Source organism: Plectropomus leopardus, chromosome 3 (genome assembly GCF_026936395.1).
Source record: "Plectropomus leopardus strain MGB_pleo_1.0 chromosome 3, ASM2693639v1, whole genome shotgun sequence".
Classification (NCBI taxonomy): Eukaryota; Metazoa; Chordata; class Actinopteri; order Perciformes; family Serranidae; genus Plectropomus; species Plectropomus leopardus.
Window position 1 is genome coordinate 11,129,189 of NC_142178.1, and position 72,089 is coordinate 11,201,277.

The 72,089-nt window shown below is 39.7% G+C and overlaps 1 protein-coding gene across 1 annotated transcript; it reads right to left on the bottom strand.

Moving 5' to 3' along the window:
- Positions 1-14,415: 14,415 nt before the first annotated feature.
- On the bottom strand, positions 14,416-43,196 carry LOC148189916 (uncharacterized). The gene is made up of 5 exons (XM_088075585.1): positions 43,179-43,196; positions 20,995-21,089; positions 20,781-20,862; positions 20,238-20,573; positions 14,416-18,089 (listed from the first exon to the last, which is right to left on the bottom strand). Exons 3-5 carry the CDS (start codon positions 20,839-20,841, stop codon positions 17,692-17,694), a joined length of 795 nt encoding a protein of 264 aa, XP_087931711.1. The 5' UTR covers positions 20,842-20,862; positions 20,995-21,089; positions 43,179-43,196; the 3' UTR covers positions 14,416-17,691.
- Positions 43,197-72,089: the final 28,893 nt, after the last annotated feature.

The following is a 72,089-nucleotide window of genomic DNA, read 5'->3' on the forward strand; positions in this document are numbered from 1 at the left end:
ACAGAACAGTACATAGTGTGCCTGTATACCTGTTTGGCTCTACTTAAGAGAGGAAGGATATACACATCCAGCCATATGTTAACTTCACCAGTTGCCATATAGGTTATGGAATCATTAACAGGAATTGTAGTGGCTTGGAAAAATACAACACATTCACATGTATCTGCCATGTTTAAGTGAATATTACTATTTCTACCCAGTTTTAAGGAAATTGTGGCCAAATTTGAGAAACTGAGAAACAAAAGTAGAACTAAACACGAATGCACAAGCTTAAACACTCGCACATCGTCTTTCACTGTCAGTCTGCATGTCCTTAAACATCAATCAAGCATAAAAATCAAATGTCAAATAAACAGAACATCTTGTGACCATGGGTTGAAAAGAAAAAAATAAAAACAGTGAGGGTTTAAGGCTTTGACAGCAGCCTCCCTTATTTGGTTTTGTGTGTATGTTTACTTACCCTTTCAATGCATCCGTGTGTGTGTGTGTGTGTGTGTGTGTGTGTGTGTGTGTGTGAAAGAGAGAGAGAGAGAGAGAGAGAGAGATGACCTATAGTTCTGAGGTCTTAATCCATCTGGAAAGCTCTGCAGGGCTTCTGTGAAGAGAAGGCAGGCTTGATTGATCATGTCTCATGCATTTCAGTTTGGAGGGAGGTCAGAATAACCCAGATCAGCCTCCTGCGACCTCTTCAGCCTCATTTACCCTGCTGCTGCACAGTCTCTAGCTGGGACATTTACCTGAGGTTGTTTTGTTTGTGTTTTTCATGAGGGTTATGCTGACATTGGGCTTTCTTTCTCTGCCTAAGTTCTTGTTTATGCAGCCATGACTTTTAACTGTAACTCAATCAGAGGATGTTTTTTCTTGTAATCTTTGTTTACTGATATGAAGACTTGAACAATTTTGAAACTTGTGACTATTACAATATGAATCTATACTATATCAGTCAATTCAATAAATCAATGCAAACTGATTGATGGGGCCACACTGAACCAGAAAATTAAGGATGTAATATTACCTGTGTGAGAAAAATTCAATAAGCCAAGCAGCATTCTACCATGGGTGAATGGTAGAAAATGGTAAGTAAATGCTGAATTGCTTCATCACAAGTTCTGTCAGTTAGCAGACTTTTAGTTTGACCAGAAGTTCAAGTTTACAGTTTTATTTGTCAAATGCACAACAGTTTCAGGTGTGGCAGTCAGTCATGGCAATGACATGTTGGGCTTCAATATGTTGTGTTGAGGGTCAGCTCTCAGCACGGCAGCCATTCGCAGTGCCTATTTCCATCTGTCATGCAAGCTGGCTGTTGGTCTCCCAAATGTCCTTTGGACAGACATTTTTTTCTGCCAAAACCATACACACTCACACACACACACATTAATGAGTAAAAACTCTAATATGGTGTGATGTTGATTTTTAAAATAAATATTTTTTTTTTTTACCCCAAATACAGTTTGGCTGAAGAGTTGTGTGTGTCTCATTCTCTCTGTGTATGGGTGTCAAATGTGAAACTGTGACACATGAACTGTCATAGGATGTGAATGTGATCTGAAGTCAACACTCTGCTCAATGACCTATTTAGTTTCATGTGGAGATTTATTTTTAAAAAAAAAACAACATGGGGTGGATATATATCGTGTCACAATCTGACCAGGTCACTGACCAGATGATGTTGTGCAATTATATGCAGACAGGTAAAATGGCTGACTGCCACAAATCAATACTTAGTCTAGTAGACAGACGTGTATATTTGTGCAGGTGTGCATTTGCATTCTGTGTGTGTGTGTGTGTGTGTGTGTGTGTGTGTGTGTGTGTGTGCGTGTGTGTGGTAGCTAAGCATAAATAAAGGCCTATTGTTAGCGTTATGCATGTTTGTGTCTATTGTGTATGTGTGTGTTTGTGGAAAACAGAACATTGCAAACAATTGTCCAAAATAGGACGTATGAATGAAATCAGACTGGTTGCTGATCATGAAAACACTTCATAGATGCACATCCTCCAGCTGAAGCAATGTCAACAGAAACACAATGTCCAATGGAGGTGTGTAATGTGTGTGTTTGTGTATTTTATCCGCTTGTGTACTTGCACGTGCCTTGCACAAGTGCATGAATGCGCTGTGTGTGTTTGCCTTGTGTTTGCGTTTGCAAGGAACATTTTGTCTGGCATGCTGTCTTTGTTTTCGTCCCATTGTCTTTTTCATCAGATGGTTTTCTGTGGACTTGTCCAGAATACCAAATGTGAGTGAATGCAAAATGTGCTATTTATTTCAGAGGGTCTGATGAAGGGTTTTTTGTGTACATGGTGTACGATGTTACAGTAACCTGCACTATCACTGATTATTATCAACATTTAATTAACACATTTGCTGGGTTCCCGCTCTGCAGTGTGACTTGTTAGAACTGAAGAAATGAGGGAGCAATTCAGTGGAATGTTGAAAAGGAAATTACATTTATTGATAGTGTAGAAGCTTGCTGCACACGTTAAAGGAGCTCTACTTTTTCAGGAAATGTGAGGAGTCTGCTTATCCCCATCTTTAATGCAGCCTCAGTGCTGGTCTTCCAGTTAAGTCTGTTGTGAACATAGATGTCGAGGTCCTTAAAGTCCTCCACCAGGACACACAGAGGTTGTGAGGCTGTCCTTTTTCATGTAAGGGCGATCGTCTCTTATGTGATATGTTAAATATTTTTCTGGGTGTTTCATGACATTAATGTGTACTGCATATTGAATTTCTTTACAAAAAAGGTCATATATTAGAAGTCAGAAAGCCATCCTGAAAGACATATTAGAAATAGTTAGCATCAATAATACATTACTACAAAACAATAATTCTATTTTCTTTTTCCTAAATGGCTCGAATATCACTTCCACACTAGCTGCAGCCTTGGCTGGAGGCCCATCCTTGTGAATACGATATTTCAAGGGTGCCTCAAGGAAATTTCTCCATATTTGGTATAAGCATCCAGTTTAACTCAAGGATGAATTGATTGGATTTTGGTCAAAAGTCAAGGTCACTGTGACCTTGTCTGTCTCATTCTTGTGATCACAATATCTCAAGAACAATTTGAAGGAATTACGTCAAATTTGCCACAAAAATTCACCTTGAGTCAAGGATGAATTGATGAAGTCTTTCTCATGCTCATAAATGCTTTATCTCAAGAATACCTTGAAGGAATGTCTTCAACTTTGCCTCAAATGTCCACTTTGACTCAAAAATAAACTAGTTAGAATTTGGTGGCCTTTGGTGGATCTTGTGTGGTTCTGGGGGTAAGATGTGTGTGAAACATTAACATTTTAGAATTTGTAGCTTCTTTGGTGCAGCATCCATATTCGAGGGATTGTCAACAGTCATGAAAAAATATGAATCTGGACAGGTAATCCTTTAATCTAATCTCTTTAACTTGACTAGTTTGCAAAGTCACACAACCCATGAGGTGATAATTCTATTTTTTTGTAGTACCTTTTGATAGAAGGTGTGGCGGTATGTCTGTTTCACAGAATATCCAGTTTAAACTTTTGATTTAAGATGATTCAACTTTCTATTGCAGGTATTAAGACTGAAATGAAATACCATCTGTGAAAGAAACCCACATGGCATTTGATTTCTTCTGTTTCATAACCTCCATCCTTCACTAATGAGGTGCTTTTCATTTGCAGAAATTAGATGATCAGATCACAAAGTACCACAAGAACTAATTACCACATATAGATATACTTTGTGGCGCACAGAAATGTCAAAACAAGAGGTGATTCTGTGGGAAATTAATACAGAGATGAGATAGGAAAATTAACACTGCTTGCCTCTGACCTCAATGAATGCCTTTCCTGTACGAACTTTGCAACTTGTTCACTAGTAAGTCATCTACTACATGGAATGTGAAAAGAAAATTTTGACCACAGAGAGTCTCAGATTTTTTTTTATACTGTGAATAAAGAAGAATTTCAGAACAGACTGTCATCTTAAGAGGATGATCCCCTTTGAAGAGTAAGCCACCTCCATTTAAGGTTCCTTTCTCTTCAAACAGTAACCTGCGATCGTCCTTTCATTCAACTTAATCAGCGCCAGTCACCAAACAACTCCACCTCTACTTCCTCTTACCCTCTCGGTCACATCTGTTGCACTCAGATCTAATGGATATGGCAGTTTCTTTATCAATACAAAAGAGCCGGGCAAGCTCCCATAGCTTTCAAGCAATTACTAGAATAAGTGAAGATGCGGAGTGGTGTTTTGGTGGTCAGGGTTGCCAGGTGTTGCATAAATCCCCAGGTTACATAATTTCACAGACACACAAACAGTGGCAGGAAGCAGTGGAGCATATTGTAGCTGCTGGGGTCTCACAGTAACAAGGACCATCTGGACGCTTTTCTCCGAGCACACTGAACCATGTCAATCAGACACCAGTCTTGCCTCTAGTGCTTTGACCCCTCTGTTCATGCGGAGAATGGATGGTGGGCGGTGAGACCTGGCAATGAGAATGAGCACAAATTACCAAGAATTCTCTTTCTTCTCCATGCTGCAAAGTAAGATAAATGGGAAGGTGATAAAAATGGAGAGCAGATGAGATGACTTTCTGATACAAGATAATCAGCAGCCCATTGATGCAAGACCTGGAGGTGATTGCAATCCTCCAGAGAAGGCTTGTTATGTAACAAATACGGTAAATGGGGCTTTTATTGATCCATTTACAATTCAAAAGGTCTTGATTTAAGTCTGGCTCAGTCAGCCACCTCCTCAAACTTGTTACTGTTGTTGATATATGGTAAGACACTAGCCATTCGTCAGCTTGGTTTCATGTATTTAGATACAATTATACAGAAAGATAGATAGAATATTGATTACAAATTTCTTGGAATGGTTCAATAAGCTATGAATATTTAATAGATTGGAAGTAGGAAATGCCAAGACCAGCTCCATATGAGGGTAAACTAGAAGACATAGTCAATTTTGAGGCTAATGATTTGTTTGTATGCACTAATGAAAAACAGTGTGTGCAACAATATCTAGCCAGCCTCTCAATATTGATACTTTATATGGACTTTGATCAAAGAAATGGACCAGTTTTCCTTTGATGATGTGAGTGGGAGAGAGAGCCACTGAGCACATGCCAACAAATGCCAGTGGGGTTCCTGTTACAGCCTCTGAGTCAATTTTGTACTCATATTTTGGAGTTCGTTAAGGAGCAACAGGTAATGTAAATGATTACCTAACTACCCATCTACTGCCTACAGTCTAGCTCCCAGAAGATGAAATTTAGTTATATAAGCAAGTATACAGCACCAATCAGTACTTCCCAAACAAGAAGGTCAGTCCTAACCTCTCTCAAAGACTGAAAAGCGGCAAATCCTCTTGACAATGGCGCTTGATTGAAATGAGCGCTCACTCAGTGCCAACTTCAGTCTTCGGAAAGATTTCAAACAGCGTTAATGAGAGGGTTTTAGTTTCAAACTCACATTTCTGTCTTGTGTTTCTTACACAGACATTGCAAAATCAAGGATCTGTCACGTATGGCATGCGATGTATACAGCATGCAAAACATCCTCATTAAAGTCTCTCCAGTATGAGATTCACAAGCAAGGACCACACCTTCAACGAGAAGATCAGTTTGTCAATTTATTGACATGAATCGAATTGGTATGAACATGGATTGATGAATTATTTATTGTGGGACGGATAGTTGAGTGTGGTGTGGGGAAGCTTCGGTGGGGAATCCGCCATGGCTTCCGGGCATGACAGACCCCCTAGGACCCTACAGAGAGAAGAGGAAACAAGGGAAAGAGGGTAAGGGAGGTGGGGAGGGTGCAGAATATGAGAACAAAAGAGGAGGAGCAGGTTAGGACGGTATTTAAGCCGGAAGAGGCGTGGTTGAGGCGTGGTCCTGCTCCTGAAACTCTGCTGGAAAGCTTCACTTCACTAGCAAGGACCACACCTTCAGTGAGAAGATCAATTTGACAGTTTATTGACATAAATAGGATTGGTATAAACATGGATGGATGAATTATTTATTGTGGGATGGATAGTTGAGTGTGCTGTGGGGAAGCTTCGGTGGGGAATCTGCCATGGCTCCCAGGCACAACAGACCGCCAAATGTGCACATTATTTGAGAGTGGACAAAGCAGATTTGAGATCTCTTAAGTCAGAACAGATGTAACGGTGATAGGCTTAGGAGGACCATTGGCCCATTATCTGAATCAAGTGTTCTGGAATGGCACTGCGGGAGGCCAAGGTGGCAGCTCCAATTCTGAAGGAGTGTTCGGAGTAGTGTATGGGAGAGATGCCAGACAAAGAAAAAATGTGACGGAAGTGTTGGTGGAACCAAAACCAGGTAACCACCTGGCTGGATGTGCTTTGGGATGTCCGGAAATGTAAGTAGTTGGAGAGAATTAGGAAGGGGTTTAGTACTGACTGAATGTTTAAGTATAAGACAGGAGTGGGTTGGCCCGATTAGTTGGCTTTGGTTCTTTTCATGTAATAAACAATGATGTCGTTGGAGAAAAAGGAAAGGTCCGAAAGGCAGGAGTGCCGACGTGGATCGTAGCGAAGCAGTGAATTCTGAGCATCTGAGAAAACCAAAGAAGGTGAGAATGAACATAGCTTCTAGAGTTTGGGTTACGTCAGGAATGCTATATCCAGAGCGGATGGTGTGAATGCAGCAGGACAGCAAATCTGTTGTTAGTGGAAGAAATGGAAGCAGTGAGGTGATCTGGGGGTGACCATGAGCTTGGCCGGGACTGCTGGTTTGGAGTTTGAAGATAAACAAAATGCCGTTGAGGTAGACTTTGATGTTCTGAGTTTTGATTCCCAGGGCAGAATGGGCGTGGGTGATAAAGTAGGTTATGGTGATGAGATGAAGCGATGGAAAAGTTATGTTATGCCTGTCGTGAAAGTGGTGGAAACAATTCCAAGCAGACCAATATGATGACAGAGTTGCAGGGGACAGGCCATTGAAAATGGAGTTCTGGTATTCCATGATCTGGGGCATTAGAGCCGGATTTAGATGTAGAAAGTTGAGGCTGAATATGGAGGAACCGGAGTCGGGTGTTTGTTTGTACAAGGGGCCAAGCTTCTGAACTTCTGAAAGAGAAACGAGAGAGTGAGTCAGCGATAGCGTTGAAGTGGCCTGGTGCGTGTGCTGCACAAAGGATGTACTGGTGTGTGAAAGAGTGCCAGGTTAGCCGTCGCAAGAACGGCATGGTAGATGGCACCATTTGTGGCACCATTCGTGGCACCACTCATGGTCCCACAAGATGGCAGCGACTATGATGGGGTAGATCTCGAAGAGAGCAGCTGAAGTGACCTGGCATTCTCTTTCCAGCTCCGGGGGCCATTTGCCTACTAGCCATCTTCTGTTGTGAAAGCCCCCAAAATTGGCAGAAGGAGCTGCGTCAGTGAACAGGTTGATGTTGTGAGGGTGAGTCAGGCGGTCGTGGTACCAGAAGGAGATGCTGTTCCGGTTGCCAAGAAGATAGAGCCAGAAGCGGATCTTGGCACGTCCTGACGTGTCAAGAGAGATGGAGGTCAAGAGTGACGGGACAGAAGAAGTGACAGATAACAGGTGAGATATGAAGGCTCGCCCCTGGGGAATGATGCGGAGTGCAAAACTTAGGAGGCCCAGGAGGGAAAGGAGCTTGGTGAGGATGGGAATAGAGCAAGAGGAGGCTGGGTGAGAGGGAGCACCACATAAGGAGCATTGCAGGGCTGCACAACTAGCCCTCTGTTGGGGGAGCTCTTCGTGGCCTTCAAGAAATCTGTCCACAGGAGGCTGGTGAAGAGAAGGCAAGAGAAGATGCGCAAGATCCATGTAATTACCATCAAGAATCAGATAGAGACGGAAGATGAAAGCTTTAGGATTGCGGATGGGAGGATTAGCCGTGGCAAGGTGCCAGATGCCCCAAGGAGAGTAAACTATTGAGGTAGCTGTGTGTGTACAACTGGGGGCAACAGCATCCCAGTGCCAGATTCTCCAGCAAGAGTGAAGTGGTGCGGTTGCCAAGCATATATGGCTAGGGGCATTGGCATCCCAGTGCCAGACGCCCCAGCAAAAGTGAACTGCTGCAGGTGTTGAGGTTGAGCAATGGAGGGTACCTGCAGCCCGGTGCCAGATGCCCCAAGGAGAGTGAGGTGCTGTAGACAGCATGGTTGAGCAGGAAGTGGCACAGGTGCCAGATGTGCCAACACCAGCAAGTCCCTCAAATGGAAGTGGGAGAACAGTTGAGGGCACAGGCATCCCGGTGCCGAGATCCCCATGTGAGGCAAGCCGGTGGGAGCATGGATCCATTATAAATCTGGATACAGCCATGGGGGTGGGGTCTTGTTCATTCCTATGGGAGCTACTCAGTGGTCCATGAAGCAGAGAAAGCTCTTTTTCCGGGTTTAGAAATGTGTAAAATACCCGGATCTACTGGCCCATAGAGCATGCGAAGTAGATATCGCTACTACGACATTGCTGACGTCCTGGGCAAATATGACCGCTGTGGCAGATGGGACTGAGGAGAGTTGACTGGCTCCGGTGCCTCGTGATTTGCCCGAAGGTGCACATCCCGCTTCCCCTGCAGCTTGTTCCGCTGGTCATTGAGAGGCGGGTGTGGGCGAACTGGCCCTTTAACAGAGATGCTGATGTCACAGCACACAGCGGGGGGCGCTGTAATGACGTCACCCAGAAGAGCATTGATGTTAACAGAGCGGCCACGGCACGCTGACATCAGAGAATCGAAAAGTTTGACGTTACTGTCCGTTCTGTAAAAGGGATTCCCCTGTCCCTCAGTGCTTGCTGAAGGGTGGCCACTGTCCAGTCGGATATTCTTGAAGGCAGCCGGCAGTCCGGCAGAGGATGGTGACGCTGTGAACGGCCGCAAGCCGCGATGCAGGGCCACTCTTTGGTGACCACGGAGTCATGGAGGAGTCATCGGCTGAACTGTAGCCATGTATGGTGAGCAGAGAAGAACCAGGCGAATATGGATCGTGGAGGAAACCGAGTGGCAACAGGGCAGAGGGCGCTCACCGGGTGGCAGTTGCACGGCGGAGGTCAGTGTCTCTCCGGCATGGAGGTGATAGAGAAGTTTTCGGCGTCGTATCTTGGCCACTCCAGCATGGCCTGATGGAAACGTTGAGGGTGGTTGTTCTGGCCTTGTCAAAACAGATCATCATCCGATGGGGACAAGGAGATGGAGTCTATACCCCGGAACAGGAATGTCGCCAGGAATTCTGAGCCCCATGAAAACATATTTAATTGGTCCCCATCACCACGGCCCAAGCCAACCACACTGGCAAGTGCTCAAATGAACTTCCCTCACTTTCTTCACCTTCTCCTGTCCTCTCTCCATCACTCTCACTACCCTCATACTCTTCACTTCCTTCATCCTCTGACATGTCCTGTTCCTCTCTATCTGCTAGGACTGAACCCTACAAGCAAGAAAGCAAACAGAATGAATATTAGAGTCTTGTCCTGCTTTAGGATAATTGTTGTTCCTGTTTCTAAGTGCATTTCAGTTGAAACTACCACAAATGATTGCTTGGAAACTACTTTTAGTTGCCACAATATGAGCTCACCTCGTCTCACATCCTCAGAAACATGAGCAGATGTTGAAGGGCCTGCCACTTTTTTACTTTCTGTGTCTGATAATCTTACTTGAATTTAATACACTGTGTTTGTAGGGCATTAGCAAGCTAGCTTTTAATGCCTGAAGTCAGTTATATCATATGAATCTAGAGATTGTAATGAATCTGTTGATATCAATAATGTTAAAATAGCCCACTGGGAAATTAGCTAAATATCGCTCCAAGTTGACTGACTTTACAGCGAGGTAATATTTGTAAAAATAATGTCATTTGAGATTGTACCTATGATGCTGAGTAATTTATGAATATGATACACTTTTATATAAAATACACATATAATCCATGTTAGACTCCTGCTGGCTGACTGTCTTGAATCTAAATTGCTGGTATTAGCTTAAACCATTGTCTTCCCTCAGCTTGCTTCCTTTGTTTCTCTTTTCTTTCTTTCTTTCTTTCCTTTTTTGATATCCTGACTTCAGCTCGGTGGTGTGTCGGTACGTGCTCAAGCAGAATACAAGAACGAAAGTGGAGGAGCGGGTTAGGAGGGTAATTAACCCAGAAGAGGCACAGTTGAGGTGTGGTCCTGCTCCTGAAACTCTGCTGGACAGCTTCACTTAATAGAAAAATGGGGGCCTGTATTTTTGACTGTGTTTATAATTTAATGATAATTATGATTTAATAATTTAATGATTTCTAAATATCCTGGTATACCATTATACCTCGATACCGCCCATGCCTGAAGTGTGAGTCATTAGAGTGACTATTCTGACAAGGGGTTTCACAACCTTCATGTTTGTCTCTACAATTGTAATTTACAATAGTACAATTCTGATCTTCATCATATTTAACAACTCAAATATTTTCAAATGGAGGTCCTCAAAACAATATCTAATCCAATGGGTGTCCATGACATCATGTGTATCAATTTAGGGGTTCTTGACAAAAAAAAGGGTTGCAAACTACTGTGCTAGTCTACGAGAATATGACCCTTCTTTTTACTCGATTTATAACCTCATTAGATTTCCTACAATACAGCATGATGTTCATTTGTCTAAATTCTAGTCATTTCTTGGTGTAAAATAAACAATTAAGCAAGGTATACTTTAAGGCATGGCTACCCCATCATTTACATATTGCTACCAGTTGGTGGCAGTTGGTACCAACTAAAAGCTCCAAAAAAACAAGATGGTAATGGTTAAAAATGCCAAACTCAAAATAAAAATCCACAAACCAGTGAGGGACATCATGATGGCGACATCCACTTTCTGTATACAGTTTATGGTTTACAGTTCCTGTTGCTTTAACTTGTTTTGATGCCTGCTTGCACATTTCTTATACTCAGGTCTATTGTGAGTACAGAGAAATGCAAAAGCAAAAACAGCCTCAAGTGTCAAACTCTGCAAATACATCATTCTGCACAGTGAAGGTCAAACATCCTGGATTATAACTGTACTTGGTGTCCCAGGGCAACCAAGGCTACAAGTGCATGCAGTTACTCCCTTTCACACACGCACACACACACACGGCTGAACAAACATGCCTGGCTGTTATCTGTGAGCTGTATGAATGCAACAGCTAGGTTTGAAATGTCCTTTAAAGAAGAAAAAAAGCCAGAGATGTTAAATGTGTTATGTAGGGAGACACATATAAGTCTTAAAATGTGAGCTATCTGCAGCATCACTTGTGTGCTCTCAGTAAATTCTCATCCTTTCATTCTACTTTTCAGTCAGTGGTTCTTCTTCCCCATATAGCTTTCCACACAGCTTACTAGAGAAAACATGGACAAGAATGCGCACTGTCACATATGGGCTCTAGGTCCTGGGTATGGAATGACATAGGTGCCATATGCCACCCTTATTTGTATCTACACTGAAGGATCCAAAATGATGCAGATGGGGTGAAAACAAGTAGAAATATCAAATGAGGGCAAATTCTCACAGCTTTCAAGCTTAGTCTGTCAAATAAGTGGGAAAACTGACAGCCCATATTTTGCTGTCACACCTGGAAGTAAGACTTAATAAACAGAGTGTGTATTCAAGCTTCTCAGCATTAGCCATGATATTTCGGTATCTTATAATGACACAGAAGATTTCATGCAGTGTTTGTTGTGATTTCTACAGGTGCCTGCTTCAGATGAACATGTTTCATCCACATTCACAAACAGTCTTTGCCGCTGGTCTCCTGCGCCCTGCATGTGGAGCATCAGCATTAAGAGTATATAGTTCAACAGCATATATTGATCTTTATTCTCAGTCCTTTCAATGCTTCCGTTTCTCCTGCTGTAATATTCAAGTCATTGCAACCACTCAGTGCAGTAGCTCAGTCTTCCTAATGGCCTTTTCATATAATGATCTTTGTAATGCAACTGCTTTTATAGAAAGTGTCCTTTTCCGGAGTCTGGATTAACACTGAATGTACACAAATAGTTGAGTGTTTTCTCTGACAACCTTGTGAAAAATTTCAGAGGAGAACAACAACACAGCATTACAACTGAGTCAGTGTTGGCAGCATTAGAAGCGTTTGAGTCACTGACACTCTCTGATCTGGTATATAATGTTCATGGTTTGGAGGAGGGATGAAGTGTTTAATCAAACATGCTGTGCTGTCGCCTGAGATACATAATGTACACAGACATTATGGTGCTTTGAGTGTTTTAGGGAACAGTACTTCATGTTAAGCTGTGCCGTGACCCACAGTCACACACTATGTACACTGAACAAATATTTGAACATAAAGCTTTTGTTTTTGCTCTCATTTTCCACAGATTTAGGTAAAGGTCTAAGATTATTTTTATCTAGTCAATACTGACAGGGGCAAGTACATTTTGTTGCTAGTCTTATCTACTTTTTATTTTTTAATTTTCTTTAAAATTTATTTACTTTTTTAAAGCTTAGTGGCATATTGCTGCTTTTCCTGATGTAAATGATCTAATGTTCATCTTTAGCTGAACTGAATGTAAAGGCACATTACTTCAGGCTTAGATCAAACGCCAAAGTTTCTTAAGGTTGTAAAGCATGTCAGTTCACTTTATGAAATATACATATATAGTGTGTGTGAGCACAATGTGCATGCAGTGGCCAATCATCCTATAGGCAGCTGCAATGAAAGGCAAAGCCATCTGCAGTAAAGGATGAAGGAAACAAAAGACTCTGTGGTCTTGTACGTTTGTTTTTTTATTAGTATTGCTGTTTGTTAGCTAAGCTGTTTACTTGTGTTGATTTCCCATTAGCTCAAAAATAATCATAATAATAATAATTTTGGGGGGTGGGTGTGGGGAGGGGTGCTTGCCTTGGGTACAGAATGCATTAGGTTCCAGCACTGTGTGCATGATCTATAAATGGCAAGAAGAGCTGCACAGTAAATGTAACTGCATATAGAGACAGACTTAAAATAGAAGACAGAAGTTTACTTGAACTGTGCCACGACTGTCACCAACAACCAACACTGATCCCTGTGTGCATCAGCTCTTGAGGCAATTAATCCCAAGCCAACTCCCATTTACCGTAACATTAGGTAACAGGCTATCAGCGCCTCACATAAATCTACCCTGTGTTTGTTGACAGAATCTGGCTTTTATCTCCTCTTTCCATTCCTGCACCCCCCCCCCCCCCATCTATCCATCCTGTCTTGCTGTTTGTCTGTCACTCAGTTTCTTATCGTGTTTCTTTTGATCCATGCGCTCCTCCCTCTTGTGTATGATATAACCATCTGTAGCCGCTCACCTGACCAAGGGCCACCAGGCTGTCAGGGTGATAATGTAAACCTCTCGGAGAGGAGATAACAACCCACTGGGATAATTGGCCAAGCACACACACACATACACACACAAATGAAGCCAGGGGCACACAGTGACACACCTCTCAGTTACCATGGGAACTTGACCTGAAGCCCCTGTATACACTAACACACACATACATCTTGGTGAATAGATCAAACAACCCCCACTGTGTACTTTGTCCAGATAAGGTGCTTGCATGAGAAGTAAACTTTCAACAATGAGAGGTGATGTAACAAGGCAGTGGGGCCACTGCCACAAGATGTTTCCTGAGTTAATGGAGAAGATTTTATTGATCATTTACAACACCAACACAAAGATGTGAAGAGGGAACAAGAAATCCACACATAAAGCATTTTGGCAAATAAGGTAAATATGTTTGTATAACTTGTGAATTTTCAGACAAATCAGTCTAGCAGTAGGCTTTTTGTAACATATTAAGCAGTTTTAACACTGACCTTGGTTGCACAGTGAAAAGGTTCTCTGAGTTCACCCATCAGCAACTTGGACCCCTTGAACCCTGCAGCTTTGCAACAACAAGAAAAGCACTGTGGAACCATTATTTCTTCAGAGGCTGACTATTCAGTGTGTGACTTGTTCCCTCTTGTGGTAAGAAGAGCATGCTACAAGTAGAGAGAGAGATAGTGATGCAGTGAATTGTTTTAGTAACTGAAAACCAAGATGCTCTGATGCGCAGAACATAATGTTCTGTAATCTGAAGGTCCATCTATTGTGGGGCTTTCAATCGCATCATGATCTTCGTCAGCACGTGGAGATTGTGCTCTTGTAATGCTGATAAAGTTGATAATCTGCAGTTCCATGACAAATGAATGAACTACATCTACACGAGGACCAAGTAGTGAGTAAAGAGTCAAGAATGAACTTCAATTAAGCTCAGCTAGGAAGGTATAGCTTCATTTTGACTTCATAGAACAACTTAAAGCCTCCTAAATTATGTCCATGTTGCATGATCAAGTAATGAAATTTGGAATATGTTACAGAAAGTCCCTGAATAGCACTGAACCTGAGATTTGTTTGTACACTTTTTTTTCTGTAGCAAAGGAAGATTCACACACAGAGCAAAACCAGATTCAGACTGAGGTCCATGATGTCAAATATTTCTATTTTTCATGTTGCAGGGCTGTACAGACAATGAAAATGTGCAAATGTGCATAGAGATCAAAAAGTGAAAACATTTCAGTCCGCACTGGTCTTTTCTCGGTGCAAGATGAGGCATGCACACTGGTACCCCGTATTTATAAAGGTCACTCCTACAGGTGCATCTGGTCAGTCATCAGCAGCTTAATTAAGCACAGCTGAAGTCACTTACCAACAGGCCACATCATGACAAGTCCAATAGCAAGCACCACAAAGCATAGACTCAAACAAATGCTGGTATACATACAATGGTGGAATAAACACTAAAAAAGTGGGGTTAGCTGGTACAGAGAGACAATAAAATGAGTCACAGAAAACTGATCATTCCCAGTCATTCATGTAAGCCGTTAGGATGTAATATTTCAAGGTGAAACATCTGCACTCACATTGGATTATATTACCCCAGTTAGGTAATATTATATCAGTGCCACAGAATGCCAAATCTGACAGTGATTGCCATTTGTGTCTGCAATAGCTGATTTAGGATCAGCATGGCTCTTTCATGTTTGTTGATCCTGAATCTAAATTGTCAATTTTCAACAGATTTTGATATTACACGTCTGAAATCTGCAAATGTGGCGAATTTGTGGTTTGCAGAAACATACATTACCAACATTATCTTCGGGGCTGAATTGTGATGGCTTACTCACCTATAGTACCCACAGTGGAGTGCTGGCTTGCAGACAGGCATTAAAGAAAGATGGAAAAGCTGCAAGTTAATAAATCCCAATAAGTCTTAAATTTTAAGTTCTAGAGAGCCTTCTTTAGGATACACGGTCAGTCATTTACATTTATTTATTTGGCAGATTCATTTGTGCAAAGTGATGTCCAAATGAGGTACAATCCAAGCCACAATAAATCAAGTAGAAAACCTCATGACATGACATGAATAATATAATTTACCTCCAGTCTGTTATTGTCGGAGAGAAAATGATCACAAATCATTTTATGTATAAATGTTTTGTTTTTTTTTCTTTAAAAGATCTATTCTTAAAGCTTACAGAAAAGATAAGATATCAAGGATATTTTATGTAAACATGTCAATCACAAATACAAAATCAGTAAATATTGTTTAGTCATTTGTCAGTGGTAACATTTCGTAAAAAAAAAAAAAAAAACATCAGTAGCAATATTTCTCAAAGACATTCAAATTCTCAGTGTATGTGGATTGGGGTGTTTGTGTGTGTGTGTGTGTGTGTGTGTGTGTGAGTGAGTGTGTGTGTCCATGTACGTTGCAATAGTCAAGGTGACCTCATCATAGTCATTCACCCAGTGGGCTCTCAGCCGCAGTAACGTCTTGCTAAAAGTTCATGCTGCCTCTGCGTGGCACCGATTTAGTGACACCATTAGCAGAGAGTCATTCTGACTTGAAAAAGCTCTCAAATGTCCTGTCTGAAGAGGGTGCAACGAGGCGTTTAGGAGGCAGAGTTTTAGCCTTAGAGCTGGGATTGTCCTCTAGCTTTGAGCTATACCTGACAAGACAGACGGCTAGCTGAAGATGGGAAATGGGAGATACGATTTGTATCTGTCTTCTTACTCATGATCACAACACAGGATGTTGGTCAGATTTAAAATTAAAAGACACAAAGTATACAGTTTTATGTTCAAGCTCGATACAATCTGTCACTACATGTTCACATATACTCCAGTCAATTGCATGGCAACCCTGTTTATAAATATTCATCTTAAAGGAATACTTAATCTGTAAAATGACCATTTGTATGTCAGTTCATTACCTTGTGTTATGTTGAATTCTTTAAGAAAACTCTGTTTTTCTCGACTGCCACAATGGTGAATAAAGAATCCAAAAATGGCAAAGATTCTTGGTGAACTGAAGTAAATGGGGACCGCATTTTACATCAACAAAAATATATCAAAACTTACATTTACAAACTTTAGCACAACTTGTGCTGGATAATCCAAGTCTCATTTATCCAATCAAATGTTCAGGACTTCATCAGCAAATGCATTTTCACTAAATCCTTACTATTTAAAACACTTCAGCATAAACTCCCGCTCGGGTGAATGGTTCACCTTGGCAACTCAATGGAATGCGAGAGCAGAGTTAGACACATATGCTAGCCCCATGCATGCTACTCAAATGCATAGTGTTTTAAGTGTTGTAAGGTTTCAGCAAAATAAACAAAAATATGCATGTGTTTGGGAAATACTGAGCATAAGACTGAATTAATAACACTTAAACTATACTGCACAAGCTGTGTGAAAGTTTGTAAACAGATGTTTTTGATTACAGTTTTGTTGTTAAATGAATTTTTAAGAATGTTTGCCATTTTTGGATTCTTCTTTCAACATTGAGGCATACGAGAAAAACATTTCTTCACACATTCAATGTTACACAGGGTGTAACTGATTTACTATTGTCATTTTGTGGGTGAAGTATCCTTTAAAGTACTGGTTCACCCAAGTGGTACATTGCCATACAGACAGACAGTTTAATCTTGTTTGCCCATGTTTGAGATATCTATGTTTAAGACGTCTACACCAGAGGGCAGCATCTATCCATAAACCAAAGAAAGTTTTTACATGACAGCGTTTCTGTGTCCAGCTATTTGATATTTGACACACAGAGGCTTCTGTGTTTCTGAGGGGAATTTATCTCTTGAGATTTGCATTCTGCTCAAGATGGACAGCTTTTCTCTTTTCATGGCACTCTTGCGTAAAGCGTGCATTCACATAGCAGTCCCACACATAAACAACCGTCCTGCAGTGGACATACCTGTCAACACACATTTTCGTCTCTCTCAGGAATAATTACATACTCCTGAAAATAATCTGTGGCTATAAGGTTTATATCTTAAAGCTAAATTGAACCAGTAGCTGAAAGGACATTTGCGGTTATATGAAAGTGTGTGTGAGTGTGTGTGTTTGTATTTGTATTTGAAGCTGATGAAACCAATACCCTCTGCTCCCTCATCCGCGACTCTATATCAAACCAAAACAACAAAGATTTTTTTTTTTTTTTTTACAGTGTAATGATTATCGGCCTCTCAACAAGGTGTAAATCCATTGTTCATTTCATTCAAAAGCTAAATAGAAGAATAATAAACCTCTGGACCGTGCATGATGACTCACTAATTAAGAGCGGTGTTACCCTAGATTAAAAAAAAAAAAAAAAACACTATTCTCAGTACCTTATTGTTCCTAATCAGTGTTAGCCATGGTTTAACCCTGGTTCCTTATCACACTATTATTTCTGTGTGACATAAAGGGAGATTGAAATAAACAAAAATGTCCACATAGGTCCATGTGATCCAACTCCATTCCGGTCTGTCTCTGTACGTCCATGAGGTCTGGGTTTAAACCTGATTAAGGTTTCTCGATTCTTAACCAAAGTGCTTGCAATGTATCTACCAGATTTGGTGCTCTTCAAAGAGCAGTTGTAGGGCACATTTGAACTTTTCCTCTCCAGGTAACTATGAATAGTCAGCCAGCCCCCTTCAGCCAATTGTTTTGTAGTGTTGTGCTTCACATGTGAGAGACTGTGGGAGCCGTCAAACCAATGCACATCTCCGTCTGGGTAGACACGTTTGAAGGTGCAGGCAGGGTGGTCATTAGTGTAGAAGTCCTCAACGATCCCAGAACACTCTGATGGGTAGACCATAAAAAAGAGGTTTGAAAATAACTTAAATAATGTGCTTCATGTACAAAGCAATAGGGTCACTTAATTTTCCCCCTTAGCATGTGAAACTATCAAAAGCCCCACATTACCTCACCAGGTGGCAGAGGGGCAAAGTACATTTACTCAAATTTTATAGTGTAGTTGCAAATTTACATTACAAACTACATTTTAGGATTAAAACAAATATTTTCTTACTTCTACTGCCTTTCTACCCTTTACTCCTCTACATTTGATCAATATAGTAAATTGTAACTTGCATATTGATATTTTTCTCAAAAAAAGTGCTTATTGTAATAGATTACACTACCCAGAAGTATATAATGTAATTCACATTAACTCAACCAACATTTTAATTGGGCATAGTAATTCATAAGGATATGTGAAATGTGACTAATGTCTTCATCGGCCAAAAAGTCATTCTTTATCGCTTTATATTATATATTTAGAAGAACAACTTCTGGGCTGCCAAATCATAAAAACTCCATTTTGCTGCTGCTCATCTTCCATTAGCATAATTGGCGTTGTCTTTATAGCTATTGAGATATTTAATTCATCAGGCAAGATCCTTTAATTGGCTTGTTAAACCACTTGCTTCCTGCAAAAGACCTGCGGACCCAAATCGATTAATTAACAACTTATGTAGGACTGGTGGCTCATTTTCTAACAAGCCACAAGGCTTACAGTTAAAAATAGTATCACGTGTTTAATAAAAAACTCTTCATCAACAATCCACCAAAGGGCTTGTGGATTCCTCATTTTGAAATATCTCATTGTTTTGCAGTTGCAGATACTGAACAAATGACTTGTGCAACAATTAATTTAGGTTCAGATGCTCTGCAATTTTTTTTTCTCAGGGGAAGAATATTCCTTTGAAGTTGCCTTTCTAAAGCCAGCCAACTTCTGACAACTCGAACGCTGCTTTTACAAAACAATCTGCTTATTATTGGTGTATAAAACTTTACTTTAGTTAGCTATTTACCACTGATAAAGCATACAGCTGTAAATGACCGACATAAAAATAGTTTGTCTAGTTAGATAGTGGCAGCAAATGGTTCTCATACCATCAGCTACACTGATGCATCAGAACAACTTAACAATGTGGCCACTCTGTGTAACGACATATTTAACTTTTAAACACAAGACACTTTTAAACACATTTTGTTGTTAATAATTCTGTTATTATGTCGACTGTACATGTATGAATGTAAATGCTAATTTTACTTGGAGTTTAGTTTCTTTTTTCACATTGTCATTGCTGCTTTTTCTTTCAGGTAAAGATGGAGAAAATATAAATTTGTTTATATGTATATTGCTGGGTAGCTAGTGAAGTATAAACACATATCTTAACTGATCTTAACCTGCAGTGATACATCAGATTTAATTTTTCTAAATATATTATATATTATTAACCTGAATCTGCAACATAATTACAAATAAATGTAGTGGGGGAAAAACCACAATATTTGCCTTTAAATTGTACTGGAGCAGAAGTATGAGGTAGCAGAAAACTGAAATATAAAGTAAAATGCAAGTACCTCAAATTGTACTTTGAATTGAACAGTAATTCAGGAAAAGTTAGCTACTTGGTCACCTTCCACCACTTGTAGTTTTGGACCACTAGGTCAAAGTAGCTGATGTTTATGAGAGCATCCCCACTTTTCCTTGTCTCATGCTCATGCACAAGGATGCATGTGTAGACACACATGCAGGTCTGTGGGACCTGCCAATGCTTTCACACTATTGTATAAATCAACAGGTGCCAGAAATGCGCCAAGAAATGCAACAGAGGGGCAACAAATGCCACATTCCCACTGCAAGGTACAGCACAGCTCTACTCGCTCTTTTTATGGTTTCCATTAGCAAAAGTTATGATGAGTACCTGGTACATTTTGGAAACACTTAAACTGAGACTAGAAGGTAAAAATACATCTGTTTGTTTACCAGAAAACTCCACATAGGGTGCCTTTAAGTAAAGAATCTAAATACCTATACCACCAGTGCTAATGAAAGCAGACCAGTCTTTCTGTATTTTGAACATTCATGGCAGCAGTTTTACAAATTTCAATGAGTCATATTATGTTTTTTCTGAATAAAATAAAGATGTGAACACTGACCTTGTAACTCCACTGTTGTATATTCATGTGAAGCTCCCTGTATGGATTGTAGTTTGCACATGTAGCGGTTTGAGCTTCCGCTCTCCATTGGCTGTACGCTTTTGAAGATGAGCGACAGCTGCCCATGTTTATACTCGCAATAAAAGTCGCTTCCACTGCGTTTGTGGGTTGTTATTTCTTCTTGACTGTCCACAGAACACAGAGGTGTTTTATTTTGGGACCACCCCATGTGTCTGATTGAAAGTTTCTGTTGAGTTGAGGACACATTGCAGTTCAGAGTAACCTGTTGGTTACACTCTGCAGTTATCACTGGAGTCACGCTTAGTTTCACCAACTCTGCAGACAGAGATACGGATACTTTACAGAGATTTAAAGTAAACAAAAGGTTCTTGTTATTTTAGCACATTCCCACTGTTAGACTTACATTATTTGAACATCACCCACATCTTCCCACAATTTTGGACAGGGAAACTCCAGAGATTTTACTTTCACTTCACTTCAGTAACAAATGAGTCTCAGCCTGTTTAAAATAGCTTTATATACCTTGTGTTGTAAGAGTGAATGCGGTTAGAAGCCAGAGTGTATGCAATGCTGTGGACCCCATTATCCTCTCTTTTGCATTTCACTGTAACGTGAAAAACAATCGAATTAAAACAGATCTCAACATACACAAGTTTTTCTGTGGGCAGTTTTCACTTTTATCTTAATTTTTTACCATAATTTCAAAAGCTAAGTCATAAATTTGAGTAAAACTTACCACAGGATGATTGGTGCTTCTCCTCAGCTCTGCTCGAGTAGTCTCTGATTCCTTACGATGCTTCTGTGCATGAACGCCGTCCTTCAGACTCGTCCCTAAGATCACAAAGTTAATGATTACGGATTTATGGAAAGGGAATTACCGGGAAGGCTTATCTCTGTGAAGGGCGTGTGTTCGAAACTAAACAAGAGGAGGGGAAGTTTGGTGTTTTGTGTGTGTGCTAGTTGTGTGCGGGAGATAGAGCGTGTGAGAGCAAGTAAAAGAAAACGAAACAGAGGGACAGAGAGTGATAGCCTATTCATGAGACAGTAAAAGCTGCTACAAGTAGAGATTTGTATGACAGCCTTTGATGTGCTGCAGTAGTGCTCTGCTGTTTCATTTCACTGAATTCAACTTTTATATAGATTTTTTCCCATGAGGTCATTATGACTTTTTAATATTGTTCAAGCTCTATGGCAATAGCCACAGGCAAAATGCTTTTATGTCTTGTGGTCCAAAGAGTCACTTTCACTCAATTAGGGACTTTGTTCATTAGTCAGTTTATCGGAAGTTGTCGCGTTATTATGAAATAGTGACATAAATGTCAGTAATACACACACACACACACACACACAGGTCAAAACATGTGTTTTTTAAAAGACACACAAGTGACCTGTAAGTGACCCAAAGGTTGGGTAGAAAGAAAACACTGACTCATACTTGTAACCTTCACGTAGCACCCTCATATCAATACATCTGGGTCACATGAACACATAACAATTACAAGAGGAATAAAAAAAGAAAAAGAAATAAAGGTACAGCAAGGGCCTTTTACAAAATAACATATTTACTCAGAGGCTATACATTTTTAAGTGACTAATATGCAACTGCAAAAACTTTTTTGGCCTTATAACAATTCTATGACTCAGTTGGATTTACTTTGCTGCACTGCCAGTCAGTTTTCACTGACCCAAACTTGGTACGTGAGTAAAGATGATGTGAGCTTTGAATGTAGCCTCTGTTCACATTAAATTTATAAATGCCAAGCTTTTCATGAAAATAAGTGTACTAAGTTGTACTTTCATGACATAAATGAGGGCTAATGTATTCATAATTTAATTTATTGTATTTTACTATATATATATATATATATATATATATATATATATATATAGTGTGTTTTTTTACATGTTTTTATTCCCCTTTGCTTTACTGTTTAGATTTATTTATTCATTCCGTGTACAAAGTGCAGCAGAGAATTAGATGAGTCAGTATCTGTGGGTGACATCAAAGTTCAGTTCTGGAAAATATGGAGAATGCAATAAACCCCAGGTGATGGGAAAGCTGTATGTTTGCATAAAAATCTTGCTAAATGCATTTCTAACGTACGGAAACAGATCACCTATTTATGTGTCTTTATCAAAGGATTATGCTTTCACTCTCTTTTATCTTATTACCATTAGAAAATAACAGGAAAAGACCAAAGCAAACCCTGAAAGGATCCTACTGACTACTATTGTCAATTGCTTATGACTCCCTGGTGCAGCATATTTTTCCAAAACTATTAAAAAATACTTGAAAGAGCCATGCCATTACGTTAAGTGACAGTGTATTTTATTTTGAAACTGTCCTCTGCTATATTTTTCATCTCAAGAGAGTATTTCAATTTCAGCTAGGCCTCACTAAGGATGCTCTAGGGATATTCTGTTTACACTGCTTTCTAGTTCCATGGGCTGAGAGGAATACAGCATTTCTTTTTTAATTAGGAAATGGAGTCACAGCTTGGGAAATGCAATAAGAGTCTCTTTTTTGATGCCAGTGTCATCCTTTAAAAACAGTCTCACATGTATCTGCACAGTAAATTCTCCTGTCATAATGAGCATTGATTTTCAATGACACTCATTTGGACACTTGCAGTATGAGTGTTAATTAGAGATCTGCTTGCCCAGTGAGTGACAGAGACTGAGTAACTGGTGGTCATTTACTTATTGAGCACTGGGAGACAGGGGGGGACAGGGACAGAGCCTGCCAAGATCTCAAACATTTATGACAGGAGAAATGTAAGCAGTGTTCAACTGCAAAAATGAGTCTCAGTGTGCATCAAGGGCCCAATTTAAGGGTTGTATTTGTTTATGCCCTGTGTAAACCTTTTCTACTTTGGTTCATAATAGTATGTTTAAATCACAAAACAATGGAGGCCACTTTTCTTGGATCGTACATGGCTGTGGTTAGGGACAGGAAATCAAATGTGAAGGAAGATCCTGGAGGTTGTAGAGACACCTGCTGAGATTTATTGTAAAAACTGCTGAGTATGATTAACACATGCAAATTTGAACGCACCAAGATGCAGAAATCCTGTGCATACAGCCCGATTAGAGGGCTCTAGATGCAATTGCAGAACTTGGGTTACAATGTGCAATAATCTTCTCCTCTCTCCAAATAAATGCTTCATTGGGGTCCATATTCAGACAGACAACAGCACTGCAAGCAAAAATACAGCATCCTCATTTATTCTAATGAGGTCACAATGTAAAGGATACCAGCAAAAAACATCGGCATTAGGCTACAGCAGCGGCTACTACCATGGCCACATTATGAGATAATGCGCCCCTGAGTGCAGAGATTCAGAAGGCCTACCACCTCACCGAGTTAAGAGCAAGACACAGATTTTGTGGTGGTTTTGCCTCTTTTGTTGTTATGTTTGACTTTTTTATAGTCGTGCTGTTTCTCTTTAAGGGCATTTTGTTATTTCTTTGGTTCTTTTGTCTCTTGTTTTGTGCCTTTGTAAAGAAGTGTTGTGTATTTTTTGATTGTTTTGTGTCTTTTTGTGAATATTTTATGTCTCTTTAAGGAAAATTCTGTGTTTTTCTTTGTCATTTTGTTACTTTTTGTGGATGATTTGTGTCCCTTTGAGGTAATTTTGAATTGCTTTGCCCAATGTTTGAGATTTTTTTGTCTCTTTTCAGTTCCTTTGCATCACTTTGTGGGGTTCTTTTGTGTGTGTGTCTCTTTTCGCCCCATATACTCATATACACTCTTTCTGATTATCTTTGTTAATTTGACATTTTGCAGGTGAAGGCCCAGGGGCTCCAACAATGCATCAGCATGCCCACTCAGTAATCCATCCATGGCTACTACTATAGCACACTCAAAAGCCCGAATGAACTGTTGGCAGTCTAGTTGCATTGTAGAAAATGTGGGGGGCAGATTTTTTGACATCAAGATATCAAATGTGTGCAATGAAAACCAACTCTCTGGCTCTACTGCATGAATTTCAAAACATCTTTATGAACTGTGTCAGATTATTCTCAAAAAACGAAGTCAGATACTACTTGTCACAGAGCTCCTGCTTTTGGTTCTTGCAGACTACGGTCCTTATATACGAAACCACAAACGCAGGCTTCTTTGTAAAACATTAACATCTTCAAGTCTACTGGTTTTGTGTACCTTATTTTGGCAGAAAAGTGTCATAAAAGTGTAGTTTTTTGCATTTTACTGAAATGGGAAAAGAAAATCTAATTAAAATGACTCATGATCTTTCACTGAACAGTTCTATGTTATTACATTGCAGATGCACATATTATATGCATGTTTTATGCATAATGTAGTGACTTCTTCTTCCTGCTGCAGCTTTGCTACCATCTCCTGCCTTTATGTTGAACCTTGGTCCTCATCTTAGTGAATCTAAGCAGCCTAATGATTAGCAGATATATCTCATCAGCATACGGCCAAGCAGACAAACACTTTTCAAAGTGATTGACTTTTCTTTTGATGTCATTGACATTGTGTCTATACAAACATTAAATTATAAATACAAAGGGTGCCCAGTAGGTCAGTTGATAGAGCAGGTGCCCCATGTACAGAGGCTACGTCCTCGCCGCAGCAGCCTTAGGTTGAATTCTGGCCTCGACCCTTTGCTGCATGTCCCCTCTCTCTTTCTCACCCTTTCTCACTTAATACTGTCCAAGCCAGAAAAAAATAATCTTAAAAGAAGTGTGAATACACACTGAATTCTGTGGCATTGCCCTTTGTCCTGGCTGTGGGTTTTATTTTTTTATGAGCACACTATTGTCAAGGTTGATGTTGCAATAGCCATGAAGTGTTAATCTTGAATAAAAAGTGTGGCTCAGGCCAGATCAAAGCATGTTTTATTTTCCTCTAGTTAATCCCCCTCTGACTGCGTTTCTTGCATGATACAATCATTTAATTACACCTGACTCTGGCTGTTCATGACAGCAGCTATGCGGCTTAGTTACGTGGCATGTCGAGTTTTATCCTGTACTTAATTGCTGTGGGGACCAGATTATCCATTACGCTGAGTCTGATCTGTTACTTTAACATAATTTGCTGTAGGTCTGGTAAACCAATGAAGTTGCTCAGAATCTGGTAAATAAAGTTTGACAGTAAACCTGAGCTCAAGATTGTGTTTGAGTCATTCTCTGGACCTGTTGCAATGGTGGTAAATCAGGCTAATATTTATGCAGTAAGGTGAAAACGTCACATCTCAGAGTCTGGTGATTGGTGAAGTTGAAGGATTACATACTGTTTGTTTAGGGACTAAAATAATGTCACACTCATAGCCACTTTTTTCCCACTGCACCTGGATAATGTCAAAGATTTTAGGAGTAACCTCAAACAGAAGTTGTAAGGTTTCTAAATGACCGTAATTTAAACTTGTTTCAGATTAATGCTTGACATGAGCTGTTGATCTTCCATTGCATCGGGGTCTTGAAGACGCTGGTACAAGTAGCACTCATAATTCCTGTGTATCTAATTCCTGTTGAAGACTTTAGCTGTTAAACCCTCCCCCCCAAAGCCCCACTAAAGCTCAGCCTCAACAAGATTTAAGGAATCTAAGCCATGCTGGCACTTAACTCGAAAAGTTCTATAAGACTATCATATACTGCTGCAAGTTTTCATTTAAAATGCAACTTGCAGCATTAATGGGTACTGAACTGAAGTCTCCATGTTTTATGTTGGAACAACCATATGTAGTTCTGCTTTAAATCGCTTCAGAAAAAGTTATGGACATTTAAAATATGCTTTATGTTAAAAAAGCTGTATTTCATTCAGATATACACAAGCAGCTCTGGCTAACAACTTTATTTTCATAATTATGGTACAGCCTCAGAAATAAAGTTAGTCACCGGTATGACTAGGAACAGACTGCCTCTTGACTTTTTGTGTTGTTTTATTTTGTTTTTTAACCCATAATCAAAGTCAGCGTTGAGTATGGGTTACTCATAATGCATACATAATAATGTGAATTACACATTATTGACTAAAAGGTCAAATATATGCTCACAATGAACTTGCTTAAACTGACAATTCACCCTAAAACCAGAAATATATATATTTCTTCTTACCTGTGTTATTTATCAGTCTAGATTGTTTTGTGGTGAGTTGTCGAGCGTTGGAGAAATCGACCATAGAGATGGCTGCCTTCTCTCCAAGCAATGGCAGACATCATTCAACCACTCATGAATGAAATTAATTATTTTCATAACAGCAAAAGATTTAAACACTAATGGTGTCCTCCTCAGCTGGGCTGTAATGTTAGCTAGCTCAGTGGCGCTAGGTGAGCAAATAGTAGATGTATGCCTCCTTCTGTGCAGTGATACAGTTAGCGGGTGGAGTTCAGTAGAAAGAAAATAATTCATGTAGTACATGAAAAAGCTCACAACAAGGTCTGTAAATTATAACAGTAACTGTGTTATGATTTTTGGAAAGAGGCATTGCTGTTGAGTTTATTTATTTATTTATCTATTTAGTTATTTTTGGCGCTTGAGCACTACAAGGCAAGTCATCTAGTTCCATTATATTTGAGAGAGGGCAGACATCTCCATGGCTGATATCTCCAACACTCAGCAGCTCACAACAAAACAATTTAGACTTATAAAGAGCACTAGAGGTAAGAGAAAAAAATGCGTACTTTTGATTTGGGGGTAGCTGCCTCTTTAGAAAAATGTTTAAGGGGAGGGCATATGCAGTAGTTTTCTGGGTTTTCCTAAACAGGAGGTGATTCACCAAAACAAACAGAAAGGAAAGCTTTCAAAATTATTCAGCAGCATGCTGTGAAAAAAATGACTTTGCCTTAAGCTATTGTGCTGTCGTTCTTTTGTATGTAACAGTCAGTGGCTGGTTTCAGTCTCTTGCAGACTGATTGAACCGGGTTGGGAAACTTTACTGTTGTTGTGGGCTCGCAAAGCCTCTTCATACATACTTTATAACTATGATACTGGGCAAATAAACTTGACATTTGTCCAAGGTTTACTTTTCAAGGGCAACACCAAGGAGTAAAATTAATTCAAATCCCTACTGCTACGAGATGGATCAGTGCTGAGATAACTTATTCCTCCTTTTTAGACATTCACACATTCTTGAGTATGTCAACCGTACAGTATACACCCTCTTTGTTTACTAATGAGTTTTTTTCAGCATGCCAAAAACTGTCACAAATCTAAAACTATTCTCGTTGCTAGTACCACAAACTAAGACTCATGAGCAGTTTATAAAGCAACAACATCTTACCATAAGTGAGTGGGATATATAGTATTCATGGGAGATTTGAGCCAGATGACAGGACAATGAATCATAAGCATATAAGTGATATCACTTTGAAAACAATCTTTGTCCAAAGTTCAACACTGTATTTTCTGGGTCAGGATAATAACCACTTTCTTATAGTTTTCAACACTCAGTCTGCCACAGCTTCAACTCACTTGAACTTTGACTTTTGTGCAACAATTTGAAGTGTATTACTCTTTCTCTCAGTCAGACCTCAGAGAACAGCTTCAATGTGTGTAGAGAGAGGAAAGCTTGCTCAGCAGGTCTATTAAACACTTCCTCAACAAAGCATTAATCCCCATTACACCCTTACCCCCTCTGCCTCTCTACGTGCCCTCACTTCTCAGCATCTTTGACTGCTGATTCCAGCCAGCGGCAGCATGGTCGCAGTGCTTAGTACAGCCATTAGTGGTGACATCCAGAAAATGGCAGGGTGCAATCAATGCTACCCTCTCCTCCTGCAAGAGTCGTAAGTGCAAGGGGCACAGGAGAAGAGGAGCAAGGCTCTAAATTATACAGACTTTGTTTTGCGAGTGAAGAAGCAAAGCTGTTTGAGCAAAACAAGTTTCTTTGTTGGAGTGGCTGTGCGCAGGTAGCAAGTGACTCGCCACTCAAATAAAATTGAGCCAATTTTGCCAAACACAAGAGCAGGATCACTGCTGAGCAGTGATTGATGGTTTTAGCTGTAGTGTGTGTTTTTTTTTCTTGAGGAACAAAAGTTTGAAGAGACTGGAAACATACAGCACTTTCATTCCTGTGACACTGAGTTCATGCATGCTGCTTAAAGGTGACATTATAACTGAAAGTGTAGGGTGTGTTCAGGACTTGCCCTTCAAGGTCCGGGACATTTGTTTTTCTTTTCAGAGCAAGTTAATTATTGACTAGGTGTAGGGTGTGATTACATACTCTGAGTGTTTATTCTATTTGCCTGTATCAGAAACCTGCAGTGACATGCATTATTGTGTAATCAAACTAAACCTATTAATGTGCCTTTGATTTTTACCATGAACATGACCATTCAGTGGGTATTTATACATGCACACTAATATTTGCCATATTTCAAATATGACAGTAATATATATTTTAAATATGATATGAGCCATGTAAGTCTGTTTAGATTTTCTGGGTTACACCTTATCCTCAATGTTGCATTTCCCATTAAGACATGTGAGATATGCCAGTACCAACCAGATTTTAATAATATTCTTTGTACTCTCTTTCAACTGGGTAAACTTAAAAAAAAACTTGGATATCAACTTAAGTTTCTTCATACAACTTCGTACAATGATATTTAATGAATTAGCACCCAATGAATGGTGTTGTCACATTATGTATATAATGTACATATGTTAGGATTAGGAGATAGCTTTAGGAAAGTAGAGTTGCATAGGATAGACTTAGGAAGAAAACATGCTGACAATATACCTTAAAATCACTCCAAGTTTGCTAGGTTTCACAATGGACACAAACACTGGCCCCCTGGGGAAAAATCTTGTATTTGTTTAACCAATCCACTACCCCAATTTCTCCTCTTTACTTGGACTTCTCTCTTATCCAATTTACTTGGGTTATACTAATTGTGTTACATTACTTTTTGTTGTTATATGTTGGAACAGTGCATTAGAACAGCCTGTTAATAACAAATTTTAGGTTATGCACAAATATCGTATGTTGATGTTTTTGGTTGACGGAATGAAAGCGGCAACTTTGGGTGGAAAATCCTGGTGCATGCAACAGCCATTCCAATTGTCTTAACATTGACATGCTAAATGACATGTTTTGGCACGTTGTAGTATGGAGTAGCTTCTTGTAAACAGTACCAGCAGAATATTAATTTTCATTAGCCATGTAAGCCATGTTAGTAGGAATATTGTTTATATTTATATATATCAGAAATGCATGTTAACATAGTCAGTGTACAGCATAATTTAATTTTATATTGATTTTCCAAACAAATTTTTAATATGCTTCCAGAGTGGTACTTTTGTTCAATTTACATTTGTTGTTTTTTAACCCGTGAATGTGAGTGAGACAAGCTGCTGGGTCTTCCAGCTGAAGTCATGGACCTGTACACATGAATCAGTGTTGCCTTATTTAGCTATATTCTTCTGGTAACAGATATGAATGAAAACGTTGAATTAAAAAAGAATAATGGCATTATTGAGATAAGATCAGGGAATGAGCATCCAGTCATTTTTATTCGGAAAATGTGACTTTTTTTCCTGCCACATTCCCAATTAAAACACTGCTAATCACTCAGCCTTAATAGTCATGGCATACTATTGACTTTGTAATAAAGGAGACATTACATTAAGAGAACTAACAAATTAGCTGAGAGACAAAGTGCTTTCGCCAGCAAGGCCAATGTATATAAAATGCATTAAAGCAGTCCCGCTCTTCAGAATTCACAAAGTTTAGTTCTGAGGTCATATGGTTAAAAACTTCCCATAAGATTACCCACATTACAACTGCATTCAAACATAATTTGTAATTTCCTAAAATAGTTTAATTTCTGTCATGTAGTTTCAAAAGCTAGTAGAGTTTGTCCAGCATCCAGTTCTGTGACAACTGACTGATGCCCTGCACCATATGCAGGTTGTTGAGGTTAAACAGTAGGATATCTGTTGGCTGTTACTAAGACAAGTGCTTCTCCACAGACATAACCATGGTTCAGTAATTCTCCAATTAGTAACCTGTTTTTATCAAAACATACATTTCAACTTGGGCAAACATCTGTGAGATCATTGTAGACCTTTGAAGATGCCACTTTCTGCTAGAAAATGTGAGAACACATCTGGGACTTCCAGGGTGATTGCCACATCCCTACACTGACATATGCAGACACACATATGCCAGCAGTCACTCACAACTTGAAGTACTTTATCATTTGATCAAATACTCAAAGAACAGACCTTTATCCAGTGGTGCCCGCAAAAGATGGGGCCACTAATTATTTTGTTGTGGCACACCAATACCAAAAGCTATAACTGAATTTCAGGTATTCAATTATGCTGTTGTAGCATAAAGGCTTATAGAAAACTATGTCAATATGATGGTTAACACTTAAAAACCTGAGCACGTTGGCTTGATTTCTTTCAAAAACGTGGGAAGAAGGTGATGCAAAACTTAACAAGAACTTACTCAACAATTATAAAGAAATTAGTAAAAAGTTAGAAGAAAATAGTCTGTAAATAAGCTTAAAAAGGGAGAAAAAAGCAAACTAAAAGAAGAACTAAAAGATGACCTGAGAAAAGTACTCAAATGAATCATAATAATTTGGTTATATTATTTTAAATATATGGTTGTATTTATAATAGCTTATTTTTCCCTGATTTTTTAAAATTCTAATTTCTTGGCAGTTTGCAGAGCATTTCTTGCAAGGTTGCTCATTGCCTTTTTCCACGTTTTCACAATAAATCAAACCAAAGCCAATTTGCTTCGGTTTCAGAGGTTCAGATAATTCCAAAAGGTGTACTACATACAGTGTAATACAGCCCCCAAAAAAAGTGATGTCGATCCAGTTTTCAAAGGGTTAAGAAATCAGTTGTTTCAGGGTGGCCTGCCCCCCCCCCACAGCTATTCCTCACTGACATCATCACTGCCATCATTCGGTAACTTTATGAACACTATCAGACAGATCATAATGTCATTATTTCCAGTCTACACAGGAGCTTGCACTCCAGACTGCTCTCTGCTGACAGCCTTGCACGGGCCACACGGACACATGATACGACTCCCCTGCTGTCCCTCTCCACTGTCTCTGTCTACGCCCTCTGTTTGAGCCCTTAAAACTCTGAGGACATCTCCACTGCACAAAATCATGACTCACATTTATGAGCTGATATGGAAGCTTCGCTGCGCTCATAAACACACCATCCGAACCAATCTCCCCCATAAAAGACTGCTATCACACAGTTAATGTCTATTGGAGGGTTTTGTTGGAGGGTACAGAACAAGAGTATGCAGGATGAACTGTCCTCGTGGGTCTGAGGGAACTTTTGAACTAAGAAGAAACAACACATTTTCTGTGAAGTTAACAGGTCTATTCCAGAGGCTGCACTCAGTCTTGTATAATACAACAAGATGAAAAGCAAAATAATTCACTTAAATGAATGTTCTTTGTTTTTAGTTAAGTTCAGTGCAATACAACTCTGACATTTGTTAATTTTGTGTATGAAAGACTATCTGTGTTTGTCAGCGTGTTGAGTTGGCACAGACCCTTGCAAATCCTGCTGGGTCCTCTTGGATCTTGCATCCAAAACACTTGTTTACAAGCAAAAAGATATGAAGATACACAGAACAATAGCAAGTACAATATGTGACATCGCATGACCAAATATGAAGCTCTGTCTTTTTTCCAACTCTCTCTCATACATAAATGACATTCAATTTCTGCTCAGTTTCAAAACGATATATATGACCAGCCCCAAAACGACATATATAACAGTTCAAATGGTCAAAGTTTTAAACCAAGCGGCCATCTCCGAGGTTCAGAAATGAAGCCAGTGCAGCGTGCCAAAAACTGCAGTCAATCGAATGGCCACTTGAGGCTGGCTCTGAAACAGAGTAAATCCCCATAGACCCCCATGTTAACATGCCCAACTTCACAGCAGAAATAAACTTGTTTACAACCTGGTATAAAAAAAAAAAGTTGTGGTCTCTATAGCTAATTATACTCTTCTTGACAAATGTATATTTTTTTTAGTACAACCCTAGTTTACATTTCATTAAGGGCCAAAGTCATGCTTTTCTGGAGGCGGGGAAGCTTGAGTGATAGGCTGTCTGTGCGGGGTTGATAAAGTTTGTGAGTAATGCTCCATCCCTGTCATCAAATTATGGTAACCTTTAGCACTAAAAGTTGAAATGTTGACCTCAAACCTTAACAACAGCCAGCCCATTTTCATTTCAAACGGATAAAGTGTCACTTTGTCAGGGCTTTTGGCATAAGTGCAGGACGCCAAAAGGCACTTTTCACGTTTCATGCATGAAACGCCGCTGGACAGCGTCAGCATAGAACACGACCGGACAGAATTAGTCGGGTGTTATTAAACACCAGCGGATGGCCAGATGGCACCTGCAGTGTGTGCATGAAACACGGGTTGATTTTCAGTGAGAGTGGGCTGCTTTTATCCTTTGATTTAGACAGGGAAATTCTAAATTTAAAATAAAATCAGGACCAATTGGGTATGTAGTAAGAAATATTAATTATTGAGCAGAAAGGTGTGTTTAAAAACATTTTATTAAATATTACAGACTCTGGTCACAACAATTTTTTTTTCTTATCCAAACTAGAGTCACCTTTTTTAGTGTTAACCACAGACTGTATGAACAATGTGGTGATGATGACCGCTATAATAGAGGACAGACATTAAGACTCGTGTCGATATTATATTTTCTGTGTGAACTACACAAGTGTGACAGAAAGGCGAGGTCATATCATGAATGATTCATCATGCCCTTACTTTTATTCCTGACAGTCACTGATGACCTTTTCAAGTGTTGGCAAGTGATAGACCAGAAGGAAAATGGAGACAGGAAAGGTTAATTAATGGTGGTTGGTAAGTTCCACACATTTTTGACACACCACTTCCACATCCAATTCATTATGATATCATGACTCAGTGGAAAAATCCACAAAGCCCGTCAGATCAGTGAAAGAATTTCCTGATGTTTTTAGCCCTTAACTGCAGATAATTGCTTCACTCTCTGGCATCATATGATTTTAAAGGTCAGTCCTTTTAACATGTTTAAAAAGCTTTACCATTGCTGTTAGAAATGGCCTGTCATTATATTGATTTAAATGAAGCTACACTGTACTGAAGTAGAAATTACCCTCATGTGGTTCGAGGAAGCTGTAGCGACTACGTGAACAGTGAGACAATTGTGCTTTGCCATCTGTGGCCTCATGACACATGAACCTCAGCATAATCTACAGCATTTTACAGGCTTCAAAAAGATGCAATTGAATGATACAGCTGGCAGGAACAGGACTTTGAGGGGTTTTAGACTGTTAAGAAAACCATCATGCATGTTGTCATTGACAATTTTAGACACTGAAGTCTGTTTACAGGTATTGGGGAGCACTACTGCCTATGTGAAAACAAAGTTGCATTAAACCTTTTAGAGCAACAGAGGAGGTTGTGCAAAATCTTATGAATTACCTTAACTGCTCATATACATAGGCTACATGTATCTGAACTACATCATATAACTGAAACATACAAATGATTTTCTTTATGTTGTAATAATGCCTATAATAAAAAATACAACTACTGCATTATTACCAGTACTAGTAGAAGCTCATGCCCTTTAAAAGATAAAATATGAGACCAAGGCATACTTCCTCCATCAAAGTCACCATTAATCTCCAGAACTAAATGTATTATTATCTACTTTCTAGTTCTATTCATTAAATTTGAACAATTAGGCCAAAATGTGAAATGTGTAAACTCATGTTAACTTGAGGCTGCATTTGCAATTTGTTACTTCCACCATCCAGATATCTACAGAATGCTGTGTTCGTGAAATCTATGAAGACTTTGTCATATTTATGCATAAGGTAAACCAATTTGTGGATGACATGACAGGATGTGTGACATCCTCCACCACCGCATATACATAAATTGACACATTTGGTTTAATAAGCAGTTCGAGGTACTGCAATGCTGTTAGCAGCCCCATCCCCATTGTCACTCTTGCTGCGTGTGATTCATCAAATCAAATTCAGGCTTTTGCTCTTGACCAGCTCAATATTATTCTGTCCTGCTTAATCAGATTTACCTGAGTCATAATTGTCACTAATCTCTAAAGAAACAACCGTCTCAGGGATCCTTGTTATCTTTTGTTTGGACTGTAAATGGGTGAAATACAATATTTGGACACACATCCCCTGCTCCCTGTAAGCTCGGTGGTGTTGTCAGCAGCTTTGATGTGGGACAAATTCATGTTTGAGGGAGAGTTTATCACTCAGAAGCCAGCTCTGAGGAGATCAGAGGCATGTTTTTGCAGAATCAGGAAGCTAATCTGGCTCAGAGCATACAGGGTAGCTGGCCTACCTTCTTAGCGAATGTAGAGCCGTGCTCAAACTTGACGCCAGTGTTTGCTAACGCAGAGGATTAGCCTCTTCTGTTTGCTTGCACTCTGGCAGTTGCTGATGTGTTATTTCAGCATTACTGGGCCTAAACATATCCTTCATTTTGGCTCAACTCCCAGATGAGATTCAAGCTTCTAAAGGTGTTTTATGATAGGAAGATTAAATGTGGTTCAGTGTGCCTCAGTGAAAAAGATGACCCCCCTGTGTGATTGACACTTAGACAACCACTTCACACTGAAGGGATAACAGACTGGATTCTCTCCCTGCCAGACATTTAAAGTGGATAAATTAGCTTTCATTATAAAAAAGGACATGATTATGTTGATTACAGTGGAAGCACACAGAGAGCTGTATGCGTTTCATCCCCTCATGAGTCATCCATGTCTGACAGAGACATTACTTTTCATTTAATAATAAGACCGTACAGATGTCCACATGCTGGTGCTTACAATGCAGCTCCTTTAATTAAGCTTTAGTGCTTCACCTTGAATTGGGCAAGGTGAGTCTGCATCCCTGTTGCAACATAATCGTAAACAAAAGGATGAAGGGAGGAGCCACATTTGATCTGTTCTATAGCCATCATGGCAATCTCAGATCGGCTAATATTTATGGAGATCTGGTGTAGCAGACAGATATCTTGGCCAAGATTTTCTTTTCCATGCATCAGTCATGTCGGCTAATCGTCACCAGATGAGAGAGCTGATGGGTTGTAAGACTGCATTTCGGCCGGTGTATTCTGTTTAATACTACTTGAACTACAAATGGAAACCAAAATGCTTACAATACCAAAATCTTGACAAATGCCCTCCAGCCTTGCCTATACATTTTGCAAATGAGAGATTGTAGTCAATTAAAGTAGCTTTATTGTAAGCACCAGCATCAACATCTGTACAGTCTTATTATTAAATGAAAACTAATGTCTTCATCAGACATGGGTTACTAATGACGGGATGAAATGCATAGAGGTCTCCATGTGCTTCCAATGTAATCAACATAATCAAGTGGGAGAGTGCCATGATACTTGTCTGCCATCCTTCATCCTCTTCAGCAAGCGGCCTTGAAGCAGCAGGGCTCCTGGTACTGGGCTCTGCCTGTGCTAATAGAACTAAGGTTACTGTGATGTAAATTTTGCTCCATCTCACACAGTTTCTGTCCTCCACTGGACCCTATGGGCACAGTCAGTGGAGCCCGATGAGTGAATGTCCCTGTTGCGACCCAGCCCATAGACTGTATAAATAATGGATGCAGTGATCATGACGTCACCTACTGGTTTTTGGACTCCCATTTTGAAGCCTCAAGTTTGGCAATACGGTCGTCACCATCTTGGGTTTTTGAAACCAGAAGTAACCATATTTGGGTGAGAGGCTAGAGTTATGGAGGAGCGAGGGGTGGATCTGACTGGGAGGCCTGAGAGGCGCTATTGGCAGACAACCTGTCACTCAAAGCAGCCCGCCCTAATGAGTTACTTAAAGCATTCATAAAATGTGAACTGTTGAGTTATATAAAAATTCACCCCTGTATAGTTGTCATGAAAGAGGAAATTAGCTATAGAGCCCAAAAACAGTTTTTGCACAAGGCTGTGAACATATTTATTCCTCCTCGTTTTTTCACGTTTGCATAGTTTTGGAGTGCCTGGATTTCCCTCTCGCCTTATCATATTTATTCTGCTGTTAAGTTGGGCATTTTAACATGGAGGGCAATTAGGATTGGCTGGCTTCTGAACCCAACCTCAAGTGGTTAATTTTTCAGCCCTGAGAGGTTTCCACTTGCTTCATTAATTCGCCCACTGAAATTTGCATAAATGTACAAGGCTGGAACTTGCCAACCTGAGTAGATGTGGATCCCATAGTAAATAATGCAGCACACCTTACCTACACCCTTTTCAGCAAGTGCTGTAAGAACAGCAAGGCCTCTCGATAGTGGGCTCTATTTCTGCTAATAGAACAAAGGTTACAATATCCTAACAGTCATTTTATCTCACACAGGCTCCACCCCCTACTTGACTCTATGGGTGTGACGGGTGGAGACCCCATGAATGAACACCCTGTGTGACATAACATCGACTAAGCCACACTGATCAGTAGCCAAATCTCTGCAACTGAAGAGAACAGAATGGCAGACAACGTTATGATACTGCCTCATATACTTTGGGTTCTGCAAGTAATCGGGTAGGCATTTCGTGATTGGCCAGCTATGTGTATGGAAATTTCATTGGGTTGATTAGATGAGAGTATGGTGCACAGACTACAGTAGAGTCTGGAGTCTGTGTTAGATCGAGCAATACCTTTACTTCCTAACTCAGCTTAACTTCAACACCTTTACAATGCAACAATAACACTATATACTGCAATAAACGATAGAGAGGTAATACTCATCCTCTGACTATGTTAAAATCTCATTTAAAGAGATATAGCATGTTGATGCTTTTGACATAACCATACAAACTAAATAGGTTTCTGCTGTTCAGTTCAGTGGCAGCAACACAAATACACTTCTAACAGGTGAAGACTTAGACCAGAGAAGGAAGGAAACACATTTTTTTCACCATGTATTGTTAAGGCTGATGGACTGAAGTGTTTGTTCTTGTTAACCAGCGGGGTGCCATCCCTCCTTATGCTCCCTCAAATTGTTCCCTGGTATTACATTTTGAGTGTGCACAGCCCTCTCAAGTCTCCTGGATGCAGTTACATCACTTACCAAAACAAGATGGTCAAAATGGTCTACACCCTGGTTTCCTGAACAAACCCATGGTCTTAAGCAGCAGGCCTGAAATGCCGTAAATCAAATCTGGAAGCTTTCTACCTCTCATGGTACAAGTGTATATTGAATTACAAGTGTGCTCTGTCTGCTGAATATGCTAGTCTATTTTGCACACACAATAAGTATTGCATGGAAGAGAGATCTCCATCTGTTGCTCTATATGACATTTTTTCTATATTTTTCCTCCATTATACGTTTCCGGGGGGATTGTATCCTTATCTGAATCAAGGGTCTATGTATAGAGACTGTAAAAAGATTGTGAAGCCCCTTGAGGCAAATCTGTGATATTGGGCTATATAAATAAGATTGACTTGGCTACAATTATCAAACGCTTGGCAGCCTTACAGCTGTTCTCATCTCCCCGGCTGGTCAGCTTACGCCCATCCATCTCTAAATTGACTGTATTTAGACACATAGGACTGGCCTCGCTGGTGATGGTATTCATGGACAGTGTGTATTAGCCCTCTAACCTCCCCTTGGCACTCACCCACTGTGATTTAGTGGAGCTGAGAACCATGAATTTCAGTCAGGCCTTTGAGGAGAAGCGTAAGTGATTTATGCTTTTGTTTACAGGGTACTGCAGGGACCTTAATCTAGCAGTGATGAGAAGAGGTGTCCACAGCAAACATACATGAGTGAGAGACCTGCACATGTTTCGGTTGTGTTTGAGGAAAGGACGATGGGATTAGAAAGAGGAAAGAAATGGGAAATATCTAAGAGCATATGTGGACTCGGCTCTGTGTGGTAAAACAGAAAGGTGCTGTGTTAAGCAGAGGGAAGCTATGGACCAATTGGAAGCTACAGTACTTTTAATCCAACTCGTTCTCCAACCCATGTGACCACAAAGGTTGTTTGCTCCTACCCTCTAATACGACTCACAGGAACATTTTCCAAATTAGCACCCGTTCCAGGCAGGGGATCAACACGTCCTCATACCAAGCAGATAGTATGGTCAAGTAGTCATATATGGCCATTGACAGACACATTTTTAAAAACATGGTTAACATTTTAGGTTTAGGCAACAAAACTACTTGGTTAGGTTTATTAAGGTTTATTTGAAATTTGTGCTACATGACCAGAGGACAAATAAGAGAAAAAGGGCTGTGGAATTGGATTTTGCTCAAGAGGTAACAAACCACCCTGGTGGGTGATGTAATGAGTGCTTATCCACTTTGTCACAGGAGACAATAAGGTGGCCAGCTGGTAACAAACAATCCCAAATTACAGTTAAATGGTAAGCTGAGATATGTCTCTAAAAAAATTTGAGCAAGAAATACGCAATGCAATGACAGAATCTTGGTTCGTGTTTCATCTGCATTGCTTAGTTTTACGGTCAGGTCTCAGTTTTTTCAGTCTTTGTTTCCACAATACAGAAAACAGTATGGCATCCAGTTCCTGTTTACAAATTCTCATATTACAGCCAAACAAGGCACTAAAATACCGTTTGTTTCTGAAGACATGTTAGGCAATAATGCAAGAAATAAATACAACAGATTAATGGTTTATATTTGATTAGCAATGCTTAGTTTTACAGTTTGATTTTAGTTTGACGGAGAGAGAGGGTGGGTTTCTCTCTCAATCCCCTTCCATACTTTGTGTCTGTGGTGATGGGCATACAAAGCTGTGGAAATACAATCTGTAGTTCAAGCAACAACCCTAGAGCCAGCAAAATTCAGCCGGGAGTTCATGTGCACAAGCTGCTTATATTGTTTATGATACAAGGGGGGCTGAAAATTTGAAAAGTATCCCTTAAAAATACATTATGTAGTTAAAGGTTGTTTGACAAGGGACACAAACAGCGATCTTCTAGTTTGAAGTCCTGTGTTTTCTTGACCCTTCCATAAATACCAACATCCTATCTAAGCCAACTTTCTCGCTTTTTACTGCTTCACCTAACTTCATCCTTTGCTCCCGTGATGATTACTATGGTTACTAGAGGTCACTGCCTAACATTAAGAGTAAATATGGGTCATACTAAGCTTCCTGTACAAACCGCCTTTGTGGTCGTATTTTGTGGGAGACAGACAATCCCTGCAGGATTTGTATCTCCATCCTAAATGAACCAGTGAAAATAGACTTCTTGACAGTTTAAAGCCATCATCATAACTTTGCTAATCTTGCCATTCATCAGTGAAAGCACCTCATAAAATGTGTGATTCTAAATATCATCCAACAAAGGATTGCTTCATACAGAGTGCTGGTCACATCATTAGCTTCCACTGATGCCCCTTTTAAAGGCATTACCCTTCATAAATGATAGCCCTGTCCATTAGTGAAAGTGCATAAAATGAGCTGTTTGACTGTTGGTGAAAATGGCCTCTATCAGTCCTCCCACACCTCCATGACCCTGCGACTGAGGATCATTCCCCAGATGGGAGAGGGTGTTAAGGAAGTGTCATCCATTATCTTTCCATTATAGGTCACCAACACACAAAAATACCATACAAATATGTTCCCGCTGATTTTAAGTGTTACGTAATGTTGGAGATGGTGTTGGAGATAAGAGGGTTTTCCACCTGAGGGATGGGGTAGTGGAGAGTGAATGACGCAAACAGGTGTAAGGTTTAAAAAACCCGTACGCATATGACAAGGAATGCTTCCATGCAACCACTCTAACCACACATACACACACTTATTTGTAAGTATTCGTGGAATATTGCTAGATACAATGTTGTTTGAGGAGACTCATATTGTGGAAAGAGAGTTGCAGTGTTTCCACTTGTAATTCCGACATCAAAGAATGGAGCTTCACATCCTTCACTGGATGAGATTTATTGTACCAACTTGACGAATGCCAAAAGTATATGTACTTTTTATATTAACAATAACTTCAAAAATCAAAGCATGTCTGAAAATAAATCTAGCGGCTGACTTTTACATTTTTTCTTCTGACAGCTACAGCAGCATGCAGCGGGGCTGCTGCTGTCAGAGCACAGTTTGTTCTGAATGTAGCTCCAATCTAGGTGATAGTCAAAATCAATAAAAGTTTGCGAAGAGAGATTGCTAAAGGCTGGCCGGTCAAATCAGTCACCTTAAATTACTAAGGCAATACAAGAGATGGCTGCAGGGCTGTCTTAGGAAATGCCATAAAGTAAAAACATATCATGTCAGACAGAGAAACATAAAGAGGAGTACAGAGGGAAACAAAGACAGGAAAGCTCATTAGGTAAGAGGTTACTGACTCTTATTCCTTTTCCTTTGGGAAACGACATACAGAAGTTGACAATTGTGGATGTTGTTTGTGAGGCAACACAGAACATAATGTACCGGATAAACAGAACTCTAAAGGTTCTCTGTTAAGGACTGATTTTCTTCTGTTCTGTTCAATTATGCATCTTTAAAGCAGCTATAACTGGTATTTTATATTATTAATGGATCATATCACTATGTGAATAGTCAGCTGACAGTTTATAGCTGACTTTAATGTTCTGATTGAGTTTCAGTGCTCTCATTGTGTCAACACAAGCAGGTAGCTTTTGACAGACAGCTAAAATGGTGACTAGTTGGTGAACATGGTGACACATTAAGCTTCTAAGCAACCACATAATTTGACTCAGGAGTTGGCACCAAAAACATAATAAGATATTATTGGACTGACATTAATCAGGTGGCCAAAAACACGACTGTTTGCTTGGGAATTCCCCATGTCCACTAAAATGGTGGTAAGAATGCCAGTGCTGTGTTGACAGCTTGTTTACTTTGGAACTGAGGGGCCAAAAAAAAAAAACCAATCAGTGCAGCTGTAAAGTTCCAGTGTTGAGGATTTAGGGGGATATATTGACAGAATGGAATATTATATAAAAAAAAAAATATATATATATATATATATATTGGTGTTTCTTTTTTCCTGAAAACAAGTATTGTGACTATTTCTTCTGTGGGTAATGCCACTTGCAGTAAAACTTCCTAAATTTCTGGATTTTAAGTTAACAGAGAAAAAAAAAAAGCACACATCTTCTAATGTGTGCTCTGTTTTTTTCTCTGTTATCTAGCAGGCAATCTCCAACATGCCCAACAACGTCGGAGAAACACTGATTTGTAATGTGTAACTGCTTTATTCAGTGATTTTAGTGGTTTTAATTACCTGGTCCTTCTTTTGGGGGAGAAGAAGAGACCGTTGCAGATTATTCGGTTTATGGTAAAAACCTTCTGAATAATAAACTGATGGAACTGTAGCCAGTTTCAACTGGTTGCAATCTGTAATCTTTATTACTAGATGCCACTAAATCCCCCTAAATCATACACAATGGACTTTTGAAGACATTAAAAATCATTAGAAAACTGAAAGCTTGATGCTCCTTTTCCAGGAACACTTTCATTGTTTCTTTTGATTTCTCGTAACTTCATTTACTTTCACCTCTCCTCCATGGAACACAGCCTTTTGTGCTCGGCTGTCTTCCTTTAAACAAGGAACAGTTGTGTTTACATTTAAGAGGAAGGAGAGAAGGGAAGCTCATACCAAAGTTCAGGTAAAAACCACATTCAAAGTTTGCAGCACTGCTTCCTGTCTCCACACCAAAACACGTCTGCTACAATATATTCCTGTTTCTTAAGTATATTGTCTTTCAGCAGCTACTTTTCCTTAAACTTCTCTTGTTGATTGCCCTTCAGAGAAAATTGGAGAGAAGTTGGACCAACGACAACTTTAAAATTGCACTTATATAAAGCTGTAAAGTGTGCCATGCTGAGGCAGTCAATTTAGAACAAACCGGTTATATTACTTTGGTGTCAGGGGAGTAGCTCCGTGGCCATTTGGGCCAAAACAAACTCATGAGAAATGTCATTTTAATCCATTTGAGAATGGCCTCTCATAAGGCTTCAGGGCTTGATAAAAGTTTGCCAACAAAAGTTGTGAGAGAAGCTTATCTCCCATTTTTAGCTCTAGTGCTTGAAGCTAAACAACACATTAAAAAATGTCAGTTTCACTTACAGTTTTTACCAGTTGGGGGAAGTAATATTATTGTGATTATATTTCTGCTGTTTTGTTGTAATTAAGTCTTGTGATGTCCTAATCTCCTTACTGTCCTCTCCTGCACTGTAAAATCTGACAAGTTGATTTTACTTAAAAAAAGGAGAGAAAAATTTTTAAGCAAATATAACTATTAATCTTAATTTATGTTTAATTTATATCTAATTCTTCAGTTAGATAAAAAATTAAGCTATATTTATTTAATTTTGTTATTTTTTTGCAATTTAAAAATGCAGTTTAACTCAATCTGTCTAAGTTTTAACAACTTTGGTAAACCAAGTACATTGTGTCATATATCTGTGTTCTTCCGCTTGCATATTTATCAGTCATATTTGTATATTCTTACACATGTTAAGCAAACAGAACATGCAGGTCTCTTTACTTCATCATCGGCAAAATCCTCTGTGATGATCAAGTTAAGTCAGACTAGTTTGGTTTAATGAAGCTGCTAACTCAAAAGTAAGGTGATTTCATTTGTCACTTTGAAGTTGCAACAACTTTACATAATTAAATAAAAACAGCTAAATTTCAAGTTAAGTTACACGCAGATATAAAGTAACATGTCATGATTAATGGTTATATTTACTTTCCTTTTTTTAAGGCAACTGATTTCCACAATAATTACAAGTAAGATCAGATTGTCAGATTTTACAGTGTGGATTTTAGCAAGACTGCTGTCATGCGGCTACTGTTCAGTGGCTTTGTGTTTATATTATCATGCACTTCAAACATCAACAGCATCATAATAAAATCTGCTTTTATCAGTTAGGTTTTAGTTTTAACCACAGCTAATTACAAAAGCAATTTTCCTCTTACCTCTCGCCTTTTCTCTGTGCGATGGCTGCTGAATGATTTCTAATTTGCAATGCACACATCTCTGCTGCAGTGTTTGTTATCTCAGTCCCACTATAACTCCTTCACCACTTAGCCAACATCTGCAGCCTCTTACATCAATGATGCAGACTGCTGAATCACTTCCTTTTAAAAACTATTGTCTCTGGAATAACTGGACTTCCTGTGGTAAGTATAATAATAAATGCAGTGGTGTCAAACACAGTGCTCCCCCCCCCCACACACACTTTACATCTAATGAAGGTCTGTAGCTTGTTGTTTTCCTCTCAGTCAGCTTTATCATGAATGTGAAATAGCAGCTTTTATTAGATTTTTTTTTTTGTAATTTCTAGCAAACTTTATCAAATTTAGATCAAGCAAGTTCATTCTGTCTTCTTATTTTTGATTATTTATTTATCATTACTATTTACTGATCGATTATTTATCATCTCCTACATTTTTTGTCTGATAAAAAAGAAACAGAATCGATAATCCAAAAATTGTGCCTAGCCCCAGTTGCTCACAAGATGAATCTGAGGGGTTGCAAAAGAAAACACAACCGGGATAGGAAAGGAGAAAATAAAGTAATTATTTTAACATTTATAAATATACTAACATCAAATGTTTCTCTGATCTTTGCTTCTTTTCGACATTGCTTTGTTTTACGGAGTCACAAGCCAAAAACATGAGGAACCCCTGCTGAAATAGACCTACTTAAAGCCTCTGATTTGCCTAATTACAACAAGCCTTACTTCCACACAGTGCATTCATTTATAAAAGATGAAGTTACAGTGTAAACAACAAGGTGAGCAGTGCAGTTGCCCTCACAACATTAAAACAGTCACTCTGCCACAATTAGCTGAAATGCTATCTGTGTGCACATGCCACACTCGCACATTTAAGGTTAAAATCAATGTAAAAGCATTCGGACAAAGAGAGAAACACTGCATAGAATGACAATATCACCTGTAGAGCTGCAGCTAGTTGGGGACTTGAGGGTGGTCGCCATCCTGCTTGTTAGTAAAATAAGCAATTTACCCCCTCATTTCTCTCTAACCACCCGACAGGCCAAACTGATCTCACTTGGCATCAGGTACCAACAAACTGAGCCAAACTATAGCGAAGGTACGAGATCCAGGCAGCAGCATCTTTTAACACTCTGAGTGACTACAGTAGTGTGAAGGATGAAACTACATTTCTAGTGTTTGTTATTTTGAAAAGACGTAATGCCTGTAACAAGCCTAAATCGACATGCTGTCCCTGAGCATACAAATTTATATTTTGACATGTAGGGCTATTGAACAAGTGTTGGTATTTGATGACTTGGGATTGAGTATGTGGTCTGGGTCCACACTCAGATGAATCCTATCCAGGCCTGGGCCTTATATATCTGGTAAAATATTAAGAATTATTAAATTTTGACTGTTGCAGTGTTCTCTGGCATTGGTTTAGGCCCAGGAAACTCACAGACCAGTTACACGCCTTGTAAATCATCTCAAGTAATGCTACTCACCCAGTCAAATCTGTGCACTCTGAAAAGTATTCCGATTCGAGTGAGTGAGATCAACACACAGGGAAGAGACGAGACGAGTGACAACAGGCTGAGAAATAAATGAGTCAAAGAAAAGTAGATTCACATAGTGTGCTGTGACGACCCTGACGACTCTGTGCTGTTGATTCACCTGTTAGTGTGCTCTCTTGCAGACAGGGGCTCGTTAAGGCAGTTGGGAACACCTGAGAGTGTTCAGGTTAATTAAGCTTGTGTGCGGCTGGTAGCGCTCTCTCTGGCTCAGCCTCCACTCTGCTGCTGCATCTCACTGCCCCTCTGTGGTGTGATTATATTTCCGTAGCTCTTGTTTGGTTTTATGCACCTTCACAACATCCACACACATTTTACTCTTGTGCACCACACACACTACTGACACCACTGACTTCCACACTACACACTGTAAACATTAAGGTCATCTTCTGTTCATTCTGTCTGATTTGGTCCAATTTGGTTTAAATTGATTAAATAAATATGTTTTATTTAACTTTGCCATGGCATGTCTCCAATTTGGTGTTGCCATTTGAGCCAGGTCAAAATAGCAGTCCAAGAAGAGAAAAGTTGACAGCAAAAACAGAGATTTTAATCAAGAATGGACTCCAGATGGTCAGAATGTGCAACAGCTTCTTAACACAGGCCATATGACTGCTGAACTCTTTGTAACATGCAAAACATAACATATTTTACCCTTTTTAAAAGTATTTATCAAGTATTTTAACTTTTTAAATCAGGCATTTCATTGCACTTCAAAGTATTGCATTGTTGCACTCTTTTTAAATGCTGCTCAGTGTCTTTTAACTGTCTGTTTTTTTATCTATTATTTTGTTTTGCACACTGGTCCAGACAAACGATATTTTGCCCCACTGTATGTGTTCCTACAGATATGGATGGAATGACAATTCATAATAAACTTGAATTTGACTCGCACAGGCAGTTCAAAAAGAAAAGCATATTAATAATAATGAAATAATGAAGAACAGTGTTTAACTAAACCGCTAAAAAACAGAGATTTGAAATTATTTGTATAGCAAATCAATATTCATTTTAAGAGCAGGTTACAGTTTCCTCACTAGTTCCAGATTTTAACTATTCCTTTGAGACCAAAGCATTAATGTAGCTTATATTTGCAGCAAAAGTTGAATTTCGAAGAGGACTGTCATGATCCAAAACAGTTGAACCATCAAGTCATTCCAGCAGGGCACTCAGTAGGCTATGTTAAAAGCAAGGCTCTTCAAATCCATTTTGTATGGAAACCCTGTATTATTTATTAATCCTCATCCACCAGAGGGCTCATCACCTCATGGACCTTGTTAGAGTGGTCGTCACTGAGGTTATCTGCACTGTACTGAGCCCCCGTTACTCTGGGTTCTCCTGTATGTGACAGTTGGCCTGTCTAGCAGTGACACATGAAACAAAAGCTGAAAAAGAGCTGTTTAACTTATTTATACTTCTCAGAGTAGCATGAGTGAGTGCCTCACCAGACTTCCTCTCTTGCTCCTGTGTAGAGACTAAGAGGTAACTGATGGTGTCGTGTCAACCCTAACTATAGAGGGAGGCGCTGCATCCTCCATGATAGTTGCATCCTTGATTCCAGCCAATCCTGGCTGTCAGAAGCTCCTGACAATATCCTCCTCCCAATATTACGCCACTTCTTGCTCCTCGGAGAACAATGGTTATTAAAACATCTTTAATTAAAGAGTTTAATGGCCTCTTTCTAGGTCTCTCTAGTTAAATATTAAGATCTTTTTGACTCAGTATAACATATCAGATTGTGTGAGGTATTCATTTTTATTCATTGTTGATGTTTTCATTGAGAATTTACCATTGGTAAATTGCTACATGGGAGAGATTAAAAAAAACTAAAACTATTACTGACTAAATCAAAAATAGGAGTTTATTCGTTGGCCCGTTTTCTTATAACTTGAACAAAACTTTGACACACTGTCTATGTATTTGTAGGAACATAAGTGTGCTTTACAGTACGGGCTGAGATAAGGCTACTGATCACTCACCATTGTAATTTCCTCTCAGGGCTGAAAGGTTTTTGTGATTTTCCATTAGACCTGCAACCAGACCAAAAAGCTTGAGCACAATTGACTTTGACCACAATGTGCTGCTGTTACTGTATGGCTGGGAATGTAATGAGGTTTTAATGGGCTTCTGTCAATAACAGTTTGCCACAATTTGCTGTACTCTGTGTTTATGAAGATAGTTACACTAATGCTCTAAAGCAGCTGCTCTCAACTTTCAGGAACAGCAAGCACAGATCGACTCTGCATGATGCAGCATTTTTTCAGTGTGTAATAGTTTGGCATGCGCAAAGACTGATTCGATTGAGAACTTGGCAAGACATATAGTGACATCTTTACACACCCCAAAAGTTTGTTTGTTTGTTTGTTAGTTGTTGTTAGTTTGTTTTTATTCTATTTTTTTCCGGGAGGGGAGATGGATTATGATGGATGGATTTGATTTCTGTGTAGGGTCTGTGATTTATTTTGATTTTGTTTCTTTTGAGATGTGAGGGAAGATTTGGCCTATTCACCAAAAAAAGGGGAAAAAAGCAGTGGAAGGACTGTAATGGCACTGTAGCGACACTTTCTACCTTTATAGACCATTTCACAGGAATTCTATTGCTAGGCTACAGCTTGGGTCAGTGTTTGCTTCTTGTCTGCTGATGTAATTTACAGACCTAAAAAAAAGTCCAATAGGAAATATCAACGCATTCTTATCCAAACTCATTAATACTGCTGTTTGGCAAGTGGACTTTCACATCTAAATGTGGTGCACCAGGTATCCTCATGTGTCTGCTGTCGACATCCTGGGACACAGCGTTAATTTATGTCTATTCCATGCATTATGTCTTTTCAAGATACACTTCCATTTTCACAGAAAAAGTATAGTTTCTGCTTGTATTTATGTTTATTTCATTGTGCAACAACAGCACATGGTTAGGTTAGAAAAAAACATCATGGTTTGGCTCAACATTCATACGGGAAGCAAACAGCAGGCCCCTAGGTGAAAGTCTGGGGTTTGTTGGACCCATCCACATCACCCTCTGCCTGCCCTCAGGGACTTAGCAGGTCCTTATATTATATTATGCATTTAAAACTGACATTGCCCAGGGATATCATAACGCTGCAAGTGCCATTTTGCTTTCTGCCATGGCTGCATTAAGAGACATGGATACAGACTGCTGCTTCAGCATCATTGATCCCATGGAGACTTGCGGCCACCAAGCACGACCAAGCAAAACAGAGCGGCCAATTCTGCCTTCTTCTTCTTATTTCCTTTTTAGCACTCTGCTTGCTTCAAGTGGTTCACATGATATAATCATGCAGCTCTTTTAGACTTTCCAAATGTTATCAGACTGAATGGATTGACTCTTGATAATGATACGAGTCATTTTGCGAGGGTTGTGACACTAAAGAAAAAAGGAATCCACTGATTTATAGATGTCTCTTTCTCAATGGGAAAAAGCTTTTTTGGGCCCAGTGGCATCACTTGATGGACCCCAGAAACTGCAATACTGCTTTATGGCCACTATGAAAATTGGCATCACTTGATTAAATGTTACACTTCTTGGGGGTCTGTTTAACATGGTCTGTATAGTTGTGACATTACAAAATGTGTGTATTTCTATTTAAGCATTTTCATACTTTTACAATATTACTAATATTAATACCACTCATACCAGCTTTTAATTTAAAAAGATGTGTAAATCTGACTTCTTACAATATGGGACCTTTAAAGAAGATTATTTGAAGAGATAGTGTATCCCCCTCACAGACCAGAAGGACTGGAGACTGATACCAACCAAGAAAGTATTGCAAAAATGGTATGTTTACAAATAAGACACTCTCCACAGACATATAAGGGATCAATTAATGTTACAACCATGCAAGTAAAAAATCTATTGCTACTCATTTATGCTATAATACACACATTACTATTTCAACACAGTGTTTTATGAGATTCATGAAAAAATAATTATTTGTTAGGTGGCTGCAGAAAGTGTGAGCATGTTGCTCCATGTCATTACACACAGTGAATGACACAACTTTAAAGATGGAGGGAGGACAGAAGCAGGCCACTTTTAGCCTCATCCTTGTTCAGTATTCCTCTCCCCTCTTTTCTCCAGCTCCTTCGACTTTGCTGCGCTCTCCCCAGTCACCCACTAAAGGCCTTCTGGCAAAAATGAAGGGATTTCTATGCTAGTGGAGTTTTCTGTCATCAATCCTGTTTGCCATGCTTCAGTCCCTGCCTGTCTCTCCCTCCCTCTATCCATCCATCCATCCATCCTTGAGTCCACCCCTTCACATCCATCTCTCCCTATTCTAGGTTGGCGAATTGATTGCATTAAGCTTGTGGAAAAAGGCAGCCTCTGGGGACATACATTGAAGCAGCAGTCTGCCAGGCCCTCTGTTTTAATGAAAAGCTAAATCCCCAGCAATCACACCTACACACACAAAAGCCATTATACATACTGCCACACGTACAAAATGACACACACATTGCGTACACACATTGCAGCTAGCCAGCAAGCAAGCCTTTACCTGTGCTGTGTGGATTCCTGCTGTCATTTAACAACTGGAGTTCCCACCTTGTTTGCCTGCTGAATTGGAGATTATGTCTGAATTTTGCCTTATGGTGGAAGTAAATGTTTGTGGTGAAAAATAGGTCCCTTGTGAGCGTAAATAAAGATTTTCTATTGAGTGTTAATGGTATGTTTTCAGTGTCACGGTCCGATGCCTGATGCTATAGCGAGGGTATGCTCTAACACAAGCAGGTCAGACAAACTAGAGAACTAGAGAAGATCCTAATGTCTTACAAGCTGCTGTCTAAGAGGGAATCAATATAATGTATCGATTGGAGCTGGGATTGTGAGTCAAGATAATGTGTGTTGTGCGTTCAGTATAATGTGTCTGGTGTGTGTGAAGCACATTTGTGTCTGTGTGCGTTTTCTGTCCCCTGCCAACATATTACATAATTAAAGTGCTGATTAACTACAGTACCAACAGGTTGTTAACATAACCACTAACCAGCAGGTTCAGCCTTAACTATTCTGCAGTGTGAGACCTAATCCATAAACATGTCATGCTTGAATGTTGCTGGATTCTTTCTCATAAAATCAGCTGGTTTAGTCTGCTCAAGAAAGCTCAAACAAGAAAATGTGCTGCAGAGGAAACTCGTTAAACTTGCCATGAATTAAGTACCATGCAGTACGTACTCAGATCAGCTCTGGGCTGAAACTGTCAGATTAAGCAGGGCCATGCAACTTTAGAGGGCCAGGTGCTCAAAATTAGAGGAAAGGGGCCCATGAAACAATACACCGTACACATTACATTTACCTCATAATCTGCTAATTTATAGCAACCCATATTCAACAGAATGTAACAAGGACTCTTACCACAAACTAATCACAAATCTCACACAATGTCCTGTGTCACAACAGAAGGCACGGATGACCTGTTACCTGTCATCACGTGATATAAACTGACTCAAAGCAACCATTCAGTCATTTTATTTATAACTAAATAATTATTCATTGTTAAATGTTCTTTTTGATAAGGGCCACAGGCAGGCCTTCACAAAACAAAAAGCCTTGAAAAAAGCACACTTTGGACATCAAGGAGCAGGTGCTCAAGCCCCTCAGTCTTCCCCTCTGCATGTGCCCGAGGTTAAGTGTAGTTGTTCAAATGCCATACAGAGCAAATTAAATCAGGTGAAACATTTTCATGTGAATTAAATGTTTTCCAAATGTATTCCTCTTTGTAGTCACGCTGCTAGAACTGCGTTTATTGACAAACATTTAAATAGGTTTTCCTGCAGCCCAGAAATTTCCCTCCTCAGTGGAGCCGTTTGGATCACTACACAATCACATAACTGCAGATGTTCCCTGCCGAGGAAAGTTGCTCAGCTAGAGTGAGTTTGTGTGCACACACTTGGATCACCTGTGTGCCTCAGCCTTGATTAGAAGCCAGCCAGACAAGTTGTTTATTTTAGGAGTTGATGTTTTTTTCTCTCTTCTCTATTTTTGCGTCCCTCCCCCACCCTGTCATGCCGCTTCATCCGGCCGATCAATAATGTAATTCTTAACCAGCGGCTGCAGTGCGCTGGAGTAATTACCTCCTCCATTATCTGACCACATCTCTCATTATACTGTAAGCAGCCTTCATTAGATCCACAAGCTAAAAGGCATTGTGGGGGGACACAGGACACACACACACACACACACACACACTTATGACTGATAAGCATGCACAAACATGGTTTATATGGTATTATACTCAAGTACTCTGAAAGACAAACAGACAGACAGGCTTGTCACCCTCCTGCACTCCCCATCTTCACTTCCTCGCCTCTCTTCCTCTCTTTGCCCAGTCAATCAGATAGCCATTAGCCAGTATTGGTCCCGAGGGTTAGTCTCTCACATACTGCACATCTATGGGAGCATTTCCATTCAGCAAGATGGCTCACCTCCTCGCCTCGCTGTGATAGCAGTGCAGCCCAGGGGAAATAAAGACAGTCGCAGCCAAATCAAATCCACAGCGCAGCAGGGAGGGGAGACGATGCCACGGATCAGCATGTTACTGGCCTGCTTAGGCTCCTTCTGTGGAGCTTCTTGAGCCAAGCCGGGGAGGTAGTTTAATGGTTTAATATTGTTAACACCTCCAGGGCTGCACAATTAGTTTCCACTATGGATAACTGCCAGAAGATGGTGCTGGAAGGTACTTTGTTAAAAATCATTTATCAAATAGAATGCATATTTATTCATTGTCTGTATTTGTAATACGCCTTTTGAGTGCTTACAAGGCTAAATATCACAAAGCTATTTCACTGTCCTCTCATTGAAAGTCCATAGCAAAGCCTGTTTTCAGCAACTGTACTCTTGTTAGTCCTTTCAGCAAAGGCAACAGTCATGGTACATTAGCGTGGGCTACAGAGACAAAGGCCAATCTGTGACAGAAGCTAGCAGGTCACTGCATCCAATGACCTTTGCTGATTCAACTGATAAGGCTTTTTTTCTTGTTTGTAGCAGAGTACTGGACCAATGTGCTCCGCAATAACTGAAAAGTGAGTGAGTTATGGGACTAGTTGGCACTGGCTAAGAGATTTTTAAATTAGAAAAGAGACATCAGTATGTGTTAGCCAGGGGAAAAACACTATCAAATGCATACTTCCCTCCCAAAAGGAACTGTTGTTTATCAGTTACTCACTAAATGTGTTATATTGAGTTCTTGAAGAACACTTTGTGTTTCTCGTATGCTTTCATGGTGAACGTAGAATCCATACACTTAGTAAAACTAAACCCAAGTCTTATTTATCCAGTCATATGACCATTACTTCTCAAGAACACGCATTTTTGCTCAAACCTTTCTATTTAATGCACTTGTACATATAAGAAGCGCACCTAGGCAAGCATGTGCATTTGAACTCGGCTAAATGGGGTGCACAAGCAGAATTCAAATGCATGTGCTACTTGTCTGTGTGTAAGACTCTATTGTTTTAACTTTACTTAAAGTCACCTAGATGTCATATGAAGCCAAAAGTCAAAGTTGTTTTAGTGTTAACATAATGCAATACATGTATGCTCATAGCACACTGATGCGATTCTTGTTTTAACCCAAAACATGATGTTTTTTCCTCAACATAATAATTAGTGTTGTTGCCTAAACCTGACCACAACCAATTCACAATACTAACCACGTGTTAAAATGTGTTTCAGCCACATGTTATCGAGACGCTGAAGGGTGCCTTGTATTAGATGCCATGGGCCATGATTCAGTTTTAGTATTTGACAACCTGGGAATGAGAACAGGTTATTTAAATAGTAAGGTTTTGGCAACAATGCATGTATCTGTGAAGTAATGAGCATACTACTGAATAAATGAGATTTGGACCGTAATGAATGAGTTTTTGATAGTTTTGCTGTTGTTAAAATCCCCATTTGCTTCAATTCATCAAGAAATTCAGCCGTTCTTAGATTCTTTGTTTACTGTGGAGGCATTCAAGGAAACCAACATTACCTTCACAAATTCAACATAAGTGAGTAATTGAAATGCAAATTATCATTTAGTGCATGATGCATTCCTTTAACCTGTCTGTGTATAAATATGTACGTATTAATGCATTTCAGTCCAGCTGCCCTCATACCCAACCTCTCTTTTTCCCCTTGTTAAGGCAGATGAGGTCTGACCTGCGAGACAGAAATCAGCATTGTGTGTTGTTCATCATCTCCTGTCCCTCTTCCTCGGCCCTCGGCTTCTTGTTATACGACTGGCTATCAGCCTGATGGCAGTTCACTAATGGTGTCAGCGGACTTCAATTAGCTCTCCGCCACGCTCGATCGCACAGTCCTCTCTGCTGGAGAGGGGCTTTAAATTGTCTGAAATACCAGAGCCATTAAGTGCGAATGGTAAATGGAAGTTTAAACAGAGAGAGAGTGAGGATCAGGCAGATGGGGGCACAGCGACATCATGCAAGTCATGGACATTTCAGCCTTTGTTTTTCACACTTCCCTTTTGCACACTGGCTAACAGTGATAAACACATTATGGTCTGTAGAGGTGGAGAATGACTGATGATTTTCTGGCAATGCACAGCAAATTACTTTTCTTCTATAACTCTTAAGAGGATGGTTCATCTGGAACAGAAGCACATTTTATTTAAATTCACTTCAATTAACTTTATTTCACCCCCATTTTGTATGGGTAAATAGAAAGATAAAAGGTATAAGAGAGGCATTTGCAACCATTAAAAATGACATTAAACCACTACTGTTTAAAAATAGAGAAAGGTGTTCAAACTTTTACAGTCCTCCCACCAATGTTGCCATGTGCTATGTGCAATATTGACACCTTCAAATGGCAAAATTTCCCCCTCTTATTTTGTAGAAACGTTTAGCATCAGTTTTTTTAGACATTCTTTACCTCTCAGGATGGGTTTCAGAATTGGTCTCAAATGACTTTGTTAGTAATGACAGTCCTATTGATCAGTCTGTCTGAAATTGTTACGCACTCACAAAGCAGAATAATGGGCAGAATAATGTGTCAGTATGAATGTCAATGGGCTTTTTTTTCCTTCTCTGTGCCAATATAACAGCTCCATTTCAGACCTACTGCTCCCCTGAGCTGCAAAAGAAACTTCTAGCAGGAAAGAGTATAACCGTGAGCCAAGAGAGACACCCATAAGCTTTTTAAGGCAGCAGGTGGTATTTTACACACTTTTAAATTTTCACACAAAAAGGCAAAGCCTATTGTGTAAGTGTGGGGATTTAGCCACAGTATGTGGATATTGAGTATTTCTGGACCAGAACTCAGAGCAGAAGGGGAAAACTTTGCGTGACAGCACCCTCTACGCCCACATAGAGTGGGCACTTCTCTCCCTATAAGCATGTGAGACTGAGAGAAGAAAAGTTCTTTTCATCTCATCAAACAACCCAGGGGCACAAAACATCTTCCTCTGCTCTCAACTACAATCTTTCTTGGCCAGGAGAGATATTTAGGCATGAAGGCTGCCAGTGACAGTATGCCAGATCAAATATTGGCATATCTAGGTTGTCTAGACACAGCAGGTGTCTGGAAATAGAATCCATTTATTTCTGTCTCCCAGCTTCTTGAATGTTAGTGCTTTACAGCCAACCAACACTGACTGCCAAACAATGCTGAATGGCAAAAGCAAGGTGCTGTCGACAACAAAGTCTACCTCGTAAAAACAGCAGTCAAAAGAGTAATATTTTCACATTGCTTAAACTGAACTGACACTTAATAGGTTACATGATCAAATAAAAGTGTGTGATTTAGACCCTCCCTATATTAAAATACCACACATTTGATTGCTAGTCTATAACAGTAACTTGAACAAGATAATTAAAATCAATGCAACTAAAATTACTTTCCTCACTGATTGTAGGGCACTGTCTACATGGTTGGTGGCAGAGATTACAGCCATGTGTTGACACTCTCAATCTTCCATTTATCTCAGAGGAAAAAAAAACAACAAAAAGTTGTTTCAACTTATCAATGTCACCTTTTGATGGGTGGCCCCACAGTGATCGATCACTGTTGACAGGGACCCTCCCTCAAGAGTGAGCTTCAAAGTCGGTGTTTTAGCTGCAAACTAGATGACTGAATACATTTTATGAAATGCAGAGTTTTTGCAATCACTTTCACACCTTGGTGCATTACAATGTTAGGAATCTTGGCTACTTACATTGCCACAAGGTAGTATTTAGAGAAAAATGCATTAAAAAAAGATACCTGCACACTGTGCACATTATTGTCTTGGATATGATAATTCAAATCAAAACTGCTAAAAGTCTTATCCCTTACAATATTCTAGTTAAAAGTTAACTAGAATATTGTTAATAATCTAGATAATTAGAATACACGCACGCACGCACGCACGCATGCACACACACACACACACACACACACACAAACACACAGTTGAACACTGTCCAAGGTAAATCAGAATCAGAATCAGAATCAGAAAAAGATTTATTGCCAGGTATAGTTAACACAATACGAGGAATTTGTTCTGGTGGGTTGGTGCAACATAAATATAGAAAAAAACAGATACATCAACACTACACATACATCAACCACTTAGTTATTATGAGGGAAATAAGAGGTATGAATTTGTCATTTCAAGGCTATCGATATCAACTTTGCATTCCTTCCATCCATCAGTTCTTCTTCCTCTCCACCCCTCTCATTTGTCCTTGCCAGGTTAATTCACACACACGATTTCCCCCAATAGGAGTCATATTAGTTGAGAATGGTTCAGATATCCCTCCAGTATCTTCATCATGTCTTTTATTTTAATTGTAATGCTCAGTACATAATTAACAAATGGGTTAAAACACTTTTCCAGAGGCCGTGTGTGTTTCCACTTTTAGCATCTTAAACAGTAAGATATGCTCCTGAAATGAAATGGACTTGGTCTCAGTTCACAGCTTTACTCTCTCATCCTCTGTCCCCCTGGACTCATCATCACAAATAAACCTGAATCCTGTCAACTGACTGATGCTCACGGCCCCACAGTGCGATGCCACAATGTGAAGTGATACGTGACTACCATTAGCATTTTATCACAATGGCCACTTTAGGGTAATGACTTCATCCTTCTCCCGCTGAGTCAGTTAAAAAGTCAAATGGTGTGATTCTGAGACACCCACACTAGGTCTTTTGATAATACACAGTCTTGGCTTAGGTAATATATGGATTCCAGACTATATCAGCAGATGAATAGGACTCAGCTGTTGATTCAGTTTGGGTCTGAGATCACCCGCTGTGATCAAGGAGTCTTGCAGCTCGTTGTAGGTGTCCATCTCAGAAATCGACCACTAAGCCAACTTGGCGTGGGATCAGATATTTTCTGCAGGTGGCCAGGAACACCATTTCTCTTTCATTTTCTTTTGCTGTAGTCTGATATCATGTATGTTGAACAAACTGCTATTGCACTGTCACTTTATTTTAGCAAGCACTATTCCAATAACTGTGATGTTTCCAAACTGACTTCAATTTATTAAAGATGAATATGTGAAAAGATTAGAATTTTGACATTATTTTTGATAAGAGCAGTGGCTCCTATACTGGACCATTATCCTCACTGTTAGTTTCCCAGGTGTCAGATAACAGCTGCAGAAATGCTGTGTTGTGTCTGCTTCTGTCAGTTAAAGCAGATGTAAGTATGGTGTTGTTGTGGAGAGAATAGTTACTGTGGCAGACTGTGGGTGTCATCATCAATCACAGTTCACATTGCTAAATATTGGCATTGACGCCTCACTTGAATAGGATAAACGATGCAAGCAGAGGCGTGAAATGAAGAACAAGGATGGATTGGCTTGGTCTCTGTCAGTGTGGCCAGCACGGCCAGGGTTAGTTGTGCTGTCTTTGTTTCTGCTATCTAGTCCTTTGTCTTTCTTTATTACATCCTCTGTACAAGGTTATTGTGGTTGTTTGTGATTCATTTTTAAATCTGGGCCTGGGTATTTAACTTTGTTGCACTACTTTTTTAGCCAGGCCAGAGGTGTGGCTCAAGGGTTGGCAATGTCAATCGGTACATTAGCATTAAAACTGTAAGCATGCTAATGCTAACATTTGGCTTAAAGCATTTTAAACCACAAAGTAATTTTATCTCCCACATAGAAGAGGGCTTCTGTACAAGTCTGGTTTTATTTCTGCTTCAGTCTCATACATTGTCTTTTGTGATATTTTTAGCTAAGGATAAACCAAATCTTGACTCTATCTTGTTGTGTTAAGCATAAACACTGTAGAGCCTCTCTCCACACACACCCCACTCCACACCTGCAAACACCTGATTTGCTCACAGCATTACAAAGCAATTGTGGCCCTCCGTACTCATGTACTATCTAGATTTATGAGTCTTGTTTTGGCTGGCGAAGTATGAGAATGAAATTGGACACATTTATACAGTGTTGTATAAACAAGAGAGTGAAAAACAATGCTTGAACATTGAAACATCTCTCCCTCACACACACACACACACACACACACACACACACAAACACACACAGACTTTGTTCTCTAGTTTAAGTGAAGAATTGCTGTTATTGCTTATAGGCGTCCTGAATTGCCAGCTTGCGTGTGAGATGACGCCAGCAGCAGAGACCTCCCCACTGGTGATTCATTGCTTTAATCACTGTGGCTCTCCAACCTCTTACCAACCATGGCAGGGTTTGACACATCACTGCCTTCTCGGAGCACTCGCACCATTTGTCCTATTTAGGACACTGTCTCTCCCCTCATAGACAATTAGATCTTGGAGGTACAGTGTTGTGTAGAGCTGGTAAATACAGCACAGCTGCCGCAGGTTGAATTGGTGTGAAAATTGGTACGTGGTCATCACCGATTTATCTCAGATGAAAGAGGTTTTCTTGTGCACCTCCTCCGTCATCAACCTCATCTGAACCCCACCAAGGGCTTGTAACAGAAAGGATATTCATCCCACATGTTAATGTCCCATCTAAAAACAGTCCAGTTTTTCTGGTTTCAGTTCCCTCTCTTTTTCTCTGCCTCCCCCTCATTCTGTTTAATTCAGAGTGGTCGTAACATTATATCCACAGTGCAACAGCAACCTTTATAAACCTCTATTGATTTTGCCTTGGTTTGTGCTTTTGTTGCCACATAAGGTGGAAAGTGGATAAATTCAATCACTCCTGTTTTCTCCTTTTGCCACCAAATGGCAGAGGCCTTAGTGGCTCTAAACTAGCTCGGTCACCAGACAAAATGTTGGCATTGTACATCTTTTGCTTACCATGGATACATTACATTTGTACATTTTATCATATAAAGATCTCTAAAGTGTACAGTATGAGCTAAACACCGCCCCAACTCAGTTGTGTTTTAGTGAGTCACTGCCATGTTTCAGCGGCTTTTTAGCCCTTAAACATGTTTGTTTTTTACTAACCCCTAGTGTCTCCAGCAACTTTATTCCGGCAGCTTTTTAGCCCCAAAACATGGATATTTTTTAGTGACATGTTGCTGTGTTTCAACAGGGATAGTGCCACAAAAAAAAATGTTTTTTACTGAGATGCTGCAACTTTTGCAGCCAGGAAAGTGAGTAATCACTGGATTTCTAGACAGGATTGTGCCACAGGTATAGTTTTTTCAACTGTATCTAAGTGTTTTTTGTGCCTAAAGTGTCAATGTATCTGCTACGCAATAATATACAAATGTAATGTTTCCATGTTTTGCAGAAATGTACAATGCCAACATATATTCTGGTGAGTGGGTTGGTCTAGACCAGAGATGTCAAACTCGAAAGGCTATATATAGAGAGAGGGACATAAGAATTTTTTTATTTTATTTTATTTTATTTATTTAAATAAAAATAAGAAACAAATGCCACGGATGTGTCTTTTATTTGAAATTTGATTTCTCTTGTGTTTATAATATTAATAAGCTTTGCTTGTTCCAGATTCAATGTTTAAGCAAAACTTAAGTTTGTTCCCATATGAAAAAGTTTATCATTATATATTTGGAGAGAAGGGAAAACATGCTCAACTGTAGTCAATTTTTCAATAAATATCGAGTCTGGCCCGCAACTTTGTCCCACTTTTTAATTTTGGCCCACTGTGTATTTGAGTTTGACACCCTTGCTCTAGATTCACAGGTGGATACTGAAGTCCCTTAATATGCCAAATTTGAATTTTATGTTGGAACAATGGCATGTCTAACTACAGTAGCAACTGTGCCAATATTTGATGAATCTATAAGAAACTCAGAAAGAAACCTCAGGGATGATTCACTCCTAGAGTGCACAAGGATACCAACTTGTACTGTATGTGGCAAGTCAGATGGTTGTTGGCTGAGAAACTCATCCTGGGACTCTACTCTCACAGAGATAAGAGGTTCATCTGAAGTCAGCTCCAAACGGATGTGACTGCTCATTCACTCCCACTCCTGAAATCTTCAGTTTGCTTTCCGCACTTCATTTACTGGCCGACGTTCCACGACTGTCCTCTCTCCCAAAAAAAGCAGGGCAGCAAATTACACGCAGATGTGACGATGGATCGTACTGAGCCTGTGTGAATCCGCTGAGATGTCGCCCCAGAGGAGGTGAGAACAGCAGCAAGTAGGGCATGCAGCAGGGAGGCTTCAGGGTTTACACACTGTGGGATGTTGATGTTTCTCTCTCAGTGCGAGAGAGTGAGACCAGGATTCAGCTCCCGTGAAAGGAAGCCAAGAGATTCAGCCAGGGAGGCTGGAAAGAAGCTGGAGTTCTCTTCTCATGTTGTTTCTTTACATGCCAGGTTTTACAAACAGACTTTTGTTGTTTGCATAACAATACAATAAAATCTGGCATTTGACAATTTTTCTGTGCAGTGTGTTTTTGTTTTGTGGGATCCAATCAACAATCTTTGATACACTACATGGCCAAAGGTGTGCAGACAGCTAACCATACGTCCATATGTCATGCATCTCGTTCCAAATCTGTGGGTATTATTATGTTGCTATAACAGCTTTCCCTTTGCCTTGTGGAAGACTTCCCACAACACTTTGAAATCTGTGCTCTGGTCAAATGCTCTCATTCAACCACCAGAGCATCAGTGAGGTTGAAAACTGTAAGATGATGAGGCCCGCCATGCCCATATTCCACTTCATCCCATCAAGTGTGATAAGGTTGAGGTCAGGGCTCTGTGAAGCACAGTCAAGTTGTTTCACACAAACATGGGAAAACCACTTTCTGGACCTAACTTTTGTGCATGAGGGAGTCGTCTTGTTGAAAGACGAAAGGGTCTTCCCTAAACTGTTTCCAAATGGTTGGAAGCAAACTATGATCTAAAAATGTAACTGTATACTATTCCATAAAGTGAAAAAAGTGGCTTAGCCCAAACCATGAAAAACCACCTGCTCTGAATGTAATTACTAAATTGCGTGGGCATTATCAACCCCATACACACTGGTTAGAAGGGGCCTGCAACATCTAATCTTAGGTTCACGCTATCAGCCCAATAAATGGTGGTATGAGTGGTGATATCTTGTGACTGTCATAATCATTACGGGAGCAAAGGACAAAGTCAGGTGATGTAGTACAGAGTTACAAAGTCTGCGTAGACGGTAGATCAGGGTGATGGATGGGTCAAACAAACTCAGGCCTTTCATCTAGGGGACTGTTGTGTTTTGTGTGAAACCAAAAAAATCAACGTTCACATAATTTACTGAGCTAACATCACATTATGTTTCATTATGCTGCATTACATTACATTACATTACCCTGCATACGTCATGCTGCATTATGTTATGTTACATAATGTTATGCTGCATTATGTTACATTGTGTAATGAGCATACTTATTTTAACTCAAACCACAATGTTTTCCTAAATCTAACCACATAGTTTTGGCACTTAACAAAGGTAAAAATGAAACTTTAGAAAACAGGGACCATTTCACATGTTGCTATGCAGTATGCACCTTCTGGCCTGCTGGTAGGTGCAGCAGGCCCTGTTTGTACCCATATGTATGAGGCTGATGACACCCATTTAATAGAGAGATAACATGGTTGCAAAAAACCCAAGACAAAAACAAGGAAAGCGTAATCACAATTAAGTGTTAAGAAAAATTACTTTTTTTTTTTTCACAAGTAAATTAGGTTCTGCACACTGACTGATGGAAAGAAGGAATTTGGTGACCAACAGAGAGCAGAGTGAAGAGGATAAGGTACAGGCTCTCCTGCCTCGTCTGAGTGTGTGCATAACTTTAGAATAAAGTGTCAACTTTTTATGCGCAAGTAGTTTCTTCTGCCAGGACAGAATGTCAGAGCTGTGAGACAGTAAGCCACAGGGAGAATTTCTGTTTGGATCACAATGCAGGGATCAGCTCTTTTCTGTCTCTGGGAGGATGCTTTCGGGAGCTTGTCGTGTCTGTATATCCCATGCCCTGCTGTCATAAAATGGGACTGTAGGTCTGTCAGTCACAGTGTCAGTATTAGGACCCTCAGTGGCCCCCGCAGGCCTTTCCCCTTTGGCGTTCCTTAGTGATGCCACACTCAGATGACTGCTCCTCTCAGTCTGAGGGCTGCTGGCTGTCAAAACAATGTGCTTGACAAACCTGCTTGTCTGAAGGATCAAATGTGTGTGTGTGTGTGTGTGTGTGTGTGTGTGTGTGTGTGTGTGTGTGTGTGTGTGTGTGTGTGTGTGTGTGTGTGTGTGTCTGCAGTCGTGAACCTATGTAACAGTTGACCTAACTGTCATTACACACTCACCAACAGGGAACTAAAGAGCCAACAGGGGACATTTTTGAAGTCCTCCTCTTGGTCATGCTCTAAATCATACACACACACACATCATGTCTTAAAGCCTGTCTTGATTTTTTAAAATTTAATCTAAGTTGGGACCTGAAGGTGTGTGAATGTTAACTTCCGTACTCAGCACTGCTTCTGTTGGTTTTAGCAGGCATTTTAATGACTCATTCACACACAGTCCTTTAAAAAAAAAAATTGATCTATATTTTAAAAAAATATAATTCTATTTTTGTTTTTCAAAATTACCACAAACAGCTCTGTTGGTAATGTTGGAGTGTGTATATGTGTGTGTGTGTGTGTGTGTGTGTGTGTGTGTGTGTGTGTGCGTGTGGGTGTGTGTGTATGCATGCATGCGTGCATATGGTTTTGTGGACACACTTTTCTTTTCCCAGTCACAAATGGTCATCATGGTGTCATAACCAATTAGAATTAACTATTAAAAAATCTATGTCTAAAAAAGTAATAAATAATTTCAATTTAATACGTTTTTCATTTAAATATGACACAGTGTGCTGTATTTCACTTTATTTGTTTGTCAGATTTGCTAACATTTAAGCAAATCTTCCACTGCAGAGAGACAGACATTGGCAAACCAATACAATTGTGACTCAAAACTGACATGTACTTGTTAAGCTGCTGTGGCAGGATGCAGACCTGGTTGCCCACTTATCAGAAGATTGGCAGTTTGATCCATGGCTCCTCAAGATACTGGACCCCAAATTGCTTCCAAGGGCTCTGCGGGAAAGTGTTTTACTGTTGAGCAGTAAACAGGTGCCTCCTTGTATGGCAGCCTCAACACGTTCTCATCCCAACTTGTTACAAGTTGCAGCTTTGTCAGTGGACTTCCACATCTACATAGTACATGTTAGGTATCTTTCTGTGTCTGTTGTTTATGCTCCAGGATGCTGCTATCATGATGTCAATAAAAGCACATGGTGGAATAATGTGGCACATTGTTGTGTTTAGGCAAAAACAGCACATGCAAAACAGGCACAGACAGTTAGGTTTAGGCAACAAAGTCACGGATGGTTAGATTTAGGGCAAAGAGGCAGATTTTCTGGTGTAAAAAAAAAAAACAACCTCACATTCAAACAGGAAGCCAACACCGGACTCCCACATCAAAGTCAAGATTTGTGGGACACATACTCCTCCCCTCCCACCCACCCTATCAGCACCCTCATGCTCGTTATATTCCGTCATTACCAGCAGCATTACCACCTGATGCTGTCCTGACATACCATGTGCATGCCACAAGTTCCGTCTGGAGAGTTCTCAAGTGACACTGCCCTTGTATGTATCGGGCAGATGTGGCCGGTGCCTACCAGCGTGTGAATATGGGTGTGAGTCGGTGAATGTGACATGATGTGACATATATTGTAAAAGCGCTTCAAGCAGTCGAAATGTGCTATACGAATTAAGGGGCACAGGGCTTCAGATGTAGTTGGATAAGCAAAACTACCAATGCTTCACTTACAGGAAGTAATTCAGTTTAAAGGAGTAGTTCAGCATTTTCTGTTGGTCCTTAAAAGTAGTTACAGCATATGTAAATACAAATAAACAAATAAGAAAAATTGGTAAATTAGGGTTTTTTTAACTTGGAAAAGCTAAACTAATTTACTCCCATCTCCAGCTCTATACAATTATTGGAATTGTGAAAAAAACTGCAGATTTTCAACCATCACTGTGTCATTACAAAGTAGGCAGATGAACAGTGTTTGGCTGTTGATTTACAGGTGACACATTATTACCTGTTTTTGCATCACCTGTGCAAACCCTATGGCTTATTAATGGAGAGCTGTGGGTGCTGGCAGCATGGGGAAAAGCCAGACACTATCTGTACACACTGCAAACTCTGCAATACACAGTATTAGTTTAGTATTAGTTTTCTCATTTAACTTCAAAGAAATGGGTGGCTGTCAATCAGGAGATACAGCGGATCATTGACAGATAGGAGGTTTGATCCCCAGCTCCACCAATTTGCATGTCAGTATCACTAGGCAAGATTCTGAACCCAAAATTTCTCCTGATGGCTATTTAATTGGTGTGTAATTGCATATGAATGTTGAGAAAATGAGCATCACCTTGTATGGTAGCCTTGGCCACCAGTGTATGGATGGGTGTGTGTGTGTGTGTGTGTGTGTGTGTGTGTGAATGGGTGAATGTAACAAGTAGTGTGAAGGCACTTTGAATGGTCAAATAACTTAAAAAGTATGTACAAGTGCAGGTCCATTCACCAAATAACCATAAATCATAAAACGTTAAGCTATTTCTTTAATGTTATATCAAAAATTATACCATAAATAAGCTTTACCTTGTCATTTCATTATTCACATATTTTCTGTGGTCTGGAGTATCACTTAATCAAAATCTTCATTTTCTCAAGTAAAAGTTTTGCACTTTCCCATAAAGTTGGACACATCACACATCATTAAATTCTGAAATAATGTATTGTTTTCAATATTAGAATTTGTTTGCAGCAAACAATCTGGCTCCTCTTAGTCTATTTTGAGAGTGATTCTTTTGTTTCCAAATCCCACACAGACTCACAAAGGGCCACTCTGTAGCTGTCACTCACTGCAGAGATGCTGAGCGTCGGGCTCAGCGCGGAGACAGCGCCATGATTGTCCCATGTTTGCATCACTGTGTGTGTGTGTGTGTGTGTGTGTCAACCGCACAGGAGAAGGAAGTCAATCGTGAATGTAATGAAAATGCAAATTATCTTCCTGGTGTCAACCTGCGCTGTCAATCAGCATCACCATACTCTACTGCCTTTCAACCTCTCGCAAAACGTCCCGCAATCAACCCGGACATGACTTAGACAAATCACTCCAAAGAGCCATTTCCCTCGTTCATTACAGATAAATCAATCTCCCTTATTGTTATGTTCTCTCCTCATGTCTGTTCTCTATTCCTCCATCGATTTCTGTCATCTCATCATTTGTCTGAACTGTTTGGTCTTTATCCCTCCTTTCGATAGCTTCCCTTCATCCCATGCAGAGAGAGGTTTTGTAATTGGTGTTGAGAAAAGTTGGTGGAATGAAAAACGATAAAGGTAGCTGGAGGTGAATAGGATGATTAATGATTAGTAATTAACTTGGGGCTCTGTTTTCAATTACAGTTCAGAGGTAATGGATTGTTTTTTGTTTGTTTTTTGTGGCCGACTCCAGACTCCCAATTAGCTTGTCTTTGTTTTGGAGATCAGAGAGGGCGGAGTGAGTTTGAGAAAAAAACAAAAAAAACAAGTGGGTCTTAATTAACAAAGGAAAGCTTATTACAGTGCCTGGTCTAATTTCCTCTTTTTGTTTGAACTGTGCAATGGACTTCAGAATCTGGTTCTGATCAGTCCTGTAGCAAAAATTCAGCCTGTGTTACTGAAAAGAAATAGGATGGGGCAGTAGAACAGGAGTTTATCATACTGACTTGTGAAGAATTTGACATAAACCAGAAAAAAAGACTTTCACCAAGAGTAAACTGTGGTTTTCCTTGCAATAAAAAACAGCAGTCAACACAGTTCCGTCACAGTATTGTGTCTGCTCTGCTGTTTCAACAGGTGAGAACTCAGTCATGCATCAAATGACAAAATGTAGCAAAGTGGATTTTTCTGCCTGTTAATTTGCATGGGGCTGCATTAAATGATTCAACAGTGACTTGATTGCAGGGGCAGTGCAGCTGAACCCTATATTAAGGCTTCTAATCGCTGCTCAGTATTCTTTGCTACCTGGCTTCCTCGTTTGTGGCACTGTCTATGATGCCATGGCTCTTCGTGTTTGGGTTCCATTGCAGCTGGAACTGGGACTGGCTTATTTTAAGGTTGATGGAATTGTTTGACGTTATCTGCGTCGCGTCTTTGCTTGACCACAACTTTGTTGTTTGTGGAGTGCTATGTTAAGGGGCCTAAAATTGCCATGACTGTGCCATGAATAAAGCAAGGAGGAAGACATTTTTAATGTAGGAATGGCCTTATAACCAACAAGACCTGTGTTTGTTACTGACTGATTCATGCAATATTGTTGTTCTTGCACCACTTGCGAGTGGACAGAAGAAAGCATGCAGGCTGCCCTTGCCAGTGTTGTACAAGTTTTGTTTTTGGACATTGGCGTTCCTTTTATTGTAACCATTTATGGTACTTAAACTCATTAGGCAAGGCGCTTGTCTTTATCTGTTATTGTGTGTGTGTGAGCGTGCGTATACATGGATTATGTTATGTTATTATGATTATGTTTTAGATGGATATCTAAAAATTGGCGTACGGTGAGTCAGCCTGGTGATGCAATTTCTGCATTGTATATGTATGCATGAGTATGGGCTTACAATGATATTGTATGCTAATCAAACATGGTTGATGTTGATGTCTGTGCAAGTTGGACAGGGAAATAGTTGAGCTGATGGTGCAGTGGGGAATGGGGGGGGGTACTTGAGGGCAACAGAAACAAACTAAGTTGATGGCAATCTTTCCTGCCAATAGTTGTCAACTCATCCAATTACTGGTCATCTGATGAACACAGGTTCAATATTTCCACTGCTTTTGGGAAATTTCTTTCTTTCTTTCTTTCTTTCTTTCTTTCTTTTTAGTGTCCTAGTGCTCCACAATGTTTACCAGCTAGCTGCTAACTTTGGCTGTGTGTTGTTTAGTGCTGTGGAAGAAGAGTACAGTTCAGTTGTAAGAGCCCTTTTGTAGAAAAAAAAAACAGCCTGTAGTGAGAGAAAAATAAAGCAGTAAAGCTGCAGGCCATGAAAAACAATCCTATATGCTTAAAGACACTTTATCACCCAGTTGAGCTGATGGGAGTTGCTTCAGAGTTGGGTGACAGTGACAGCTATCAGTGGGTTCATCACTACAAACAACCACTTTCATATTCCAGTAATCATGTGATTTCGTTAAAATATTTAGAAATATTGATTACGGCTGCTTTATGTATGCCCACAAGGTTTAGGTATATAAGACTGGAAAAAAATCTGACCCTGTCCTTCAACTGAAACACTGAAAGGTAAATATAGTATATTATAAATATAACTGTGGACAGAAACCTGCTGTTGCAATTATCTGTCTGGGTTATTCTTTAAGACATCTTATTTTACCTTTGACTATTGATGAAGACAACAGTTATGACATCTCTTTTTGTCACCTAAAGTGCAATTGGCTTAAAAGGTTGAACCCATATTTTTCTTTAGTGTGATTCAGCAGATTTTACTCCTGAAACTTTTCAGACATGGGGATGGGCCAGCATATCTTTTTACAAGCTGTTTGTAAAGCTGTACGCAACCTTAAGAGCAAATCTATGATTTAGAGTCAGAGCTGGGATTGTATTCATACAGCTCTCATTGTGGAGGTGGCTGAGCTGGTGGCTAGCAGCTAATAGCACTAACAACACCAACTGTGTTAACAATGGTAACACTGCAGACAGAGGAAATGGTGTTACCTTTGGGGGATGGGTGCTGCACTTTGGTGATGGTGCCATCCAGCCACTGTGAGCTGGGACAGTGTTATCGTTAATAACTGCTGTAAGCGCAGGGATACACACATCGGGACTCACATGCAACATGCATACATGGCCAGACCGTCATTAGCTCAGATTACAGCAGAGAGGGAGTGTGACGTCATTGTTTGTTAAGGACGCCATCACTTCACTATCTTTATAGGAAATAGCTATAAACTGCTATAGTAATGCTTTTAATGTCCTAAACAGAACCTTTAATGCCATCTCTTGATGTATCTTTCCATCTGGATGTTGTCTGATTTGTTTGCCATAATTTAAGTACTGTGACAGTATAACTGTTTTCCTTTTTTTTACAGCTTTTCTTCACCGCCAGAGAAAATTAAATTAGATTGGCTGTCTGACACTCAGTGCGTGACACTAATATGCCATTTGTCTACATGATCAGAGTTTGGAGTTTGATCTCAGTCTGCTGTCCTCATCTCAACCCCTCCTGTGACAGCAGCGCACCTTTATAATGACCAGCATAAATCACTCGATTAGAATCGCATTTTGTTTAGCTGACTCTTCTTACACTTTGTTCCAACAAGATGCATTTAGAAATGAGGAAGTGGCTCTGACCTTTGCTGGATCCAGAAGCAGAAAATCAATTTATGCTGCTGTCCCGATAAACAGCTTCTCCATCGGCTCGCAGACCAGGATCATCAGCCCTATCCAGACACATCCTGTCAATTACACGTATTTAGGGATAGGCAGTCACAGGTAAAATATGCTTTTTAGATGCAAACTCAATTACTGGAACCATTTTGTTCATATTTGACTGAAAATAAAAACATGAATGGATAAAAACAGCATTAGTGACAGTTTTCTGTCTGTTTACATGCTGATCTTTATTTCAGTGTCAAGCAAATTTATTTAGATCTTTAGAATTTCCAAAGTCAAATACCTCATTTGACAAAGAGCTTTGAAATATGAAGAAAATGTTCTGATTTTTCTGCAGGAAGCATTCCACTTGATCTGTTTCTTTATGAACTAATAGGATATATTCGTGAATGGAAGATTGAGATTAATTAAGGGCAACTTAATCATGCATAAGAATGTTGATTAGTTCTATAAACGCTCATCAAATTGTTACGAGTTTTATTTCCCACACATTCTGTCATTATCTCATTCACAGATTTGTGTTGCCCCCTCCATCCAGATTTGTTTAGATAATTAAATGTGAAAATCAAACGTGCTTGAGATAATCCTCTGGGCTGTGCACTGACATTTGCAAGCAAACCGGATTCCTTAACCCCTCACACACCACAAGATTATCATCGGTAATCATCCAGGGCATATATCAGTGGCTTTAAAAGATCGTGTAACTCCATTTTACTCTAACCATGACCAAAGCCTTATTAACTCCCAACATGTGAGACACTGGTCTGCACTGTTATTTCCAAAGTCATTCCTTCCCCTTGGTAAGAGAGTTTGTTGCGGCAGAAATCTGATAACAACTTTGTGGGGCAGATAAAAGAAGTTCTTGTGAAACAGCTGAAACAAATGTCCCTGTATGCTCTCCTCGCTTTGTCCCTGTCTGCTGATAGATGGATGGTGCTCGCCTCCTAGTTTAGTCATCCATCCTCAGAGAAAATAACAAAGCTTACTATATGTAAGAAATGCTGTCTCTTGATCTTTATATCACTCTCTCTTTACTTCTTTGCAAGTTTTTGTCTTAGTGTGTTCTTTAAATTTTCCTTTGTCTTCTGCCCATCAGATTACGTCCATCAGTCATTCTGTCTTAGTTGTTTTGTGTCTTTTTGTTGTCATTCTGTGTCTTGTTGTTATTGTTATGTGTCTCTGTGATCACTTGTGTCTTGTTTAGTTGTTTTATGTCTCTTTGTGATCGTTGTGTGTGTCTTTGTAGTTGTTTTGTGTCTCTTTGTTGTCAGTTTGTCTTTTTGTAGTTGTTTTGTGCCTCTTTGTGATCATTTTGTGTCTTGTCATTTTTTGTCTGTGGTCATTTTGTGTCCTGTTGTTTTGTGTCTCTTTGTGTTCATTTTGTGTCTTTTTATAGTTGTTTTGTTACTCTATGTGATCATCTTGTGATTGTTTTGTGTCTCTTTGTGATCATTTCTGTATTTTTGTAGTTTTTTGTGTCCCTTTGTGGTTGTTTTGCATCTCTTTGTAGTTGCTTTACATCTCTGCAGTCATTTTGTGTCACTTTGTTATTGTTTTGCCCCTTTTTGTGGTCACCATGAGTCTCTCTGTGTCTCTTTCCCCATTCCTGCAATGAGAATATAACTGTATGGGTTCCTACCATCTTGAGGGGTCAGAGAGGTCATTATATCTTCTGCTGCATTCCTGCTGAAAGAAAGTATTGATGCGTCTTTGGCTGCAAAAATATTTTGACCACCTTTTCCCAAATGCCAGATTGATTAGCTGACAGATCACAAATCCCTAAACTATTGATTCGTTCAGTTACAATCATTTTTCAGGGTGTATAGGCCTGCAGGAAACCATAGGTACAGTGCCAGTTTTAGGGTAAATGATTGCATCCTCTACTATATCATACTGTAAACCTACAAAATACAAAGTACTATGTAAGCAGATGTAACAATATATAAATAGGATAAATTAAAAATGGTTATGCATTTATCCTCTTAGCCATATTCTGGTTTTATAATCAGCGGTACATTTTGGGGTATTTATCATTTTCTGGGGCCACTAATGAGCCAGATGGACAAATCATATATAAACATCATCTATAACAAAGGGATACAAAAATAAAGCATTACAACGCCGAATGCAGAGCACAAAAGACATGACAAACGCAGCGAACATCAGGACTGCCTTTTGTTTTTATTACAGTTCGCCTGCTTCATCTGTGCCTGTGGTGGCTTTACAGATGCTGGTTAGCACTGCTTCGGGCGAGATGCTGTTTCAAGGTAGACAGCTCATTAAGAACAGTGACAAGTGCTGCTGAGGGAACTTAACCAAGAAATGAGGGGGAGGAGGACCGGACCTGCAAAAGCAGAAAGCTGCATGTTAGAGCTGTGACAGGGCCTGTAACATTTTCTCCACTCTCGAATTGAACTTAATATCTCTTTGGTCCTTCCATTAAAATGATAACATTCACTGCTGCAGTGGGCAGCTCTTTTTTCCTAAAATCCATCTATCATATAGATAGTGCATTTTTTTCTGAATGATTCATTAAATTTGATTCGGGGGTAATATCTATATTTGCTTTGTGGGAGGCTGAGGCAAAGTGAAGCCTTTGGGTATTCTCTTTGTATGACAAAATGCTTTTTAAACATCAATGCATGTGTATGTTTTTATGCATTTGTGTTGACCAAAATGTATGCAGCACACACACACACAAACAAAAGGTGTAAAAATCCCATGTTGGATTCCCGCTGATAGAGCAGAACCATTCCCACAACCCGCAGAGAGGGACAGCCTGCATGGGCGGTGGGCTGTCAGTCAGATCCACATGTACCAGGGCAAGTGATGCATGAAGGGAGTTTGAGATTTCACTGTCATCCTCAGTCTGGTCCCCTGTAGATCTCCCCCTTCTGCCTCCATTTCTGCTCCAACGCTCCGCTGGCCACAAAGACTGTATAATCTGTGCCATGACTAAAACTGACTGCAAATAATTTAGCTGAACAAACATGGTATTTTGAAGATATAGTTTTGGGCTCTCCTTATGTGTTTGAGCTAATTCTGTGTAGTGCCATAAGTTGTGTTGTGTCTGTGTGTTTGTAATTTCAAGTGCCAACTAAGAAAAAGATGAAATACAAAATGGATAATTTTATTCAATGTTATATGTCAACACTCTATCATCTCCCGTAATTTTCACACGAAGTAAAACTTTTTTTAAATTACATAGTATAAACACGACTTTCACCACCATTCCTAATGCTGTTGCTCCTGTGACACGTGCTGCAGTAACACTGCATGCCGCTGGGTGCCGCTGTTGCATCCTGAACGCATTCGCTGTCCGTGGTGCTGAAATCATCAACTGCGATGCTTAACACTGGGCTTCCCACATAATCTCCTGTCATGTTAGTCACCACCAAACAGACAAATATTTACCTAAAATCCATAATGTGCCAAAACAAGTACCTTAAGCCATATGAGTCACTCATATCACTCAGTCCACTTTCTAGTCATCAAAGGAGCTGGTGATCAACTCCAACTTGGCCACAGTTCAGAACCACATAAAGAAGTGGTGCTTTTTTAAAGAAAAGTAGGCCATATCAAACGGGTAAATGCTTTTCTCCTATGAGGCAAGGGTGCAGAAAGTTGGGGTTTTGAGTGTTACTGTAGTGCTTTTCACATCACAACTTAAAAGCTTTAAATGGCGCCATGCAGAGGTGAATGCGGCTGCGGAGGATTCAGATCATCCAGATCTGTCCATCACTGTACTGCCGGACTAGCGTCAAGGCGACTTGAAGAAGCATCAACGATACAGGAAATAGCGGGAATTTACCTCCAAAGTAAAATAACAAAATATGTTCTCACTAAGAAGTGCTTTAGCCTCCAGGTAATTGTGCCATCTAAATTTATTACTTTTTTTTTCTTCTCAAAATCAATGAACGTTTTACACCTGCTTTGTAGAGTTATGTTTATGTTCAGCAAATTAACATCACACAAAACAGAATGAATACAGTAACAAAAAGATCATGACAAATATCTTAACAATAGAATAAGGGGGTCACACAGAGAGCAAATGAACCTATTTGCACTTTTTAAATTGGACTTTTCCTTTTCCACATTTTGAATAGTGTTCCCTCAGGTTTGCATAGGTTATGACTTAAACATTATAAGTGTTAAATTCCTATTTGATGAAATATTTTTTGCAAATCACACACACACACACACACACACACACTCCCAACACAAATTTCTTGTAGGGTGTTTTCCTCAATCACAGTCAACGTTACATTTGTTGTCTTTTTTATTTTATTTTTTTTTATTCTTGTGGACACAGTAGAATGGGATGATAGCATGTGAAACACATTGTTTGTGAAGTCCTCTGACTGTTACGTTTTCTGAGGCAAAATCTGTGATTTAGTTTTTTGTAATAATAATAATAATAATAATAATAATAATAATAATAATAATAATAAAAATAATTTTTCCCTCCCTTTTTTCTTACAT

Bases quoted from the DNA above. Each gene is read 5' to 3' on its own strand.
- LOC148189916 (XM_088075585.1), bottom strand. From the start codon at position 20,841: ATGGGGTCCACAGCATTGCATACACTCTGGCTTCTAACCGCATTCACT. The intron at 20,574-20,780 runs GTATATAAAGCT...CTCTGTCTGCAG, and splicing joins ATTCACTCTTACAACACAAG to AGTTGGTGAAACTAAGCGTG. The intron at 18,090-20,237 runs GTCAGTGTTCAC...TCTACCCATCAG, and splicing joins TACAACAGTGGAGTTACAAG to AGTGTTCTGGGATCGTTGAG.